Raw genomic sequence first — 72,089 nt, 5'->3', positions numbered from 1 at the left:
GCAATAAGATCAACTGGGAGCCGGATGGAGTCATGAGTCATGAAACAGATAACAGGCGCACAGCAAAGCCTTCATGGTAGAATCTGTGATGTGGCCAAAGTTTCTTTAGCTCTTTTGTACCCTTACATTTTTCTCATATTAAAACTGTTGGATAAAGTACACTATCATTATGTGGAAGATAAAAATATGAATTACCAGTCTTCTTACATATCCGTATGCACAAGTGCAAGAAAGTTCTGGACAGGCAAACAGGAATTTAAGCTCTTTTGACCCTGGAAAAGTTGTTGGTTGGTGGTAGAGACAGGGAGGGTTGACTTTGTGGCAGAAGGCAGGGTTTGTGGGGGAGGAGCAGAGGCGTGTTTAGAAAAAGTGATACTGTCAAAAAGAGGTTATACAGGCAGAGAAAGCAATGACCTGCAACAGCCAGAAGCAAGAAGCAAGGCTGGGCTTAGTAACAATACGTGTGCTGAAAACGCAACACAAGTGTGAATGACAAGTTGTGTAAGTCTCTGCCCTTTGCAACCCACACAGAAGCACTAGGGACCGCCTTGACCCTGCCCCTCTGTGCAGTCAACTACACAATGCTGAGACATGTACAACTAGTTCTTTTTGCATTAAAAGTGCATCTCACGCTTGGGGTGTAGCTATGTCGGCAGAGTGCTTTGCCTGACATGCGCTCTGGTCCTGGATCCTCAGCACTATATCAACTGGACATAGTTGTACGTGCCTATAATCCCAGCACCAGGGAGATGGATGAAAAAGGATCAAGAATTCAAGGTCATCCTCAGTTACACAAGGAATTTAAGGTCTACCTGAGCTACATGAGACCCTGCCTTAAACAAAAAACAACAGCAACGAAAAAGTAGCATGCTGTTGTATGCCAAGATGGACTAATAGAATTCTTAGTTTCTTTCTCAGACTTGGTATCTTCCATAGAGGGAAAATTTAGACACTAAGGTATGTGTGAGAATGATTGAAAATATTGTTCCTAACACAGATCTGTTAGCTACCTACCTGCCCAGGCCACTGAACTTCTCTGGGATGATTCCCACAAAGATGTAATCACAGACCTACCTACACGTCTCCCACTTCCCCCCATTAGCCATGGCTAATTCTACTAGGATAAGCAGAACCAAGATGATCCAATCAGATTCTTTCTCCTACCAGTCCAGAATGTTAATGTTGCTAACGTTAACCATGGGAGACAGGTAAACTTGGGAACTGTGGAGATGCTCACTTCTACCAAACGCAAGTGAAAAGCAATGCAGAGCTGATCTGCAGAGAGAGAACCTGAGACTGTGCAGAGAAGTAGCGATAGAGTCAACAGGGCTAACAACATCCTTGGGCAGAACACTTATCTAGAATGCAAGTGTTCCCAGGCTAAGAGTCAATAAGACCCCACAGGGAACAAGATACGGTGATATCCAGATATACCGTACACTTCTGGTTCCTTCCATGTCACACTAATAGGTCCCTCCCCCTGGGTTTTAGGATACAAACCTGACATTGGCCACAGAAGGTTTTACTTTATTCAGTAAGTCTGGTGAATTTCTCCAATCTGTAGAGGCACAACTCAGGCAATTGCCCCAGAAGAGCATGCAGAGTGCAAACTCAGAGGTCAGCAGGCATGTTGTTTGAGACCCTGAGAGATCAGAGAACGTCACACTGAATGGTCTTTAGGCTCTCAGAACTGTCAACTCCCTTCCTTGGAGGAAAACATGGCCCTTTTCTGTAGCCCCCTTGCTCCAGACCTCCCAGCTGGGGGTCAGAGGCAAAAGGCAGTTAGGAAATAAAGTCTGCATTATATAGTAAGAGAGCCTTTGACCATCACTTACAAACAAATGTAAAAACAGCCTAGAAATACCCATGACAGATGTACTCTGGCTCAATCTAAGGCAATTTCAAAGTATGCCCAGTGAGGCTTGTTCTTTGGTTCTCATTCTTTGACATCATATCAATGGAGACACAATAAATGGCCATAAATTCAGACAGAAGACTGGGGTCTGGTGATGTGGATACCCTCATACCTTAAAGAAAGCAGGTCAGCTTCTGAAAGCATCATTTTGGACACTTACACATATACACCAAGAGCCAACTGTACTTGCTGACATTACAACCACTAGTAGGGGTCATGGCCCTCCAAGCTTTCTAGTTTAGTACTACTATGGTAGTTTGGATGAGAATGACCTCCTTAGGCTCATGTATTTGAATGTCTCATTCCCAGGGGGGAAAGATTAGGTACAATCTTGTTGGAGGAAGTGTCGCTATAGTTAGCTTTCTCTCTCTCTCTCTCTTGCTTGTGGATCAGGTAGTAGCTCTCAGCTGCTACCCCGGTGTCATGCTTGCCTGCCTGGCACCACGCTCCCAACTGTGATGATCATGAACTCACCATCTGAAACTGTAAGCCCCCAATTAAATGCTTTCTCCTATAAATTGCCTTCAGAATGGTATCTTAGTGTAGCCATAGAAAAGTAACTAAGACAGGATCCAAGGAATGACACTGTCAACAAAACCGTGTCTAAGGAGATAATGTCATATAGAAAGTAGAAGCAGGCCTTGATGTATGCAGGCAGAGAACACCATGAATGATAGAGTTCTGCCCAGATTCTCCAACACTCCAGTGATCTTCATAAATCCCCTCTGTGTCTGTCTATGGGCCTCATCATTTCTCATCACAGCTCCAAGGTAATTTATTATTAGAAAGGACTTAATGGCTCTTTGGAAGAAAAGGTTCCTTTCTTTTCCCGTCTCCCCAACCTTACTTCACCTGACAGGTACAACATGAATTTGTCACACATACACACACATTACTTCCCAGTGTGATGCATAATCACTAGAACCTAGCAACAAATAAAGCATGCTAGGCAGTGGTGGAGCATGCCTCTAATCCCAGCACTCAGGAGGTAGAGGCGGGTGGATCTCTGAGTTTGAGGCCAGCCTGGTCTACAGAGTGAGTGCCAGGACAGCCAGGGCTACACAGAGAAACCCTGTCTTGAAAAAACATCAATGACAAAAACAAACAAAATAACAAAGCAGAATAATCTAAATCAAATAAAAGGCTTTAGGTTTGTTTTCAACATTCAGATTGCAAAGTCAGGACTGATACTAGCCAGTGCATGTAACTATTGACATATGGACAGATCGATAAAAAAGATCTGTTGAGTCCAAAACTGGCCTATAAGAGGCACCCATCATGGTGTGGGTGGGGAATGAATTTCTTACATTCTTGCATCTGAAAGCAGTGGGAGATTATAGATTGTCCAACATATGGTAGCAGAACACCTGACCAGACATTGAGATGGCAACAAAAATGTATAACCACTTTGATACCAAAATAAACTCTAAGGGGATGAGACAATAAAACAAAAAAATTTAAATTGTAAAATACGTATCAATAAGTACATATATTTAAAAGTGGGACCCACTATTCTGTAGGCTTGGGGTCCTGGACAGGATTAAAAAGAGAAAGTCAACTGGACACATACATTCATCGCTCTCTCCTTCTGACTTCGAACTACATGTGATCAGTCACTTCAAGCTCTTGTCACTTCGATTTCTCTACCATGACAAACTATACACTGAACTGTTAGCACAAATAAACCTTTCACAGACATTCACAAAATAAACCTTTCACAGATGCTCATGTGCGTGTGTGTATAAGAGCTTAGGTAAAATATTTAAACTGAAAAAAACCTCAAAGGGGAAAATAAATTTCAACAACTACACAAAAACTTTAAGACCATAAAGTCATAAGAAGACGAGTTTGATAGAAAAATAGACAAAAAAAAAACAAGGCAAGTTTCTTGCTTCATATTAGGACAAATAAGATTTGAGAGACAAATTACCTCCCACTTCCCAAAGATACTAAGAAAGAAATGTAAACAGCTTTTAAAACAGGCTCAGGCAGACAGTCAGAAGTAAAGAGATGCAGTTTAAAACCAGATTAAGAACACTAAAAAGTTAGGAAACCGTTGATGAGGGGTAGGAAACAGGCTTTCCTGTGCAATTACAGATGGAAATATCAGCACAACCTTTCAGAAGGATGATGTGGCTGTATCTCTAATGGTTTAAATGTCGATTTCCTTTACAATTATATTTCAAGCAATCTGTTCTCCTAGATGCAGTTACTTACAGGTGTAAAGAGAAAAGGCTGAGGTTGTAGGATTCTTAAGAGTAAAATCTGGCGATTTGAACATACACCAAAGAGGAACGAGGAAACACAACAGAATCATAATGCTGTAATCTTGGACAGGTATTCAGAACACTAAGGTTAACCTACATGGGCTGTTAGAGACAGACTTCTGTGACAAAATGCTACCTACTAAAAGCAGTACAAGAGTATTGCAGATATTCTGTGTGCATGCCTCCACCCAAAATTATATACTATCGAAGAACAACCAGGATAAGTATCTGTCACACCCAGCAAGGCCAAAATCAATCCATTTTATTAGCCTGTGTTATATTGCCAATGGGAAATAAAGTGTGGGCTCGATCCCAAATGTGGTAGATACCTAAGATCACATTGTGAGCCTTAGCGCTTCTTACCATAAAATGATGTAAAGATGATTAAAAAAAAAAGTAGCAAAAGACAACAAATGGCAAGACATCCCGACTTCCTGATTTTCAAAAGAAAGATCTACAACAAAATGATGGGATTTTACAGCAGAAAGCCACATTGGTCTTTAATTCCTTGAATGGAAAAGACTAAGGCAGAAACAATGCTTAGCTGCGTTTTCATCCTGAGATAATCCACACAGGCAGACCGTGACAACATTGAGAATTTTTCTCCTCTGATCCATACAAAACCCACTGCCTGGAATTTTTAGCATCTGGCTATGGGTAAAACCCACTGCTTTCCTTCTAAGCTTGAATTAAATACTAATAGACTTCGAACTTGAATGAGTCCCCAGCTTGTTTGAAAGCACCCGTTAAAGAAACCTGGAGCCAGCTATGAACACTCCGCCACTCATTGCCAATCCACTTGGAAGGCATCAGGATTCCCAGGTGGCACTGAAATCTGCAGCAGAAAGGCCTGCAAAAACTACATCTTTCCAATGTGTGAAACCACTCTGTGATAAAGCCTCAGGAATTTAATTTTCAGTGTGGGGCAGAGCCAGGAGGATCTCTGGGCAACAGTGTTCAGACAGTTCAACTAAAACAGCAATTTCCAGCTTCAATGCAAGACCTTGTCTCAAAAAAAAAAAAGGTAAGATGGAGACTGATGAACACCTGATGCTGACCTCTGACCCTGTACATGCACAGACACATATAGACATGTGAACATATATGAACATCATACACACACACACTTCATGAAGAGTAGACAGAAGGACATCACATGCTTCACAATGTGACAGCCTCACAAAGTGTCACACAGTTTTTTTTTTTTCAATTACTCTGAAAAGGTGTTCTAGTTTTGTTTCTGTTGCTGTGATAAAAAAAAAAATATGAACTTATGGGGGGAGGAAGGAGTTTATTTCAGCTTACAGTTGCATGTTACAGTCCATCATTGTCAGGAAGTCAGGGTAGAAAGTGCATATCACATCGCATCCAGTCAAAAACAGGGACTTGGCTGTTGGCTTGCTTGTGCTCAGCTTAACTTCTCTACTCTTAAAGGAGTTCACAATCCCTGACCAGGGCACAGTGCTGCCTATGCTAAGCTGGGTTTTGCCATATCAGTCAGCTGCATTAAGACAATCCTCCACAGATATCCCCACAGGCAAACCCCAATGTAGACAGCTCCTCATTGAGCCTCTCTTTCCATGCGCTTCTGGGTTGTGTCACATGGACGACGAAGACGAGCCATCGCATTGGGCTATTGTTAAAGATCTAGCCAAGGATAAGTAATCAAAATGTAAGCACAAGGAACCAATTCAGATCCAAACATAGAAACGCTCTCTTTTAAAATGTGTGTATGAGCCAGGTATGGTAAGCATATGCTTTTAGTCCTAGCACTCTGGAGGCAGAGACAGGAGGATCTCTGAGAGTTTGGGACCAGCCTGATCTACAGAGATAGACCAAGGAATGCCAGGACTGCATAAAGAGACCTTGCATCAAAAACCAAACAAACAAGTGTCTATCGGGTAAGGGGCTCTCTGAGAACAATGGTATCCTGGAGTGGATCATGGAAAGGGTAGGGGGGAAGTAATGGTGAGGATGGATAAAGTCTTTAGTTCGGCTAATGGTATGGCATGGAAATTAATTTCCTAGCTTTGACAAATGTACCATAGTCATCAATTACATTTGCATTATAAGAAACCGGGTAAGCGATGTGCTGGAACACTCCGTACTACCTTTAGAACTACTCCATAAATCTAAACTTGTTTCAAAATCAAAACAAGAGGAAGTGAAGCTAGCTGTGCTTTTTTGAAACTGTTAATGGTGAGAAGACAACGTTTAGGAAAATGTTGCTGATTAAAGTTGACTGAGGAGACAGGACAACAAAATCCAATGTCTGACCTTGACCAGATCCTGTGCTGGTGAATGAACTTCAGAAGAAAACACACAGCATAACAACATTGAAAGAGGATTTTTGTAACGACATTAAATGCACTGGCACAGCTGGTAACAATACTGGATTTGTGGCTGTGAAAGCAACCTATACTCTTCAAACTTCAAAATCACCACTGGAATGTTTAGAATGTTTAGATGGGGGGGGAGGCTTGGATACAGTAACAAATTAAATAGGGCCAGATGCTAACAACAGATGAATCCTGGTAAGAGACACTACATCAAAGATGATGACCACCAAAAGGTAAGTCGCATTTTGCAGACTTGGGGTATAGTCCTTGACTAGACTACCTTCACCCCACAAGTGAACCACAAGTTCTGGGTTTCCTAGGCCAGCCACACTTTGAGTCCGTTGCCTACAAACTCACAGGTTCCTGCTCTCCCTCCTGAAAAACGTCACTGGACGGCTATCTGATACTGGTGCCCCCTCTCCACCATTGACGGCGAACCCAGGCTGCATCCCTTAAATGTATGTATCCATCACATCAGTTCTGTTCCTTACAGCACCCTGACTAATATTGGAAGCTTCTCCTCTTGCCTTCGGGGCCAAAATCGGATCACTTGAACCCTAAACAAAAATTACTGTTCTCAAATCTTAATAACAGCATAAGCATGCATGTAGATCATTTGGGAGGGGATAGATGTTAGAGTATCAATGATCAAGACAATTAAATTGATGAGAAAACCAATTTTTAAATGCTTTTCTTGGTGTACTTTTTTTTTTCCTCTGAAATGATCTTTGTAATCCATTCTCTCTTTCACAACACACATAGAACCCTGAGGAACTGATACTGATTGAGCACTTTCAAAGTACCAACTGCTAAGCCAAGTGTGCCACCTGATTGGCCCTCACCACCCACCTGCCAGTTAACACCTCCCATTGTATGACTGATGAGACCAAGCCCAGAGAAAGACTGCCTTTGAAGTGAGTCTCCTCCTGATAAAACAGCCAGGAAGACTAAGTATGAATATTCTGAGGGGAGAAAACAGGGATAAAGGTCAGGAGACTAAAAAGGACCCCCTCTAACTGATAAAAAAAAAGAAAGAAAGAAAAAAGAAGAAAAAGAGAGGTTGTAAGGGAAGGAATGGGGAAGATAACAGAGGAAATTGGAAGAGGGTAATGATGAGGTGAAAAGGTGGGACAGGAAAGGAGAGGGAGGGAGACAAGGGGGGAGCATAAGGAGCTTCAAACAGAATGAAATATGTATCAAAATCCCATATGGAAACCTATTACTTTGTGATCTAATTTTGAATTAAAAATAATGATGGTAGCCGGGCGGTGGTGGCGCACGCCTTTAATCCCAGCACTCGGGAGGCAGAGACAGGCGGATCTCTGTGAGTTCGAGACCAGCCTGGTCTACAAGAGCTAGTTCCAGGACAGGCTCCAAAACCACAGAGAAACCCTGTCTCAAAAAACAAAAACAAAAACAAAAACAAAATAATGATGGTAGTGGAACTGGGACGCCCCCTCTCTTGAAATAAGTATCCTACTATTCTTCCGGTCCTGTGTCTCTGTCCTTTATTATGTGCCAAGGGAAAAGCCCCATTTGAGACACAGATTCATGTAACAAGAAGAGCTACCAAATATGTCCCTGGGTTTCTTCCACAGACACTGAAAGAGACAATGATAAACCACGGAAGCCTTAGGACCAATTCCCAACCATCAGGCGACACTTAGGGTGGAGAGGCAGGTTGCTTTCTAGGAAAGAATCTGCTAGCTCAGCTCAATAGAATTCCTCAGGAAACCCAACAGCCTGCTGATGTAAATTAACTTTCATCAATATAAGATGTCTTGGCCCCTTGCAGGATGCCTCATGAACATCAACAATCCAAGGTGACTTAGGGCTACCCACTGACATGTGATTAAAAACTTCGAGAAGGAAAAGATGAAGTCGGTCAGACAAAACCCAAGAGCCCAGTACCGTAGAGAATCTCCTGGTTCTTGGTGGAGCAGGGAATGATGGATGGGGCCCTCTCCAAGGCTACCCATGATTGAAGCCAGAATGTCAATCAGACAGTGAACCAAGAGTGCAAAGCAAGAAGTTGGATGCTACTGTCAGCTTGCCAGAGGGTGCCACAGGGGGTTGGACTGTGTAAAGAGTGAAGAACAACAAAGAACACTAGGGAGATAGCAGACAAGCTTTCTCAGCAGTTTCAAGGACACCCAGGTGGAAATCTGGGCCATCTGATGTCATAGCAATGATGAGTTTGCAGAAAGTCATACCCTCACTTTCGGAAGACAGAGACCTCTATTGGCACAAGGATGGCTGGCCACAAGAAGACCCTTCTGAGCCCCAGACTTCCCTTTACTCAAAACTTAGAGACAGTGCAGGGGTTAGGAAGTATAGTTGTAGAAGACAAGGTACCCCTGAGGCAATTTTCTCACACGCTGAACAACAATAAAGGGGTAGGGATCTCTAACCTGTGAACCCCTCATACCCAGGAAGGGGGACTCTGGGCTGTGAGAAGTCACTGTTAAGATTCTTTCACATAGTCAGGCAATTCCCTGGTCAAGTCTTTTATAATTTCCTGTAAAAAACAGACCTGCAAGTCCCCAGGATTCAAGGAATCTAAAAATCCCAGAGGGAAACTAGGTCTAACGTTTCTTAATTTACATTCTGGGGACTCTCTGAAAATGCTCTAGGGCATGTGGGTATAAATGAGCTATCCCCAATAATCTCAGACCGTTGATGGTGCTCTTTGGGTGGGTTTAGAAGGTGTGGTCTTACTGGCGGAAGTATGTCACTATTAGCAGGCTTCTAGTTTGCTTTCTCTACTTCATCCTTGTGGTTCAGATATGAGCTCTCGACTTCCTGCTCCAGCTGCCATCCCTGCTTCTTCCTTTAATGCCCCCCCCCCTCGCCATGATGAAGTCTTAGCCCCCTGGAACCATAAGCCCTGATAAGCTCTTCTATATAAACTCTTAATCACAGTGTTCTATCTCAGCAATAGGAAAGTAATATGGAGCCCAATTGATAGGGTTTCAGGGGACAAAGATAAACATCAGGCAGACTCCAGGCAAGGTTCCAGGCAAAGGAGCTTTGTATCCAAGAGTTTCAAGTAACAGCTAACATTTATGCGGACTTTCCCTCTGCCAGACCTGGCCATTGTGTTTAGGTGTGTTTTCTCGCTTATTTCTCCAGACTGATTAGGTGATCAAAATCCCTAAGCGTAAAGACAAGAAAGCTGGAGCTCAGAGAAGTCAAACACCCAGCCTAGGGTCATGCAGCTGGCCACTGGTAAATGAGAATCAAATATAGCTTTTTGTCACTTTGTTACATTGGGGTCCTCTTTTTTAAACTTACTGAAAGTTTTACTTCTCTAAAGGTAGAATTGATTGAACCTGTTCATCCATCTTCTATGCCAGCAGCTGGGGCATCTCCAGCCTTGGTGTTCCTGGGCTTTGTGCTTTGAAACCACCTTGTTAAGTCTCTTACAAAGCAGCTCCAGGAGGGCTACCCTGGCCAAGCACCCACAAACCTTCAGTCTCCCAGAGACCACAGCTTATAGTTGGGAGCATCCAAACAGAGTTGGTCGTGCGTAGCTTTGTCAAACAGGAGTAGGTAGTGAAACTTATCCTGAACTCAGCCTTTGGACCATTTCTTTGAGGCCTTGTCCCCAGACTGGCTTACTGGGTCTTTGTCTTTCTTGACCAACTTCACAGCACCTTTCTTTTTGGGATTGCATGGGTGGCATGGCAATGCTCAGAGAGCAGTGACAACTGCTGCAGTCCCATTAAGATGTCAGACCAAAAGGCAGGATCCTCCTAAGGCGCCCCCTGATGACAAGACTAAGTAGGTGGCTCAGTTGGTAAAGTTCTTGCTGTGCAAGCCTGAGGACATGAACTGGATTCCCAGCATCCATGGAAAAAGTATTAAAGGCCTGGCCTTGCTGGTGTACTCTTGTGATTCCAGAGTTGAAGACGCAGAAGCAAGGAGAACCCTGGGGCATGTTGGCCAGCCAGTCAACCTAGCCTAATAGGCAAGCCCAGGTCCCAGTGAGAGACCCTGCCTCAAAAAACGAGGAGGACAGCTCCTAGTCTCTCTAGGATGCATGTGTACCTGCATACATTTTACCCCCTACCCCTACACAAACATAATTAGCAAAGAGGCTACCACTGACAAAGGGGGTTTCTCCTAGTACACAGCAGACAGTTTATAGAGTTTATCTAAGGTGCCCAAGCTACAGGCAGAGACTGACAGTTGAAGGCTTATCTAGAACACTGACAATGGCTTCTGAGTTTTGAGGGCCACATCGCTGGGTGGTTTACTCTGCCAACTGTTAAAAGGAGGAGAATATTAAATATTGACCTCTTACAGCTCAGGCAGGCTTTGTGAAGCTTAAAGGTCTGATGTCTAAAAAAATCACCTCCTACCATTACATTAGGAACACACAGCTGCCTCCTACTAGGCAACCAGGGCTAAGGAAGAACGGGGGTCAATTGGAGAGCTTTATCCTGACTTTGCACTGTGAAGATGGGGAGAAAGAAAGTGGGGCTCAGTCAGGTGAGGAGGGTGGGGGCTGCTCACAGAGATGATGGAGAAATGAGCAAACACGGGAAATAAACAAGTGCTCACTTTTACATGGAAGGTGAAACACCACTTTGTCTCCTGAAGCAGTCAGTGTGTTTGTTTTTATGAGACTATGAAAGGTGGCCATAGTTTTTGTTCTACCTTGCCTATAAGAAAACTCAGTTAAATTTTATGTCTGATTTGAGCCTATTTCCTCAGATTTGATTTGGGGCAAACTACTCCTTCCTTACAATACCACTGACACCCACCCAAAGTGAGAGCCACTGCACCCGGCTATGATCTGGCTTCACATGCTTGTTGTTAATAAGAAGTTAACTTATTAATTATGGTGCAAAGATGATAGAAGAGACAGTGTAACCTTGGAAAACACAGGCTGCAGAAGATGTGATCTTTCTCTACCAGCATTTTCTCAGACACAGTTCAACTCCAGAAAACAAAGCCTGAGAAAAAAATGAATAGCATCGTTTTTTGTATGAGAGTAGAGGCCTTTGCTACCGTTGTTAGATAGGATCTCACGGTTCAGGCTGGATTCAAACTCACTCTGTAGCTGAGAGCAGAGTCCAGGCAAGCAACACCACACTCCATTGATGCAATGATGGGGAGCAAATGCAGGACTCCTGCATCTGTATGCTAGGCAGCATTCTGCAGCTAGGCTACACACACCTAGCCCCAACACAGTTTTAATATTTTTAATGGATAAGTGCTTAAAACCTTTCTGCTTAAAATGATTATAACACAGGCAGAATCTGATAGCAAATATCTGGATGGTCGACATTTGAAATAATTCGAAAAGTAAGGCCAAATTGCAGAGACCTTCTAGATGAGAGTGAGCAGCCTACCAGGGCTCCTGCCAGGGGAACAATCCCTGTTTTCAGTCTGGAGTCAGGCAAGAAAAGCTACCAACAACACTCTTCTTTCCAATCTTGAGTATGTGCAATTAACTGAGAGTCATGCAGACCTCTAGAACAGATTGTTAAATAAGCATATATGAGACCTGCCTTGCTGCAGTTGTCAACTACTGAAAAGACAAAGAAAAGAAAAAAGAGTTAATAATCACACATTATAGTAAATGCCCCCAGAATTTAAAAAAATGGTATTAATAGAGACCCTACTGAAGGATCCTTGCCCAGTTTAGATGAACTCATGGTAGAGGTTTTCTATAAGGAAGTTCTGCTTGCTTAGCTCATATCAGAAAGATAAGGAACAAAGGAAGTGGAGACATTCTAGACGGGGATGTAATGTCCTCAGGCAGCACAGAGTTGTGAAAGTCCCAAGAGATGTCCATTGACGTGCCGCACTGAGGAGAGGAAGGCCATAGGAATCCAAGAGGTAGGCAGGGGCCAGACCATCCAGGGCCTTGCATGGTAATTTGGAGTTGGTAGTTTATATAAAACAGATAGTGGAGACGGTAAATGTCTAGAAAGAAAGAACCTGAAAACAGGTCGCTCTGGCTCTTGGGTACCAAATGGCCTGGAAGTTTGTTAAGACTGGAAGCAAAGACATGAATGGGGACAGGAGTCACCAAACCTCAGACTGTGAGCTGAGTTCAAAGGCATTGCCTGTGTTCATAACTAGAGTTTTAGCATGATGCTGCATGGTAGTTTGTTTATAGCCGGTCTCACAGATAGCGGTAGGTTTGTTTATAGACTATAGCCGGTCTCACAGTACAGCAGTAGGTTTTGTTTCTGAAAGTACCCAACTTGTCAAGGGCTCAAATCCTGATGGTGAGAAAGCAAAATTAAGCAGTAACCATACTTTCAGTTTCGAGTTTTAATCCTGTTCTGAGCCAGTGACAGACAGTCTGATTCCCCCCCACACGATGCTGAACAAGAGCCCCTCAATCAGAAATGACCCATATTCTGCAATACACGGAGTTGATAAGCTGTGTTTAGTGGGTGATATACATTGATATCATAAAATCTGAAGCACGTTTATCACCTTACCACAAGCTTATTGGGACAAAGCCCTTGCAAATCAGGACCATCTATGGCTTCCTCAAGGAGTATAATGGCTTAAAAATCTAAAAAAATCTACACCAAAGAAATACCTAATAACTGCTGGCTGGTAGACATGTGAGCCTTGTACCTGTTATTAGTTTACACATAACTAGGGTACTCTATGCCCTGGCTAGCATGATTCAGCTACAAATACATCATGTGATCTCCAGCAGGTCCTCTACCTTCCTATCTGTGAACTGCAGAAATGGGTTTTTCCCAGCAGGCTTTCCCCACTGAGTCCTGTGTTTAAATCACTGCTCAGTTCTTATACACACACACACACACACACACACACGGGGGTGGGAGGAGAGAGCAGGAGTCTGCTATTTACACTGTGTTCCTGAGCTCTGCTATTGGGCAGTCTCTGCGATCCAGGCGTGGACAAGCCACAGGCAGAGAAATCCTTTGTCTTTGGAGCACAGCTGCATGTCCTTCATGAAGGAACCCAGGTGCTTCTTGAAATGAGAAAATAGGAAAAGAACATATGTAAATGTCTCAGAAGTCAGAACGGCCTACCAGGAACTCCGGAGCTGATTCAAAGTGCTATTTTCTCCTACCCTACAAAAGCAACCTACCATACTGGAAATAACAGGCATAGCTCAGTTGTCTGGTGGCACAAAGTCCTGAGTTCCATCCCAGCACCAGAAAAACTGGCCGTGGTGGTTCACATTTCTAAACTCAGTATGTCAGAGGTTAAGGCAGGAGGACCAAAAGGTCAAAGTCATCCTTGGCTACATAGCACATTTGAGACCCGTCTGGGCTACCTGAGATCCTGCCTTGATTAACTGAATAATTAAAACTATTAGAAGAAATTCATTAGCAATAGTTTCTTGTTTCCTCCCCTTCAGCCCACTTCTTATGAAAAATTTTATTCATTACAACTACAAGACATGCCAAGAACATCCCAGTGTTTCCCAGCTCTATTAGCCTACTAAAGAATTCTAAGGACTTGAATCCCCATGCACTGACAGCGTTTACTGCCTACTAAGTGTAAGCAGTCTGGCCTACCATCACGGTCATGGACATCTCCTGCAGTCATATGAAGAGGGACAATACTGGCTCGGAGTTGAACTTTCTTTTAATCATGGCTTCCCTGAGGGTCAGACATGTGACACCATTTCCTAAGGTCACACAGGTAAATCAGGACTACAGATGGCTCTGAAGCAATGCAGTTTGCATGTTGGTAGCATTCAGTTCTAGGGAGCTTTAGATTACCTTCCTTCGTCTCTGAGATCTGTGTGTTTCGATTCTCTAACTTAGCCCTGTTATAAAACCAGGGCCTAGTTATAAACATGAAGACCAACACTACCTGCCAGCTATCATTTAATTGCACACGCAGTGTTCTTAACTCTATTGAACAGCGTACTTCAGATTCCTGGAGGTCCTTACTAGAAACACTTCATCACATTTGTGTTTTTTCCTGGACGAGGGACAGCCTAACTGAATCCAATAGTGCCCTGGATCCATTGCTCTCCGGGAGCAGAGATGAGTCAGTGGGAATATACCCAGAAGACAGAGATCAAGTAGATGCAGCTGAGCCCACAAATCCTGTCCTCTGTGGCATTAACAGCCCTGTTCGGTCAATGTGTGTCTTCTCACATGACTCCACTACTCAGCAGGAGATGAGCCTGTCTATAGCAGTAAAACAATGCCGTGGCTAATTCTGCCCTCATCTTCCCTATTGTAGCTCCCTAGATAGCTAGCACCTACTATTAAGTTCTAGGGGAAAAGATGAGCAGGTGTGATTTAAAAAAATTGCTCCATTCGAGGTTGTGTCTGTGTCTAACTGTCCAGAGACAGCAAAGTGACAGGTAACAAGGAAAGAAAACTGCCATGACACCACCACACGCTCACACATGCCTGACCCTTCAATTTTTTGCAAAGGTGCAAAAGGACAGAACCTTCGGGACTCTGTGTTCTTAGGCATTTACAGAGTGATTCGGGAGCCTCTTTTCACACACCTACCTCTGCCAAGATGTGCTTCAGACAAGCCACATGATCAACGAGCAAGTGAGGCGCAGTGGGTCAGGAACTGCATTTTAACAGCACGTTCCAAAAAGAAACTTTTTCTGGATAAGGATATTAAAGACAGGATGAATGGATTGACTCAAAAGTTTAACACAATGACAACAAACGTCAAAGCCAAAGTCCTGAACTGGGACTCCTTAGCCAACTATATTTAAAACAATAAATACAACTTCACAGAAAGGCTCACATCAGGGGGGCAAATACTGTGCACCCCCTTAACAGAATCCGTGGCAATAGTTTGTTGGTTTATTTTTTTTCCATATTTCCGGTAGTGATAGTAGGAGTTTGTTGGGAGGCACTGAATTTCTCTGTAATATTTATTTAAGGTTTTGTTGTCCAAGAACACATATTTTTTAAATGTTTCTTCATATGACATTAGTCACTTCAAACAAATCAACAGTCTGCCCCCTCTCCGGCCTTTTCCCCTGCCAAAACTGGGTCAATACGTGCTTCCAGTTCCAAGCTCTTTCCATTCAGAACCCCCTGCAAATGGAAGAAACTTCCTTGCAATCTTTTTTTTTCTTTTAAAATTTATTTATTTATTTCTTTATTAAAGATTTCTGCCTCCTCCCTGCCATCGCCTCCCATTTCCCTCCCCCTCTCCCAATCAAGTCCCCCTCCCTCATCAGCCCTAAGAGCAATCAGGGTTCCTTGCCCTGTGAGAAGTCCAAGGACCACCCACCTCCATCCAGGTCTAGCAAGGTGAGCATCCAAACTGCCTAGGCTCCCACAAAGCCAGTACATGCAGTAGGATCAAAAACCCATTGCCATTGAGCCTATAATTCGTGATCCTAGAGAAGCTAAATAAGAAGGTGAACCCAAAGAAAAACATATAGGCATCCTCCTGAATATTAACCTTCATCAGGCGATGAAAGGAGACAGAGACAGAGACCCACATTGGAGCACTGGACTAAAATCTCAAGGTCCAAATCAGGAGCAGAAGGAGAGAGAGCACGAGCAAGGAACTCAGGACCGCAAGGGGTGCACCCTTGCAGTCTTTAAATGTTGGCATGTAAATATGAAAGTGTCCTCCCCAGCTCCTCCTCTCTCTGTTCCTCCATTCCCTCCTTCTCTTCTTCCTCCCTCCCTCTCCTGGTGGCTTCATACTCCTGATCCTCCAGGCCCGAGTTCTCTGAATCCCGAAAGCATAGATGTATACCACCAGACCCAGTGCCCCTTCCTTCTGGAAAGCTAAGAGCTACCTAAAATGTTTAACTAAGTTCGTTTTTCAACGACTATTTGTTGCAAACAAGAAAATAGCATAGTGAAATTTACTGTTAACAAGAAGAGTAAAAGTAGCAATCAATCTACAAAAGGTAAAGGGGGGAGAAAAGATCCTGAAAATAAAATTACCCAGTACGGCTTAAAGCTAGTCATAACTATTTTAAATTACTCTGCATATAAATATCAGTTGCTCCAATGGGAAAATGTAAAACACACAAAGAGAAAGGTCTAGATGTGATTGAATTATAAATCTGGTTTTATCGTTGGTAGAGTCAGGCAGTAGAAAAACATACAGCTCCTTCCCTACCCTTCCAATCTACCCTCCCTTCTGCCTGCAAAGTGAGACTCTCTGCTGGTGGAAAAGAAAATGACAAAAACAAACTTGGCAGCAAATCAAAGAAGTGCACAGACAAAAATCAATGCAATTCATACTCAACTCCATTACTTCCCCTCTGAGGCCGAGCAGTTTTCATGAATATACTCTTGGAACATCGATAGTTTGCTTGAACACGCTGTCATCTAGTTGGAGAAGCATGTGGGCTTGGTTTTTAAGCTATTTTGCATGAAGGATGAAGAGGAGTTGGGCATATGGTTCAGTGAGTAAATCACTTGCCTTAGGACCTGATGTCCTGATTTGAGATCCCCAGAACCCACATAAAGACAGATAGAGTAGCACTCATGTCTGTAATCCCAGAATTCATACAGGGCAGTGGGAGGTAGACAGGAGAATCCTCAGAAGCTCAAGTGTGGCCTGGGCTTGCACACCCAGCTGGAAATATAAGTGAGACTCAGTCTCCAATAAGATGGAAAATGAAAACCAACATCCAAGGTTATCTTCCCCCTCTCTCTCTGTCCCTCTCCCTTCTCCCCACCCCGCCACACACAGAGTGAGGGAGAGATTAAGCATAAAAATAAACGAATAAACAAAACAGGATGAAAACGTGTTGACAACAGTGACCTTGTGGACAATCTGCATTTGAGACCATGTTGTCAGCATAGAAGCTACTCAGGGAAACTATCAGAACTAAGCCTGGGAAAGGACTGGGCAGGGTTGGGGAAGTGGGGGAACCACACTCAGAGCCTAGCTAAGCACCAGCTAAGCACCAGCTAAGCACCAGTAAGGGTTTATCCTCCAGGCAAGGAGTACCATTGAGAGTTTCGGAACAAGTAGGGGTTTTATACTTGGAGTTTTGATTTAGAAAGTTCTCTGGAACTGTTGGTCTCCACTGATACCACAGTGGGAAATGTCCTGGGCAGAAAGATCAGTTAAGAAGCTACTGCAATAGTACAGGCAGGTGTTTATGAAGACCTAAAGCCGACCTGGCAGGCATGCGATAAGACACAGGTGCAGCAAAGCCCTGGGAGCACGGGCAGTAAGGTTCAATTCTTGTTTGAACACAATGACTTCCAAATGTCATGGAGATATGAGAGGGAAAATGGCTACTGGACAGTTGTATATATTCTGAGAACTGGGTAAATGATGTGGGATGTCCTTCTGTATCTGTGTTGCTTTTATTGGCTGATGAATAAAGCTGCTTTGGCCTAGAGCAAGGCATAATAGAGCCAGGCTAGAAGAAAGAGAGAGAAAGAGAGAGAGAGAGAGAGAGAGAGAGAGAGAGAGAGAGAGAGAGAGAAGGCAGAGTCGGGGAGACACCATGTAGCTGCCAAAGGAGAAAGATGCCCAGGACCTTTCCAGTAGGCCACAGCCTCATGGTGATACAAATATTATTAATAGATGTGGGTTAATTTAAGATGTAGCTAGAAATACACCTGAGTCATCAACCAAGCAGTGTTGTAATTAATATAGTCTCTGTGTGATTATTCATATCTGGGTGGCCGGGAAACAAAATACAGCCTCCGTTTACAGGTAAAATTCATCAGATTTCCTCTAGGCTCACACTACTTTAAATTAGATAGGAAACAGAAAAAAAAATAGCAGTATTGAAAATAAATTGGGATTTAGTTATTCAAACAAATACCCGGCTGTGGTTGTAAAATATCCCACATGGGCATATGTGTTTGAACACTTGGTCCCCAAGTGATGGCACTGCTTAAGGATGCTGTGGAAACTTAGCAGAAGTAGGTCATCAGGGGATGGACCTTAAAGACTATCCCCAGACCCCAGTATAATCTGGCTCTCTCTGTCCTCCCTCCCAAGATAGGAGGATTTCTCCCCATGAATTTCAATATCGATGAACCCCACCACACCTTCCCACCAGGACAGATTGTACATCCTCCAGCTAATGAGCCTAAAGAAATTCCTCTAGCCTAAGTTCTTGCTTCTTTCAGGAATTTTATCATGGAAAGGAGAAAAAATATTAATACATACAATCAAGCTGGGGGTGGGGAGAACATAGGAAAGAGGAAATGGCTCTTTGAACCCGCCAGGGCTAGTGAGCCAGGTCTAGAAACAGCTCTGCACTCTGCAGTGGAGTCTTCTTACACTGGAGTTCCTCAGTAACAGTGCAGCCTGGCCAGTTGCTGGGGTAGCCTGCCACCTAGTGGCCTGTGTCTCTAGATGCAAGGACTGTGCTCTCCTCAACACCCCTGCCGAAATGCCGCCTTCATCCCCAGTCATTTGCCCTGCGTTCCACCCTCTGGGCCAGCCCCACACTTGAGTACTGGCTGTTCACTCTCCAGTCAGGATTATCGCCTCATTCTCTTTTGTCCTCACAGTCCACAAATGGAGAGAACTATCTTCCTCCTGAGACATATTTCTAAAAATAAAAAAACTCAACGAGAGTTGCTCACACCTGGCTCACTTTCTCTCATACCTCCTCACATCTAGCACCAGGGAACCCAGAGCTTCCACCACCACCCCCAACTCTTAAAACGCCAGAGTTATAGATACTGAGAAACATTCGAAATCTCTACGATTGAACCATCTAGGACATGCGGATTCTCCGCACAGCTGAGCCTCATCCGACGCCTGAAAGCAGCAAGGCAGAACCACAAACGTTGACAAGGTACAGCCTCTACCCACTGTGAACTAACTGAAAGAGCCAGGCACAAAGCAGTGTGAATCACAGTCCAGCAGGGAACCCAGGGATGGACCCTATATGCTGGTATTGTCGCCAACAGCTCTAGCAAAGAGACTTTAGATTTTCAAATTATCAAAGGTCAACGTCAGAAAGCAGTTGCTCATCCCAGTGCTGTGTGAATCAAGGAAAAAAAGAGACTCATGATGAAATGTTCTAGTCACTCCTTACCATTTTATATCCAATAAAATTGATTTAAAAAAAAAAACCTCTCATTTCTGCTAATGTCTTGTTACCAGGATACCATTTTTTCAATAACTTAGAAAGAGCAGAGATTATTAACCCTATGATTCTTATTCCAGCAGGGCTTTTCAAAACTGCATTTCCTGCCATCCACCCAGGTTAAATAATGAATTATGAATTGCCCCATGGATAATGACATTCTGCGAATGAACTTCTCTGGGCTGCAAATGGGTTTCTTTGGAGACTGTGGAGGACCGGGAGGAAGGCAAAGCCTTCATAGTGAGAAGGGCTGAGAGACTCAATTTGGATTTCCGAAGCGATGAGGAAGCCCTCAAAGCCTCTCTCCTGGAACTTACCTGAATTCCGCTGGCTGGCCCTCAGTAAACCTTGGTGCTGGAGAGACTTGAAGTTAAAGGCAGCAGGGATCGTCTGTGGCAGCAGCAGTGGCCCACAACCTAAACTGAATCCTTGAGACTTAGTACCGAACTCTGACCTGGGGGCCGCAATCTCCGTGCAGGAAAGAAAGAAGCCTGGAAGCGGCTTCCCTGGCCGCCTTCTCCCCGTGATGAGATCCGTGCAGGCCTACCTCACTCAGGTGTAGGGCCTTGAGGGGCAGAGGCAGAGCTGCCTAGGAGGGATCAGGGAGAGCTACAAGTGGTAATGATTACAGCTCCCCTACCCCAAACAGCAAGGCAGGCCGGTGCTGGAGTACCAGCTGGAAGCTTGAGAGAGATGCCGAAGGCTGACCTGTGACCTAGGGTGGGGGTGGGGGCAGGTTCACAGGCTTTACAAGTTGAGTTTTTCTACTATTGAGTAGCAGTGATGGGAGTTACTACCGCACTGGATACAAAGAGGGAAGAGTCTCCCTTTGCGAAATACCTTACAAAGTGTTCAAGAACCATCATTTTCTCAAATGGTGGCGTGAGAGAAACCTCCTCAGAGAAACCACCCCTGCAAAAGGGCGGGCTATCTGGGTTCGCTGTGGGCAGCAGGAAGGCTCAGCTCCAGACTGAACCTGGTTCTTTTCAATCCACACTTTCCGCACGTGTCATCCAGAGACTTTGGAACTAGACTTCCATTTGAGCAGCCTCCTGGGTAGCTGTAACAGTCCGCAGTGACGTCCACGAGAAGAGTGGACTCTTCTTCTTCTTTTTTTTTTTTTTTTCTGTTTCAAAAGGCTTTATTTTTACTTGGTCCAAGACTTGAGAGGGGCTCCAGGGCATTACAAAGCTGCCTAGTGACTTCTTGAGAGGTTCGGGTGAAGGTCCTGAGGCCGGCTGGTGCAGAGCAGAGGTGGGAGCCCCTCGGAAGGAGAGGCCTCCTAGTCATGCTTGAGAGTGAGCCGCCCAAAGAGGTACTCGCCCAGAGACACCTTGGGGCCCAGCAGCCAACCTGCGGAGGTTGGTCAGGTGGTTGCCCATCTTCTTGATGAACTTCACCTTCTTATCCAGGAAGTGGTTTTCAAGGAAGTCACAGAGATGAGGATCTATGTGGGAAGAGCCCAGGGAATGAAGATCCAAGAGGGCCTGGTTCAAGTTCTTCTCCAAGGCCAGGGCAGCTTCCATGGCCTCCTGGGTTTTACCCCACTCATCTGGAGATGGCTTCTGCACATCCTGAAAGAGTGCACGGCCTCCGCGATCGTTCTGCAACTTGAGGAGACGCTCGGCGCCCTCGCGCTTCTCCTTGGCCAATTCGCGAAAGAAGTGGCCTACACCCTCCAGAGCCACGTCATCCCGGTCAAAATAGTAGCCCAGCGAGAGGTAGGTGTAGGAGGTCCGCAGGTGCAGGTTGACCAGGCGGTTCACGGCAGCCTCCACTTCGGTGGAATAATTCTGACGAATCTGGGAGGTCATGGTTGAGACGCAGTCTGGAGCTACCCGCAAAGAGACGGTGCTGGCTGGTCCTGGGAGCTGAAGGCGGCGAGGTGATGGTCCCGACTGCAGATGAGGAGCGGTGGAAGCTAACAAATGGAGGCCCCGGGTCTGTTCCGTCCAAACACTGTTGAAGCAAGACACAGATCCACGGGATCTCCGAAGGCTGCTCAAAAGTGGACTCTTCTGTGATGTCTCCAGATCACAGATTAAAATGCCCCACAGCTGTGGTCGGCGCCCTTCCAAATGTGCCACCCTTCAGTGTGGTTCCTTTTGTTAAATTGTTTTTGTTACTACTTTTTAACTGTAATTTTACTACTGTTATAAATTGAAATGCAGATCTCTGATATTCAGGATATCTGATATGTGGACCCCAAGAGGGTCACAACCCATGGATTGAGAGCCACAGCCCTACAGTCTTGCGCTTCTGCTAAACACTGGATTACACAAGACCCCTACTTAGAAAACCTCTCGCTTACCTTGAGGACAGCTGGCTGTTTTTTCCCTGGACTTTCCTAAGTGAATCTGTTGAGTAACTCAGAAGAAACAGCTGCCTGGGACAGCTGAGCTTTATACAGTCTAGTTCCTTCTCAGAAGGAAGGATAAGAACCTCACAGAGTGTCAGGACAAAAAGCTTATCTGCTACCATCATGTAAAATTGGCCATCTTAGTGGTTCACAGCCTCTGTGGGCTGTGAGCCCATCTGATTGTTCCCACCTGTCCTGTCTGTCTTTTGTCTTTTTCCGTCTCTCAAAAGCAAAACACACACACACACAAAAAAAAACAAAAAAAAAAAAAAAACGACAACAACAATAACAAAAAAAAAACCTACATGTTGATTTGACCAGTTAAAAGATACTGGCACATAATGATTCAAAATGTTCCATATTTCTACTTTTGCTTTATAAAATATAAAAGCCCACTACTGGTTGTGTTCTTCTTACTACCTGCCTTGAAAATTAAAGGTTACAAAAGGGCCCCCCAAATTAGATACAAACACTTCTTTTTTAAAAATAGAATATAATAACATAAAACAAAAACAAATTAATCGGAATGGGATAAAACAAATGGAAGGAAGAGAGTCCAAGAAAAGGCACCAGGAACAGATACAGACAGAGACCCACTCATTCACACACTCAGGATCCCCAAGATAAATATTCTTCTTTAATGTCAGGTATCTTAGCTGGAGAGTGTGACTCAGTGGCCGAGCATTGGTCGAGCATGTACCAAAGCTTATGCCTGAGCCCAAGCACCATCCACAAAAATCAAGATCAAGTGCCCTAAATTATACTTAAACATAAATTACAATATCCTGATAGGTAGTCTCTCAACATTTGAAAACCTCCACCAGGAAAAACAGTTGCTTCCAAGACCACTCATACATCCCACCCGATCTCTAGAAAATTCTCCCTGTTTTATGATTACAGATATCTGTTATAGACACTTTACCATCCTTCTGCTCCCCAGCACCCCCTCATCCTCAGAAAGGTTTTGTGGATTTTATTCATTCGCCAAGCCCAGTTCAGTGTCTCCTTGGTGGGTTGACATCCCATGAACTTAAATATCTCTGGTCCAGGCAAGAAGAGAGCTCAGTTGTAACTGTGTCCCTGGTTCCCTACTTGGAAGAGAACACACTATGAGGCAAAGTGATGTTGTGAGCACTTGCTGTTCTCTTCCTAACTGGCTGCAACCCCCAGACCAGGTAGTAGGATATCCACCCTCTCATTCCTCTTGGAATTCTTGATACAAATCAAGGGCATTATATCACCAGGTCTTTGTTTTTCTGTTTTTGTTCTAGAATCTGACCTCTGTGGGAAACTTGGGATGGAGATGGGTGTGGCATGAAAAGCAGAAAGAGGGGAGTGCCTCTGAAGTCAGAAGAAAAGGGGAGCAGAAGAGCAGATGGCTTAAGGGTGGAAGGGAGCTCATCCTGCTTTCCCCAGGGGGTGCTTTAGAGACTTTCAGAGGACTAAAGAGAAGGCTCAGTGGGTAGGGGAATTTGTTGTTCAAGCCTGAGGACCTGAGTTCAAAGAAGGACACCTAATGCCTCCTATGGTCGGACATACACACACACTCACATGTACACGTGTGCACGCACATACACACACACACATACACACACACAAAAAGAGAGAGATTCGGATCTTAGAACATCTATTTCAGGAACCAGTGAGGCTTAAGTCTAGCTATCGGGTGTTCCATCTGTATAGATATTTATGATGCAGTCTTTCTGTGTAACTACCAGATATCTTCACCAAAGTCCTCCATGACTGAGGCTTGGTAGAGACTTCTGTGAGGGACTAATAATGAACATGTTTTCCCCCTACTTTCTGGCTACTAAAACTTTGAAGCGTTCTCCCAGGGAAGGGGAGAAAGCCTCCCAAACTGAGTCCAAATTATTTCCCTCTAGCCCACCAATTTGTAGATTTAGAGTCTGATTTTTAAAAAATTAAATACCTTGTTTTTCTTTGTTTACAGTCTGTACTGTAGCAACAACAACATTTCCATCCCCTTTAGACCTAGGAAGTACTGTGAAGGGACTCGAAGGTCTCTCTGCATTAGTGAAAGCTATCTAATTGGAGATAATACTTTCATGTCCTGTGGTAATAAAATGATTTTATGCTCAATATAAAGCAGTGTGACCCCTGTCGTGTCACCTTTATGTCTATGTCTAACTTTCCTCTCCTGAAGAATGAGACAGTGAGACAGTGGCTTCTAAAAACTGCCGGTGGAGTTCCACATTGCTATGCAGGCGATTGTTTCGAAACATTTTAATGCCATGAGATTTGCAGAGGTTGTTTAGAATATAGACCAAAGGCTTCATATCCAGATAAAAGCACATATTCTTAAGTTCTGGCTTCTTGGGGCTCTGAGAAAGCTAGCTATCCACTTCAACACTTCAGTTTCCTCATTCATAAAACGGGGATATTAATAGTAGCTAGTTTGTAGCATTTTGTAAGAATTGAATGATATAGCTACCAAACATCCGCGGCAAAGTACTCAGCGCATCCTAAATGCTAATTAACTATTCTGTGCTGCAGAGATCGGGGTGGGAACATTCTACAGAATTAAACACCTCAGAAATGTTTAAGCACTTGGCATTTCAGCTGATTTGAAAGAAAATTTTCCCACTTTAAAAAAAAAATAAACATCTGGACCTAAACCATATATGATTATAACTACCAAAGGGGAGAACACATTTCAATCCACAAATGGAGAATATTACTTATTTTGATCTAAAAATAGCTCAACACCGTGATATAAACGCAGATTGACTTTGCATACATATTCACAGGATGATTAAGAATAGAAAGCTAAAAGCACAGTACTCAATTTCATTTATGTAGATGTCTGAATCCTTAAAAATCTTTTAAATCAAATCACTTCCCATCGTCTCCCAGGCAGATGATACAAAGGTCTAATCGATAATTCATCCCGACAAAGAAACTCATTAATCAGCTCGGGCTGGGACGCGCATCTTATCAGGGACCCTTGTTTTGTGTAAATGAGATAATTTAGTTCAAAGTGAATAATCCAACTCTCTATAAGTAAGTCATTCCAAGATTAAGCATTATGAATGCATTTAAAAAAAGGCCTCCCCTGCCTGGGTGCGAATCATTTCTTTCTCACTTGACTCTGAAGGATGGACAGTCTAGGGTTATGAGAGTCCCTTTGAAATCACCAGATCCACTGGTGTCTGATGCGGGAGTGATTTCTTTCTAATCTGTTGCTTTCATTGGTTAATTAATAAAGAAACTGCCTAGGTCCACTTGATAGGCCAACCCTTAGGTGGGTGGAGTAAACAGAACAGAATGCTGGGAGAAAGAAAGCCGAGTCAGGGAGTCGCCATGATTCTCCCACTCCAGACAGACGCAGGTTAAGATCTTTCCTGGTAAGCCAGCTCATGGTGCTACACAGAATATTAGAAATGGGTTAGATCAAAATGTAAGAGCTAGCCAATAAGAGGCTGGAACAATGGGCCAGGCAGTGTTTAAAAGAATACAGTTTTTGTGTAATTATTTCAGGTATAAAGCTAGCCTTGCGGGCGGCCGGGTGCCAGGTACTTAGCCTGCTGCTCTTATCACAACAGGTGTCTGGGTTCTACCTAATAATATGCATGGCTTTCTGTCCAGTTCATAAAGTCCTTTGCCTGGTGTGTTGTATCTGCATTTGCCCTGGAGATGAACAGATCCAAACAAAATAAAGAAGGACTTTGGAGGGAATGGGATACGGCTCTTTTGTAGTGTGGGTAAGGCGCTGGGTACCTCAAGGCTCTGGGTGCCATACCCAACTCCAAACAGTTTAAGAGTGTGGGGGAAGCAAAGAATATGTATTTTTAGATGTCCTCAAACCCAGCCCTTCAGACAGCCTATCTTTCCCTCCTTACCCATTCTACAGGCTGGTCATTCTCTTCCACATGATCTACAAAAGGCTTAAGGTATTATGAGAACCTGCAGAGATTATATGCAAATAAGACACCATCTTCCATAAGATACTTGTGTGTCCGATTGGAGTCCTTGGGGAAGCTGGAGCCACTCCCTAGAGATAATGAGGGACAAATATATCTTATTACTGTTTGTTCTGCTTATCTTTGCTATGAAGAAAGTGCTTTTCTTTATATATTTGATAAGGGTTAGCTTTAACAAAGCTCTTTAAGAAATGTGCATTTTCAAGGGCAGTCAGTTCTACTAATGCTGACTGGGTACTCTGGGTCAACGAGCCTATTGCTAAAACAAAACTCCAATTTTTTTTTTTTTTTTGAGGATTTCCTACATGAGTACAATACATTTTCATCGTATCTACCCCTTCTTCTCCTCTCCAACTCCTCTTGTTGGGCCTCCAAGTCTCCCTCTCAAACTCATGTCCTCCTCTTCTACTATTTTTGTTATTATTATTATTATTATTGCCATCATTATTATTTAACTTACTGAATCCAATTAGTGTTGCCACAAGCACATGAGTGGAGGGCTGATCACCGGCGCATGGCCAACCTACCAAAAGGTTCATTCCAGAAGAAACGTGCCTCTCCCTCCCTCAGCAACCATCCGCCAATCATTGCTCCTCATCTAGAGGTGGGACTTGGTGAGCACTTCCTCCATCCATGCTGGAATCTGACTGTGTAGTTGTGTGCAGGCAACCAAAGCTGCTGAGGCTCCTGAGCGTGGCCTTCCAGTTGTGTCCAGAAGACACTGTTTTGTGACAATCCTCCACATCCCCTGGCTCCTATTATCAAGGTAGTATTAACAAATCAACAGCTTAACAAAATAACTAAAAATTGTTATGCTCAGAACTAAGAAAATGCCACACATAGCAATGTTAATTCTAGAACTGAGAACGCTTGCCTTGAAGTGTTTTCTAATCTGGAAGGGCTATCTGCACCTTCGAACTGTCCTGGCTGTGTAATGGAACTTAAGCAAAGCGAAAGGAGCCTTGGGGCCATCAGTGAGACTTTGGTAAACCGCTGTCTGGTTCAGAACCAATAATAATCTATCAAGATTTTATGTAAACATACATTTGAGCCAGCAATTTTTCTAGGAACTTACCATACTGTGACACTCCCATTCCCTGTATCTCTATTCAAGGCCAGTAAGATGCCTCAGTTGTGATGGCATTTGTTGCCAAGGCCCACAACTTGAGTTCAGTCCCTAGGACCCACACAGTGGAAGGAGAAAACTTTATTCCTGTAAGTCATTCTCTGATCTGCACATAGATGTTAAGGCATGTTGCACCCACAGATACACCCACACACACATAATAAATCATTTTCTTTAAAAAAAAAAAAAAAAAAAGATACTGGGGCCAGCAAGATGTCACAGGATTTCAAGGCTCTTGCTATCAAGCTTGACAGTTTGAGTTCAGCTACAAGATACACTTGTTGAAAGGAGAGCATGGACTCCCGTACATTGTCTTCTGACCTCCAGATTCACGCCATGGCATGCATGTTCAGCACGCAAGTGCACACACACACACACACACTCACACACTCACACACTAAAGGTAAAAAAAAAAAATCTACGTAAGAATATTCATTGTAGCCGGGCGATGGTGGCGCACGCCTTTAATCCCAGCACTCGGGAGGCAGAGGCAGGCGGATCTCTGTGAGTTCGAGACCAGCCTGGTCTACAGAGCTAGTTCCAGGACAGGCTCCAAAGCACAGAGAAACCCTGTCTCGAAAAACCAAAAAAAAAAAAAAAAAAAAAAAAGAATATTCATTGTAGTGTGGATTGTAATAACAAAGAACTGGTCTCAGTAGAACTACCAATAGTTCGGTGGTTAAATGTTAGTAATTTATATAATGACACATAACTTAAAAATAATAAGTGAATGAAATACATTTTAATGTGCTGACCTTAGAAGATCACCTATAAACATGATTCTAAAGGCATGGCTGTCTCTCTGGCTGTTATCCAACTTCCTTCTCCCAGCAACTGCTAGGTTTACAGATTGCTCTGATGTTTGTCCTCTCACACGCTAATAAAATGCTCCTGAAACTTAAAAATAAAATAGACACATAGATAGGCAGGTAGATAGGTAGACAGACAGACAGGCAGACAGATCTCCAGCAATCATCACATTGGAGAATAGGACAAGATACCTAGCAATCTGTACAGTGCCATCCTTTGTGAATAATAGAAAAATTAATATATACATTTTGCTTGTTTGTGAATTAAACTAGACACACACATTCTCCAAAAGACAAAGAAAAAGGTAAAATATTAAAAATCTTTAAGCCAGGTAGTGGTGGCACATACCTTTAATCCCAGCACTAGGGAGGTGGAGGCAGGTGGATCTCTGTTAAATTCAAGGCCGGCCTGGTCTACAGACTGAGTTCCAGGACAGCCAGAGCTACACAGAAAAACCCTGTCTTGAAAAAACAAAACAAAACAAAATAAAATAAAAACATTTAATTCTGTATTCAAATGTCTTATTAAATTATTTTTAACAATTTATTTAAATAACCAAAACTCTGGAAAATAAATCTGATACTCTTCACTGAACTGAGACTTCAAGTGACAAGAGCTCACTGCTGTTAATACAGAAACACGCAGGCTCTCAGTCTCCTCAAATTGATTTAGAGCAGAAAGTGTCAGCAAAGGTTTTCTTGCCTCCCAGAAGGCAGACATACGTAGCTCTGATAAACCAGCCCGCCTCCATCTTAAGCTTGAAAGTCATCTTATATTAAAGACAAATCAGATTCATTCCTGTTTATGATTAAATCTGTTTCTCAAGGACTGGGCTAAGCCTCTCCTGTAACCTTAACTACAAATGGTTCTGTACTGCCTGTTCAGGAAATAGCAACTATGCCTTTGTTTCAAAGGTTAGTAGACAGTCACCTTGCCGCCATGTCTTTGCTTCAGGAGGTTACTATGACCAACTTGTTATGCTTGGGTTCTACATCTGTAATCTCCCCTATTTACACACCAAATCCCCCATTTGGGAACCCCCTACTCCTAACCTACAAAAACCCTTATCTTTTCCATGTCCAACACTGATCTCTTGAACCCTGACTTTTATGATTGCTGGCGGGTCCCAAGCAGCTGGTGGCAGGTCCCAGCGGCGGCAGGTCCCAGTGCCCCATCCAGAGCAGCGGGGGCCGGGCAGGCAGCGGGTCCCAGTCCCGGCAACACTGAGTCCCCGGAAGGTGCAGTTTCCCAGCAGTCAGCAGCTGGACAGGTGAGCGGCTGGGAGACACGTGGGCTGACACATCGTATGGATCAGAATTAGATATTTATTACTTAGAGGAGAGAGGAAGAAAGAGAAGAACAGGAGAGAGACAGAGAAAGGGAACGGGAGAGAGGGAACGCACACGTGCCAAGAGGGGACAGTGAGAATATAAGATGGCCAGAGGAGGGCAGGGGTCACCAGGAGTGGGCATGGCTTGTCTCTTAAAGAGCCGAAAACCATAACATTGACTTTACGAAGAGACAGCTGGTGTTCATGAATGTGCAAGCTTGCTTTAATTACTGGCTTGCTTTAATTAATTTGGCCATGATGATTTGGATTAGTGGTCTTTGCCCTCGCATGTGTCAGACTCACAGATCACCTCTCGGCCCAGGTCATGGTTTCCTCAGTGTTGGTCTCGCCAAGCTTGACTCCCAGGCTTATGCCACCAATATCTCAGCAGAAACAATATTGCTTCAATTCTTTCTGAGGAGACACAATATACACAACTACTAACCCCAGATAGGGCCCATGAGAGACAAAAGTAATGATTCTATCCAAGTTCAACTTGGCGAGGGGTTACTTACAGACATAGGCATGATTCACATACAGCTGAGTCACCCGAGAGCCAACGTGTGTGGTGACGACTCCCAAAAGCTGCAAGCCCATCACTCTCTGCAAGACTTGCAGGCAGCTCACCCAGTCTGAGAGTCTCCTCACAGGGGCTTAGCTGCTTAGAAGGCTTAAGCTCCTTAGCTTAAGTTGTTTGTGGCTTCCATCACCTTAGAGAGGGGCCCTGGTGAATCTTCTAAATTCATCTTTCAAGACGTGTTTATTTCCTCTGTCTCACAAGGCCACCCTCTCCTTCCTGAGGGAATGTTTTAATCTGAAGGGAACTGCTGTGCAACACACTTGCCCCACAAAGGCCTGAATCTCCAAGCAGAGAAGACCCCTCAGAGAAGGCCCAATAACTTCCTACCAAAATGCTGTGTTTTATTTTTATATAATAAACCACGCCAAGGCTGATTTTAAATTTTTCATTTGTCACATTGCCTTTGGTTTATTTTGTTTTTGTTTGTTGTTGATGTTGTTTGTTTTTTTGTTTCCTTGAGGTTTAGGAGAGTGTTGTTTGTTTAAATTTATTTAACTTTATTTCATGTGCATTGGTATGAAGGCATCAGATCCCCCAGAAACTGGAGTTACAGGCAGTAGTGAGCTGCCATGTGGGTGCTGGGAATTGAACCCAGGTCCTCTGGAAGAGCAGCCATCTCTCTAGCCCCATTTGTTTTTGAACAGGGCTTCACTAGATAGTCCTTGCTGGTATGAAAATCGCTGCAGAGACAAGGCTGGCCTCAAATGCAGCAATCTTTCTTTGCCTTCCTGTTTTCCTTCCATTCCTTTCTGTGTGGCATGCGCATGTTCACACTCATACAACACACACACACACACACACACACACACACACACACAATGTTAGCATTCAGACACACCTGGCCCACCCCTGGAATCTTGGCAGAGTGTTTCACCCCAGCATGTCTGCATTTACCCTGGCATGCTGTGTGGTCTCTGTGCTCACGCTCTGTGCTTTTCCCTTTTAAAGGGCAGAAACCCACCTGTTCACTCTCTTCTTTCTCTTCCTCTCTCCCACCAGCCTCTGCCTCTCTCTCTGGCCCCCCAATAAAAACACTACAGGCAAGCTCTGGCATCTGCAGTCTCTCTCTCTCTCTCTCTCTCTCCAGCCCACCATTTTTAAAATTGTAACACACACCACACACAGAAGTCTGACTCTTCCAGGTACTGTCAAAATCCTCTTAGTCATAACAATATGCCAAAAATATGTGTCAGAAAAACTTTACTCACCACAGATTCAGTATGAAGCAACTGGGTAAGACAACGCTGAAGAAAATTATTGTGGTCCCCAGCTGCACGCACACAAATATGATGGTCTTGTTCTAGGGTGGGCAAGGTCCCACATACACTTAATCCAACAACACGCTAAAGAACATCACTGAGCTACAGGGTGCAAACTATGAATTCCCCTTTAAGAATATAACCAATGATTTTCTCGTGTTTTCAGAATTATGTAAGCATCATGGTGAGTTGAGTTTAGAACACTCAGAGCCATCCCGCAAAGAAGCCTAGTGCCATTGGTAATCACACCCATTCCTGCTCTCGCCCCCAGCTCAGCAGAGCCACTGATCTTGATGCTGCTACAGATTTACATGTGCAGCTCTTTAGTGTCAAGGGAGCCAAGCAGTTGTCTTTCCAGTCTAGCTTCTTTCTTCAGCATTCATCCTTCGGATTCATCCTTCTTGCAGCTGCTTTTTAATACTGAATGGGATTTTCCTGCTTGTACAGACCTGTCATCTTCACTATCAATTCACAGGCCACGGGATTATTTCTACGTGATGGCAGTGATAGTGATGCCAGGTGCAATATTGCACAAGTCTTAGACATACACTCAAGAGTTGTGCACCCTTACACTCTGGCCAACAGTGTGTGAGGGGTTTGATTTCTCCCAGCCCTTGAAGGGCTTGTCATCGTCTTTTGTTTTTGTTGTTTTTGTCGTTTGTTTGTTTTTGAGACAGGTTCTCTCTGTGTTACCCTGGCTCCTGGAATTTACGACGTAGACCAGGTTGGCCTCTGCTTCCCCAGGGCTGGAACTAAAGGCTTGAGCCGCTGTGCCCAGCTTGTCTGCCTTTTTAAAAGTGCGATCTGATTGTAGTTTTCATTTGCTTTTTTCTTCTATGCCATTCTCCACTGTTTGGGTCTCCAGGGAAATGTAAGTTTAAATAATGGCGTGATATCTGATTCAACACGCTATAAAACCTAAAATAACCAGACTCCAGACAGAAGCCAGAACGTTTATCTTCTAGTCCCCATCCTTCAGTAGGAATGGGAAACGCCACAGTGAACTGAAGTATAAGATGGATTTAAAATTAAAATATAGAGTTGGGGAGATGGCTTGGCAGTTGAGAGAACTTACTACTTTTATAGAGGTTCCAGGTTTGGTTCCCAGCATGCATGTACCGGCTCACAACCATCTGTAACTCCAGCTCCAGAGGATCTGACATCTTCTGACCTCTGTGGCCACCAAGTGTGCACAAACATACAAGCAAGGAAACACACATATAAAATAAAATAAATCTAAAATACTGAAATGTAAAAAAAAATAACTTCTAGGGACTAGAGAGAAGGTTTAACAATTAAAAATCACTTGTTGCTATTGCAGATGGCCTGTCATCAGTCCCGAGGACCCACAGGGCAGCTCACAACTGTCTGTAAATCCAGTTCCAGGTGACGCAACACCCTCCTCTGACATCAAGCTAAGACATGGCACACATACATACATGTCAGCAAAATATTAATACATACAAAATTAAAATAAATCTTTATAAAAATAACTTCTAGCGTGTATCTTAGAGATAAGGAACTCTCAACATATTGTCTACACTCTACATATCTGGTGCTTTGCAACCTTTCTTCAGGTACAGAATGGCGCACTCAGCCGTCTTCTGAGATTTTCCGCTATATTGGAAGTCCATTATGAGGTGGCTGATACCATTCATAAAGGAGAGTCAGAAGAGGATGGTGTGGCAGGCAGGAAAGCCTTTTGAGTAGGTGCAGGAAGAGCTGGGAAGGGTTCATAGAGGGTAGCCAGCCCCTTCCCAGGTATCTGGCCTCAATATAGCCACCCTGCTTGTGAGAAGTGGTGACTTCAGTCAGGCACAGGCCCGCCCCTGAGTTGCCTCACTATGAAGTTTCCGACTTTCCCCATGCTCCCACCAGGCACCAAACCCTCCAAAGAGGTGTACTCTTCTCTGGGGCTACTCTGCCACACCTGCACCCTTCCCAGAGCTTTGAAACCAAGGGTATCAAAAGCTCTAGAAGGACTACTACAACAAGGTAGCAAGATGCAGTGTGTGTGTGTGTGTGTCTGTCTGTCTGTCTGTCTGTGTGTCTGTCTCTGTGTGTGTCTGTGTGTGTCTGTGTGTCTGTCTGTGTGTCTGTCTCTGTGTGTGTCTGTGTGTGTCTGTGTGTGTCTGTGTGTGTGTCTGTGTGTGTCTGTGTGTGTGTCTGTGTGTGTGTCTGGGGTTTTCTTCAGTTGCTCTCTACCCTGATGCTCTAGGGTTTTTTTTTGTTTGTTTGTTTCATTTTGTTGTGTTTTGTAGTGAAAGGATCTCTCCCTGAACCCAGTATTCACCAAGGACATTAGTTTCTGCACGCAGCAAAGCCTGGGGGCCTCCTGTCTCCAGCACCAGCTTGCTGTTCTTGCCCAACTTTTCCTTTGAGTACTGGGGACAGAACTCAGGGCTTCATGGTTACGTGCAGGAACTTTGTCAGCTGCTGCGTCACCCTGGCCTCCTTTCCTGGTGAAGTCTTTCAAGGTAAACTTTCCAACGCCGAAGGCAGCTAAGTTCGTATCAGAATTCACAGGTTCAATTTTACCATCCCTTCTCTGTACACAAAATCTATGGCCTCACTTGGAGGTAAGCGAAAGCGTGACTCTCCTAAGAATGTAAGACCCAGAACCCCCTAGATCCTCCCAGCTTTGGACTCTTCATCACTCCCCCAAACCCTAGGTTGGAAGGATTCAAAAAACTAGGATGAAGAAAACCCAGTCCTCTAGCTAAGGTGACTACAGAGGAGTGTAAGAACGCTAAAGCTCATGGCCGAGTGGTCCTTCCTGCTTTCTGCAGGGTAAAGGTGGAATCACTAAGAGATTACCAAGGTTTCTTTCTCCTTTTTCTTCCTTCCTTCCTTCTTTTATTTCTGTCTGTCTGCCTGTCCTTTTTTTTTTTTTTTTTCTGGAGGTTAAACCCAGGACCTCCCCTCCAAAAGCACTCTATATGACTATATACCTTTTTTTTTTTTTTTTTTTTTTAATTTTAGTTTGAAACCCCATCTACCAAGTTTTCCTGGCTGGCCTAGAACTTATGAACCTCCTATCTCCGGCTCCCAAGCAGCTAGGATGACAGGCGCTTTCTGCCACAGGGGTGTGTAGGTGCCTTTACATAACTGAAGAGGCTCAGGAGGAAAGCCCTGAGCCTGAGCCAGGGCACAGCACCAGAGTTTGAATTCCAGATTGGCTGTGGGCCAACTAGGCATCTGTCTCAGCTCCTAGTCCTTCATTTGTCAAATAAATCGAATGAAACCACCGACTACCTCAAAGGAGTAGACGAAACCATGGGGTAGGAATGTAGCTCAGTGATGGAGTGGGTGATGCCCCGCACGTGCCTGCCTGGGTTTGATCTGCACCACTACAAAAAAAACAGTGATGTAGGTGATGGGAGGCCCTTGTGCTCACAGAGAAACACCAGGCAAATGAGGAATGTTAAACAGGCAGGGCTGTCTCTTCAAAGGGAGACCTGATTTCTTTCTGCCCAGAAGGTTGAGAATGGAAGTATTAATAGCCAAGTGACCTTTGGCTATCTGTTTACCAGTACCTGGCTACTGAGTCAGGTTGAATGGAACTTCCTTCTTGCCTCTGGCTGACCGACACTCTGCTGCTGCGTTTTCAGAGAACCCCACAGTTTAGAGAAGTGTCTGGTATAGATAGATAGATAGATAGATAGATAGATAGATAGATAGATAGATAGATAGATAGATGATAGATAGATAATAGATAGAATGAACAAGTGTGGAAACATGGAACCCTCATATATTAGGAAGGGTCCCAGGAAATAAAATATCATCAAGTCACTAGTCTGGGGATTTTTCAGAGCACTTATGACAGAAAGTAAAGAGAAGAATAGGGAACCCATTGACCCTTAGTTCATTTGGCCCAGTCAGGTGTCCAGGTGCCTCCTCTGGGTTTCAGTGGAATATATATCCTTTTAACTATAATAAACTTCTCTCTTAAATATATCCTTCGTGGTCTATGAATTTCATTCTTGGAATCCATAAGACCATTGAGTTTCTGGAGTCCTAGCTCTCTGAGAAAGGTTCCATTCTCAAAAACACACCAATGTTCCTATATCAAAAGTTTCAAGAAAAAATATGCACAGAATTTCTAAAGTTTTATTTCATTCTCTTATTGTCCCTTGGGGACATCACAAATGTTCCAACCACTTGAAATCACGAAGTAGCGAATAAAGATTTTTTTTAAGAAAATTGGTCTTGTTGCCTTCAATCTGCCTTGGAACAGTGCTTGGAGCTTTTTTTCTCTTGTTACACCCCTGCTGTTCGGCAGATAGGAGCCAAGCAGTCCACTCTTGGATGAATGCATATAGCCAAGTCAATGTTATCTAGCAACCTCCTAGTTTCAACCACACCAACCAGCCTATGTTTGGAATAGCTATGTGCAGATCCTGGAAGATAGAAGACATGGATGCAAATGAGCTTGCCCAGTGTCAATCACTCCCAGGACTGGATCCGTTACCCAGTTCCAGACAATGAGAAATCTGGGACAACCTTCTAGTAACTTAGGTGAGAGAGTTCTCTTTTACGTAGAGTCACATCTGAGGGAAACCCCCAGTAGCCACTCCTGTCCTTGCCATGTGGAAACATATTTGAGTTGTGCCAGCCACCCTACAACCATGAGACGAGCGCCAAGAATGTCACTGAGTCATGACTCAGCTCAATGAAGCTGTTAAACCAAACCTGGAACAGCCCTAGTCTCAAACTTCTAGTTACATGAAATCAATCCAATCTTAGCTAACTAATTTTGTGTTCTCTTCCTTGCAGTTGAATACAGTCTCATGAAGACAATATTTGTTCATCAAGAAGGGTCTTCCACTATATTTATATATAAGAAGATAGATCTTATACCTGTTAGAATATATATATATGTATATGCATATATGTTATATTTTGACTTTTACTTTATATGTGTATGTATGAATGTTTGCATGTGGTGGGCACATGTGTGTATGTGTGTGAAGGCTAGACGTTGATGCTGAGTCTCTTTCTTGAACTCTACACCTAATTTTTGAAAGCAGGGTCTCTCCCTGAACCCAGAGATTATGGATTCATCTTGTCTAACTAGTAGCTTTGACCCTGGTATCCCCCTTTCTGTTTGCAGAGCACTGAGATTGGAGACAACTTTTCTATGGCTGCTAGGTCTTCACACTTGTACAGGGAGCACTTCAGGCACTGAGTCATCCCACCCCTCACCCCCCGCTCAACTTTACTTCCTTTAATGAGAATCTTTCGTAATAATTGGTTATTATCTTGTCTCTCAGATTTTTCTGAACATTTCAATGATCATTTCTTTGAGCAAAACATTTGGGAGCACTAAAAACACAAAGCCTTGTAACTTCGACATTACTGCTGGAGCAACGCTACCTTTGTCCTGAACAGTGGTCAGCAAGCATGGGTACTTTCAGAACTCCCAGCAGCCAGGTCTCCCCAAACCACTCAAATCTGGACCTCAGAGGAAGAGCTACATGACAGTACTCTCTTTTTTTTTTTTTTTTTTTTTTTGGTTTTTCGAGACAGGGTTTCTCTGTGGTTTTGGAGCCTGTCCTGGAACTAGCTCTTGTAGACCAGGCTGGTCTCGAACTCACAGAGATCTACCTGCCTCTGCCTCCCAAGTGCTGGGATTAAAGGCGTGCGCTACCACCGCCCGGCGATGCCAGTACTCTTTAAAGTCCCCCAGATGATTGTGGTTATGTTTGAAAATCGATGCCTTCAACCAGAGCTCTTAGAACTGATATGTGTAAGTTGGCTGAAGATCATACAAGTCTCATTAAAGGTTCTTACCCAATTGGGTTAAAGTGGGGCCTATGATTCTGTATTCCAAAGAGGCGATTTGAGTCCCACTTTTTTTTTTTTAACTGGAAGACTCTAGAAGCCAGATCAGATAGTAGCCCATTCAAACCCTGGATCTCACCTACTGCAGAGTCACAGGAAAGAGTGATCAGGATCAGAAAGTCAAGTGCAAGGTCTATGCGGGCTTGTCTCTGCTCTCCAGTGTGGCTGTAGATTGAGTGGTCATCAGTGCTTGCCCAGGACCAGTCAGGGGATGCTTCTCCAGCATGCTAGGTTTGGGACTTCTAAAACCGGAAAAGTCCCAGGCAAACGTAGACACATTAACCCGTGGTCAGGAGGTTAAGAGAGTCACAGAGCAGCCTGGCCATGGACTTGCACACTCCAGTTCCTCTTTCCAGAAGTGGTAGTGCATCATGGGGTCAGAAGGGTGCTAAGGAAGATGGCATGGATGTATAGTTAGGGGAAGAAATGTCAAGATGTGTGGCAACACCAAAAAGAACCTAAAGGATTCATGGATCTGAGTGGGCATAGGGGTCGGTGATAACCAGGAAGATCTGGAGAACTTGGAAAATATCCAGGAATCAAGTTAATGATATTTCAAGAATAAAGGTTAAAGGACTGCAGTTTTAAATGCAGGTCCCCATAAGGCCTGCTTATTGTCTGGCCCAGAGCAACTCATTGCCTCCTTCATTGGCCTCAGTTTCTTCAGCTGAGTAATGGGATTTGAGATAGAAGCAGTGTAAGGGCCCCTGGCCCAGCTATTCCATTTCCAATATAGATAATGTGCACCGGGTCAGAACAGAGCCTTTTCGCTCCCACCAACCTTCTATCATCTCAGGGCTCCCCAGGGTTTCTTCAATACAGCGCTAGCATTCCTTTTATTGGGGAACACTTCCCCCTGCTGTCCTCTGCTGCTCAAAGCAACCAGAGCTGAAGGCATTTTCCTTTTCCCTTTAAAGACTGTGGCGTGTTTACAAAGCTAAATGAAACTCTATTTACAGATTCCGTCCTGTGGTTTCAAGTGGCTTCCTCCTTCTGCTCTTGTGTCCACCCGGGGAGCCCACTTCTCAACTTTCTGTTTTCTTTAGAGATACAAAGAGTCTCCCCAGCCAGCCATTGCCAGATTCCTGTTAACCTTTCATTAAGCCTGCTGACAGCTGGCTTCGGCTCTTTGTGAGTTACTTCCACACATTCCCATTTAAATGTGTCCCACCTGGCTTCATTAAGGCTCTTGCCAGGTTCTCCTCTGCTGCTTTCTCTGCAAATGCAAATTGGGTTCTGAGTCAATAACACGGGGACAAGGAAGATTGAGTTGCAAAGGGGGTGCAGTTAGAGAACAGTCAATACACTCAGATTGCCAGCGATCTTAGTAAACTAAAGTCCACTTAGGTCCAATGAAGGTCAAGGCAGGAGAAGCCTTGCGTGAAGCCATCAACTACAGCCCTCACTGGAAAGCTCAGGATAGAAGCCAGAGCATTGGATAACCCCAGCACCTGGAAAATGGGGACAGGAAAACCAGGACTTCAAAGTCATCTTCAGCAACATAGCAAGTTCAAAATCAGCATAGAACACACTAGACCCTATCTCGAAAAAGCAAAGCAAAACAAAAAGAGGGTCCTTTGGGTTTGATTCAAGGCCTGGCTCTGCTGCAGGAGGTTGGACTACGTGACCTTGAGTGAGTCCTTTTGTGTTTATTTACGCTTTGGTATTCTGAACTCTGAATAAGGGGTAACAAACCAGCTTTGACGCATTGCTGCCCGATTTGATGCTTGCCTTGAAACCCTTAGTTGAGTGTCCAGGATGCCGTTTAGACCTCGGATATTTGCATTACCTATTTCATTCTAAGGCCAAGGTTGAAAAGCTAGGCTGCTATAAATCCTCGGGGTTAGATGGTGGCCTTCCTCTATACACGTCGGCTGTACGAGCCACTGTGAATCAGCCTCTCCTTGTGGAAATGGGAAACAGCAGGGTTCCAGCCCATCATTTTCCCTAGGTGTGTTTTGTCTCCTTTAGATTTTTTTTTTTTTTTAATTTTTCGAGACAGGGTTTCTCCATAGGTTTTGGTTCCTGTCCTGGAACTAGCTCTTGTAGACCAGGCTGGTCTCGAACTCACAGAGATCCGCCTGCCTCTGCCTCCCGAGTGCTGGGATTAAAGGCGTGCGCCACCACCGCCTGGCTCCTTTAGATTTTAAACTCCTTAATAATAACACATACACACACACACCTCCATTCTGACACAAAACAGATGCTAGAAGGTTGTTCGCGCCCAGCTACAAGTTCATCCTGACTACACAAAGGGGATGAAATAGCTGCACGAAAGCCCAGCTCTAATCAAGGAGTCTTAGTACACTTAAGCAGTGTTGGATATGGAACCCAGGGCCTCGCCCATGCTAGTCAAACGCTCTACCACTGAGCTATATCCCGTTTGTTTTCTAAATTAGCTCTCACTTTATAAATCCAGTCTACAGCTGGCCTCTCCTCATCCTAGCCCACGTCATATGTTTGTTTGCATGGGACATAGTTTAACTAACTGAAATTGTATGTCCTATTAGACATAGTCGTCTGCAATGGCCTTCAATTCCTCCACTTGCTCCACCGACTGCCGGGCTGCTGAGGTCATCAGTGTGTCATGTGACCCCAGGAGGAGCTCTCTGTGGGTTTAAGAGCTGAAAGTCAGGAACCAGGAACCTCTGGCTTGTGCTGAGGAGAAATATCTCTGCCAGGTCTATGGAAAAAAACCTTAGCAGGGAAAAAGCTGTATCTCTGGAGGTTCCTGGGAGAAAGATACTTCAAAAGTCAGGTGGATCGCCTGAGAGTTGAATCTACAGTAGGCAGGCCTGCTGATTCGGGAAGCTCCTAACCTCTGTTCATCCAGGCTTGCCACCACATAGTCTGAGAGAGGGAGACCACGCCGGTTTGGAGCTATTACTCTGTAAGAGCTTGCTAAACCCCAGGTCGTCGGGCTCTCCCTGCAGAGTTTCTGGTTCAGCGGGTACAGGGTGAGGGCAGGAATCCACATTCCTAACAAGCTCAGTTGGTGTGGTGGCCGCTGGCCTGAAGCACACAGCTTAAAATCAACCAGGCTGGCACAGGGCTGGGTGGGTGAGTGCTGTTCTCGAACAGGTGTGGTGGAGACATGCCTTTGCCCCCTTGAGAGTGCATCCTGTTGGACTGGTCAATCATCTGCTCAAAAGACCACCCTTTAGGAAGACAGGTTCACAGAAAGCCATGTTAGAGAGAAGGAAGGAAACATGATTCATTCCTTTAATGTGTTTTTTTTCTTTCCCTTCCCAGAATTCCTCTGCCTCACTTACAGAGATGCAGCCAGGCAACTCCCTAAATTTGCTCACTTCTCTGATTACCCCCAAATTGTAACTTTCCCTTTGCTTCTATCTCTGCCCTAAGTACCATTTCCCCATCACTTTGGGTTTCTCTCTTTCTTTAAAGTGCGTCCCTCTATGAGACTGTCCGTCTATTGGGTGGCTGTCTGCTCGTTGTGTGGCTGGTCTGCATGCTGGCCGAACTCAAAGGCTTTTCAGCCTCCTTGTCTCTCCATCCTCTCTATCTCTTTCCTCCAGGTGACCATGGAGAGTCACAGCTTTCCTGCTTTAGAGCTTGGGAGTTTATTTGTTAGCTTGTTTATTTCAAGAGAGGGTTTCTCTGTGTAGCTTTGGCTGTCCTAGAACTCACTATGTAGACCAGACTGGCCTCAGATTTACAGAGCTCCACCTGCCTCTGCCTCCCAAGTGCTGGGATTAAAGATGTGTATCACCACACTTAGTGAGTTTTTCATATATATTTATGAAACATATATCTAAAACCCTAATAAAATTATCTTCAAGCTTCTCTTTTAAGTACATTCTTAAATTATTTTATTAACTAGACTAAGAACTCTAAGACCCCAGCTTCCCCAGTGACATGTGGCAACTTTAGGGGGAATCACTCTCAAAATTCTGGTAAAAGCATTGAATATATATTATAATTTCTAGGGGTCCTTAAAAAAATTCAGATTCTCCACTTATACCCTGGGCTACTCACAAATAATCTCTTCAGATCCAGGACCAAGAAATTCCTACTTGAAAAACTTTCCTCTTGACAGCAAGATTCTCCTGAGGTGAGGTTAGGGATTACTAGGTGTGGGAGGAGACCTCTTGGTTCCCAGTCACCCTTCTAGCTTAGGCGTGAAATAATCACACAGAAACTGTATTAATTAAATCACTGCTTGGCCCATTAGTTCTAGCCTCTTATTGGCTAACTCTTACATTAATTTAACCCATTTCTATTGATCTGTACATTGCCACATGGCCGTGGTTTACCGGGTAAACTTCCCAGCGAATATCTTCTGTGGCTCCATGGTTTCTCTCTGACTCCACCCTCTTTCTCCCGGCATACAACCTAGTTTTTCCTGCCTAGTTCTGTTCTGCCCTTGCCATAGGCTCAAAGCAGTTCCTTATTCATTAACCAATAAAAGCAACACATAGACAGAAGGACCTCCCACACCATCTAGGGTGGAGACTCCCAGAGGCCATTACTATATCTAATGCAGTGGGTGTGCATGGCTCAGTCTGGCTCGGGAATCTAGAGACCACTGTTGGGGAATGATCATTGAGAATAGTTAAATGCTGTTTGGAGCTCCCTCCTGTCTTCTTTCTAGTCAGACAAGTTGGTGACTGATGGTGGGTGTGGTTTTAGAAGATGGACAGGGAATGGGAGCGAGAGCTAGGATGGGAGGACGGGACGGGTACCACGGACTCACACAGTTTTAAAACGGATTACCTAGATTAAGTCATGTGGTCAAACTCTACTTTCCATGTGACAACGCTGAGTCCCTGAACTTGACTTCAGACCTATTTCACACCTTAGTTTCTAAGTGATAGACTTCAGCAGCTTGAGCTAGCCTTAAGATGAATAAAAGAAAACAGAGTTTGTGTGGATCTGTAGCTATTGGTTCCTGTTTCTTCTGCTCCATACAACAGGATGAACTGCAATGAACTAAATACCCCAGTGAGAGGGTTGGGCATGGGTTCTTACCAACTGGATCATGCCAGATCCAGTGACAGATCTCATGGCTGCACCATGAGACTAATTTTGTTTGCCATGTGTTTGTGTGTGTGTGTGTGTGTTTTATTTCATGATTTGTGTGTCTGTGCATGGTGTGTACTATGGCACATGTGTGGACATCGGAAGACAACTTGCAAGAATAGGCCCTCTCCTTCCACCATATAGGTCCTAGAGATCAAACTTGGCAGCAAACTCCTTCCCAGCTGATCCATCTTACCGTATCTGTTTGCCTCTACAAGTACTGTTATTTAAAGGAGTAGAAAGGCAAAGACAGGTTAGAGAAAGAAGCATGGGCTTATTCCTTTAATGATACTTTTACCATGAGCATGAGTCTGAAAAATGTCTTTCAGATCTAGCTTGCTTTCCATAGTAGCCATCCGGAAGCATCCTCACTCAGACGTACATTTTCTTACATTCACTCATTCAACAGCTGCTTCCTCTTATTTCTCTCTCAGGGTTCCTCGTATTAGTATTTATTACAGTTTTAGGACAAATCTGTTCTTCCTGGACTGCAATTACAATGCATTATACTTAGAAGAGTTTACTTGGACAGCTTCAGTGTTTCGTCCACGCAAAATCCTTGTCATCTAATACCCTTGCCCTGATGGGCACTTGACTGCTTCCAAAATCCAACTTTACTGGCAAGAGTTCAGATGGCACTGTGGACACTCAGATCTGAAAAGACATTCAGATCATAAAAGAAGTCGGGAGTTTTTGAAGCAAGTCAAACTTTCGCTGTTATTCTGTGGTGTTACCTGCATCTCAAATGAAGCCCTGGGCTGCTCATACTACACCCAGTGGGGCCACTGAACTCAGAAAGCTGGCAGAGAAAGGGAGATGCAGGCATGTGTAAGAGGAAAGCACCTGAGGTAGGAAAGACGACACAGAGACCAGAAGAAGCCAGCCAGATTAAATGAACACTGGTAAATGGAGTTCAGCTACCACCAACAGGCAGATGCTGTCTGCGGAAAGAGATTTTGCTTTGGGAATGTCTAACTTCCTCTCCTGTTGGGAGACTGAAGGGACTCCTGTGGCTGTGGCAATGAGTTAGCTACTGACAGTAACATGCCCAGTAGAGAAAGGATCACCTAGCCACAGCACTACAGAGACGGCGAAAGCACTAGGCATGGAAGATGTGTCTCTAAAGCACCTTCATGCGGGAAGATAAAAGGAGTCTGGACCCATAGCATCAGTGAAAAAAAAAAAAAAACAGTGAGACTTTAAATGAAAATTGCAATGTCCCCAAACTTATTTTGACAATTCAAATGCCATCCCCCGGTGCTTAATCCTAAGAAAAGGTGACAAGTTAGAGAGTAAAGATTCCATCTTCATCATCCCTCCCGTGGGATATGTCATTGAGCACACCTTTGCAATCTTCAGTGTTGTCTGGCCTATAAAGAGAGAAAGGGGCTGGTCAAAAACCAAAAAAGGCAAGATCAAAGGACCTTCTAAGCTATAGCACCCCTAACCCAGGCTGAGGACACCAGACTGAGACTCCATCCTGCCCAAGCCTCCTATTTTACAGGTGTGGCACACAGAGAGCTTTTGCCAACCTGTAGTGTTGAGCTGCGGGCAGGCCTGCTTTTCGTCCCACTCGGCTCCCACACCGCTAGCTTAATACCCGAAATAACAACACACAAATTTCATTCATTTAAACACTGCCTGGCCCATTAGTTCCAGCCTCTTATTGGCTAATTCTCACATCTTGATTAGCCCATTTCTAATAAACTATGTAGCACCATGAAGTGGTGGCTTACCAGGAAGATTCTAACCTGCGTTTCCATCTCGGAGAGGAGAGCTATGGCGTCTGACTCACTTCCCTTCTTCCCAGCATTCTGTTCTGTCTACTCCACCCACCTATGTTCTGACCTATCAGGCCAAGCAGTTCCTTTATTAATTAACCAATGAAAGAAACACACAGAAAGAAGACCCACCTACATCACAACCTGTTAACCATAGAGTACAATTCACTTGGAAAAATATAAAATCATGATCTAAAAGCATTGCTATCCCAAGGGATTTCCACCTTTGAGCTTAGAAAGTCACCTTGCAGAGCCTCAGGTCCCCCACCTAATAAAGCATCATTGTCAATAAATGTTGTGGGGCTGATGCAATTAATTATTGCAATGATTTATACCAAATCTTTTCATTTATTTCACCCTAAAAGCCGTAAACAGAACATATATTCAAAATCTAATTCCAGAGACTCTTTATATACACCTAAAAAACAAAAGCAAGAGCTGGGCATGGTGGAACATGCCTTTAATCCCAGCACTTGGGAGGCAGAGGAAAGTGACTCTCTTTGAGTTCAAGGTCAGCCTGGTCTATAGAGTGAGTTCCAGGAGATGCTCCAAAGTTACAGAGAAACCCTAGCTCAAAAAGAAAAAAAAATTAATTAATTAATTAAAGTAGTGAAACCTGCTGGTCTACAGGACAAAGGAGCCAAATCCCAGTAATAATGCTGCAAATACATTATCTAGATCCTATACCGCTAACCCTCTTCTCAGTGACTCCATACAAACAATGAATGTGCTTTTAAAAAGAGTGACAAAATAGCTTCAAGCAGAGAATACCATGGCATGCATCATCTTTCGCATGCTATACTTCCATTAATGCTTTTCTTAGTCCTATTGTGGACATGCATGCAATGTTAGTTAACTGAGACAGAGGTTAATGCAAGTTAAAACTCCACAGCCTTTTCTGCCTCTAATGCAATGTCTCTCCAACCCTGTGTTTAATCAGAACACAAGCACAAGCCATTAAACCACTGAGTGGTATCTAATCATGTGTAGCAGCCTGTATAATCATCGCAACAATCGGCCATGCAAGATGAATTACCTCTTGTGTCTCGGCAAACAATTGGCTTCTGTGACTCTCCCTGAAAAGACAAGGCCAGGATGTGAGCAGAGCTGCTCTGTGAACTGCTGGGAGGAGCCTATCCCCTTCCAAAGAGACTACATCGGCATTGGTAGGGACAGCCTCTCCTTCCCCCGTTGATGTTGTTTCTGGCCTTCAACTCAACCCATTCATCTCAAAGAGGCTCCTATGTTGTGGGCTATGGTGTTACATTGTTACATTTTCAATACATTTTTAATTTAAAATGGCTTTTCACAAAATTTATTTTGATCATTTTTTTCCTTTCCCCAACTCTTCCTAGAGCCTCCCTATGTCCCTACCCACCCAACATCATATTCATATTCTCTCCCCTTTCTCTGTCTGTCTGTCTGTCTCTCTCTCTCCCACTCCTTTCCTTTTGCTCTCCCTCCCTCTCTCTCAAAACATTAAAAAAAATAACCTGGAACACAAATGAAAATCACAACAAACACGCTAAAAGAAAGAAAACCAATAAGCAATAAGACAAAAAATATGAAACAAAGCAGAAAGTGCACACACAGACGCACACACACATACACACACACGAGGAAGGAAGGAAGGAAGGAAGGAAGGAAGGAAGGAAGGAAGGAAGGAAGGAAGGAAGGAAGACACGGAATTTGTTTTGTGTTGGGCAACTATTCCTGGGCATGGGGTCTTTCTTAGAGTATGGTTTATGTATCCAGCACTGGGATTATAAGCAAACACCACATTGCTTGGCTTTTCTGCATGGGTTCTAAAACATCAAATTTAGGTCCTCATACTTAAGCAGCAAGAACTGTACTGATTAACCTACCTCCCCAGCGCCTCATTTGGGTTTTAAAGTACTTTTTATGAGATACGCCAAGAACCATCTAAGACAGCAGCTATGGCTTCACCTAAGTGCCAATCACAAGCCTCCAGGAAGCTCAGGATAGCTTTTGCCGTACTCTCCAAGGACAGGTTAGATGGCGAATAACCTCATCTTGTGGCTGGCTTCTGCGAGGCCCTATTCTCCTCTGTTTTACAGCAGCACTGGGTGCCGTGTTCTTGGACTTTATGTGAAAACCGTATGCTTATTTCACAGCTCCTGTTTGAAGGATTTACCGCTTTCTTTTTGAGGTGAGGAAAGTGTAAATCACAGGCCAGCTTCAGAATTTAATAAAAACTGTGGATCCCATTCCCTGAAGAACGTAGGCAGGGGCCGATGAAGACCATCTGTGGCCCCTAAGCAAGCCGGCTTTAAAGATGCACGTAAGAGCAAGACTGGTCACACTTTTTATGCCTGTGACGCTCCTTGAAAATATAAGACCGGACAGCAGGGCTGTTTCAAACTGTAAGAAAGGCATAACAATGCTAGAAAGATGGGTCAGTGGCTAGGAGCACAGGATACTCTTCCAGAGGGCCCAGGTTCAATTCCCAGCACAGACATGACTGTTCACAACTGTCTGTAACTCCAGTTCAAACAGAACTAATTCCCCTTTTTTGGTTTCTGGGAGCACTAGGCACATGTGGTATACAGACAGGTATAAGCAGGTAAACCACCCCACACATAAAAACAAAGAAATAATTGATTTTATAAAGAGAATAGCCGGCCTGTGGTGGCACACGCCTTTGATCCCAGCTCTTAGGAGGCAGAAGCAGGTGGATCTCTGGGTTGGGGGCCAGCCTGGTCTACTGAGTGAGTTCCAGAACAGCCAGGGCTACAAAGAGAAACCCTGTCTCAAAAACTGAATGGGGCCAGGCGGTGGTGGCGCATGCCTTTAATCCCAGCACTCGGGAGGCAGAGGCAGGCGGATCTCTGTGAGTTCGAGACCAGCCTGGTCTACAAGAGCTAGTTCCAGGACAGGCTCCAAAACCACAGAGAAACCCTGTCTCGAAAAACCAAAAAAAAAAAAAAAAAAAAAAAAAAAAAAAAAAACTGAATGGGGGGGAGGGGAGGGGAACAATAATCGTTTCAACACAAGCCAATAACAAAGAACAAATTAGGCACAAGTTGTGTATGGTATCTGTGTCCTCTCAATGAATGTGCTCTTGGTCTCATTTTTTTTTCCATTATTAAAATGTCAGCTTTATCAGGAGGACAATGCACAAAGCCATTTGGTTGTAATGAGTTTACCTGTCACCCCATGACTGGGGTGAGGACAGTGAGAGAATTGGTCCTTTTCCAAGATAAAAAGAAAGAGGAGGAAACAGAACTATCCCCCTTCCCTTGACCCTCCTGAGTCACGGCTGCTCTGCAGTCCACCCACAAATGGCCATCCCTGCAGGTCCATCACATCTGGACCTGCCCCCCTTACCTCGAAGGAGAAATCCCAGAAGCACTGACACCATCAGCACAAACCCCACACAGCAAGCAATGATCAAGATGTTGGTCTGTCTGTCGCTCTGTCAAGATACAGGCAAGGTGATTGGTTCCTCACTGCTGAATGCCATCATCTCTGGAGGGTCCCACGGGACACATCTCACCCCAAGAAAGTCTTCCAGTCACCAACGATGCCACTATGTCTAATGATATTCTGCTTGGTATGTCTCCAAGTCAAAACAAACTCAAAATTCTAAATCAGGTGTAACATTCCCACTAAAAACCCAAATCGTTTTTATCCCCAAATTGTTTACGACTTAGACATCAGACATCTTGGGCTATTGCACTCAGATGTTAGAAGATTAAAAAAATAATAACTATGCTGTGAGCTGTGTTTTCCACTGTCAAATCTCTTTGCCGCATACTGCCGTAAGCTTTTGAGCTCTCCCTAGACCTGCGTACTTCTTTTCATGAGGGACTTCAGCTTCTAGACAACAAAATAAAAGGGAAGATAAAACTCAGTTTCAAGTTTTCTATCAGGGTGGTTCTGAAGGTGTGGCCTGGGAGTCCAACACATCACAGTTTTTCCAGGAGACTTGCTTGATCCTTTCCAATGTTATTCCGCAGTGCCGTTTCCCAAGGCAGATAGATAGGTGACATCACCAGACAACTCCATTCATTGCTCATCACACAGAACATGAAACAGGCATGAGACCTGTCTCTTTCTCCTTGTGACGGTTAATCTGGCAAACTTCATCGCAGGGAAAGGCACCTAGGAGATTTGAGATGCACACTTCTGGGTGTGCCCATGAGAATGTTTCTAAACAGGATTAACTGAGCTGGGTAAACCTGCCCTGACTGTAGACTGCACCATCCAGTAGATTGGGCTAGATAAGACGGAAGGTGGGAGCAGGGAGCCAGGAACATGGACGTTCTCTCTTCTCCTCCCTTTCTCCCTCTCTCCTTCCTTCTCTCTCTCTCTTTTTCTCTGACCCTGGGCTGCCATGATGTGAGCTGCTCAGCTCCACCATGCTCTCTATGCCATGATGAAAGGAAACATCTGAACCCTGAACAGAAGGATGCTCTCATCCTCTAAACTGTTTCTTTTTGGCATTCTGGCAGGGCAACAACAGCAACAAAGCTAACTATCTTCATTTCTTTTCCTGGTCCTGAAATGAAGCAGCTTAAAGGAGAAAGGGTATCTTCTAGCTCACAGTTCCAGGGTACTATTGTCCATCACAGCAGGGAAATCAAGGTGGTAGAAGCTTGAAGCAGCTGGTGGAATCACATCCACACCCAGAAGCAGAGAACATTGAATGTAGGCTGCCAATCTGCTCCCTTTCTCCACTTACACAGCCCAAGACTGTAATAACGGATGATACTACACACAGTAGGTGAGTCTCCTCACCTCAGTTGATATAATCAATATAATCCCCGACAGGTACATCCCGAGACCTGCCTCACGGGTGATTCTGCACATCAAGCACCACAGTGACTAAACGCCACAATTAAGTCAAACACGTGAGAGTTGTCAAAGTGTGAGTACCACTAATTTCATTTTCTTTTGGAAAGACAGTTAGTTTTTATTTTTTTAAAAAAATGCTACTTGTGTGGCTATGTAGTGAGTTTGCTATCTTTGGTCTTAAGATCAATACATATTTTTTAAAATATTCCAGTGTTAACTTTTAGGAATCTGAAGGACTGATACATTGCTAGGCCTTCAGTCATATTACGAGGACACTCGCACCTCCCTCAGGCCAACTGCACTGTTTCCTTCCTCCCTTCCTGTCTCACCCTCCAGCACCACAGAAGCCCAGAATCAGCCAGAAACAGAAGCAAAGATACAACTGTCTCCAGGAAAGCCTGCCTTCACAGGTATCCGTGATGCCTAGAGTTTTTATTTGAAGCTACTGTGATTGTTTTTGCAATAAACATAAATAAAAGGAAACCTCGAAAGAACAAGAACACTGGTGGAAACAGGTGCTGGCACCGCAGTTCCATCATCAATAACTCCAGGTTCCACACAAGGGGCACGTAATGATTTTCCATGCTTTTGGCAATATTTTTCTTTTTGCTTTCAGACCATCTGTGTATGTTGAAGTAACAACTGATAGCACTCGGGAGGCAGAGGCAGGTGGATCTCTGTGAGTTTGAGGCCAGCCTGGTCTACAAAGAATGTGTTCCAGGACAGCCAGGGCTACATAGAGAATCCCTGTCTCAAAAAGCAAAACAAAACAAAACAACAACAAAAAAAAAAAACAAAATAAAACAAAAAAAACAAGCAATAGTCCTTCTGCCAAGGGTACAGTTCACAAATCTTTAGTTACTACGCATTTGCCACTTAGCAATATTCTATTCTGCCAAGCCCATCCATGCAAACCTCTACTGGGAATTTCTAAAATCAAAGTCAAATGCCTCGTACTTTGTAGATCCTTTTACCTGATTTGATGCAACCTTTCCCCAAAAAGGCTCACTTCCCGTTACCGCTACGGAGAAAAAGAGAGAAAAATAGTTAGACTTCCTGTGGGAGAATTAAAAACGCCCACTGAAGTAGGTACCCTAGGCCGCCTGCTAAGCCAGAAGATATATTTAATTCTGTGACAGCATCTTCCTGTTCGTGTAAGGGATTTATGCAGATCTGCTTTGATACGGCTTTACTGAAACACCCACCTGCTCTCCAGCATGCCCCCGGGGGAACAGAACATCTGCACGCTGCAGATGGGTGAGGGAACAGAACATCTGCACGCTGCAGATGGGTGAAAGGTGACCCAGAGAATCAGCATTTGACTTCAGTTTTTCTTTCCTCCTTCTTCTAAATTACGATGTTTTTTAGAAAAAGATTTATTTTTATCTTATGTGTATGTATGTGCACAACGTCTGTGTCTGGAGCTCATGGAGACCAGAAGGAGGCATCAGACCCCGTAGAACTGGAGTTCCAGGCAATTTTTAGCTGGGAACTAAAACCTAGGTCCTCTGCAACAGCAGCAAGTGGCCTTAACCACTGAGTTATCTCTCCAACCCCTTAAATATTACATCTTAAATATTACATTTTATTTAGTGTGTGTGTGCATGGGATGAGGGGAGGTGTGCGGGCACACACACACATACACACACGCACGCGCAAACCTGCTTGCTCAAGTACCCAGGTATGTGTGAACGGCAGAGGATGACACACGTCTCTCCTTTCACCATGCTGATCCTGAGTTTTCAACTCAGGTTGTCATGCTGGATGGCAAGTATTTTTACCCATAAATCATCTTGACAACCCTGGCTCTGATTTTTCTAGAAGCCCCAGCCATGTGTTCAAAACTCTTATCTAGCAATGAAAATTACCCGTGTCTCAGTTAACAAATATTTACTAACAATTTAATATCATCCACTGATGTGGGAGTCCCCTCTGTATGCTGTGAATACCATTGGTAAATAAAGAAGCTGTTTTGGGCCTGTGATAGGGTAGAGTAGAGCTAGGCAGGGAAAACTAAACTGAATGCTGGGAGAAAGAAGGCAGAGTCAGAGAGAAGCCATGTAGTCCCACTGGAGACAGATGCCAGAACTTTACTCGATAAGCCACAGCCTTGTGGCAATATACAGATTAGTAGAAATGGGTTAAATTCACATGTAAGAGCTAGCCAAAAAGAAGCTAGAACTAATGGGCCAAGCAGTGATTTAATTAATACAGTTTCTTTGTGGTTATTTAGGGGCTGAGCAGCTAGGAACAAACAAGCGGCTTCCCTATAATAATCCACTCTGCTAGTTATACACTAGACCTCTTGGAACTCACTACATAATGCATAAAAAAAAATCAAAATTGAGCAATAACATAGCAGCATTTTGGTCAATGATGAACACCATAGCCAACAAGGGTACCATGATTTATTTGGAGTCAAAAGATTCTATCATCTGAAATGTCTTGGCGAGCAGAATGTCACTGCAAAAGGCATTGTTGCCCTGTCTGCTGCTGCTGCAAACCTACTGTGCTACCAACTGTACAGACATTCAGCAAAGGCAATTGTGTACTTGATCGCAGATAGCTGCCATGGGCTATTCACTTTTCATACCTTTTATTGTTAGAGCATAGGCTTTCTACTTATAAAACTATATTTACTGTAATACACCACACCCTGTTTCTCTAGCAGCAGCCTCATACATCCTGTGCTTACCATTAAGTCTGCTTGATTTGATATCCTGTTTTCTTTCTCCTAAACTATACTGTATGTGTGTGTGCGTGCACGCACATGCATGCACATGTATGCATATACATAAGATATATACATATATACATCATTTATATGCCATGTACATGTGCACATGATGCACACACATATCTTGTAACTGAGGCATACAGTAAGCTACACCATTTAGGATTCTGCAAGTCCACTCTGTGATGGTATCCCAAGTGTCACCTCACTTAAAGACACCATTAAGCAATGTGGAAGATTGATTAAAAAAAAAACAACCCATACAGAACTACGTGAAGAAAGACTGCAGGATATCCCAGGGTTAATCATGAGAATACAGACTGTTCTGAAGGGTCAGGAAAGCTTCTATGAAAGGAGACATTAAAACTGAAACAAGCAAACAAACAAACACACAAAAATCATAACCAATAGCTAAGGTCCAAGGGAACCATCCTCCAGGAATTCTCAAGTCCTAAGCACCAACTGCTTAAAATGCCGAGGTGACTGCACCATAGACCTTACGCCCCTTGGGATGCTGACGGTATGCTGGAGGTCAGAGGCCAGAAGATTGTTTCAGCCTACCAGTCCAAGAGCAAGGAGGGATGTGCACAAACTGCTGGGGAAGGTAGGCCTAGGCGAGACACTCAGCTCAAGGATCAAAGTTCAGCAATGAGAATCCACCCTGCAGCAAAGAGTCCCATCTGCCTGTTCAGCATGACCTAGCACATACTTGGTAGCCAACAAATGTTTGTCAAATTGGCAATAAGAGGATGCAAGGCTGTGCAAGAACTGGTTGGGCAAGGAAAGGCAGTGGGGCGTTTCAGGGAGATGGAACACAATCAGCCAAGCCACGGGGACATAAAAGAGCATGGTGCCCTTGCTGACATGAAAGTAGCTGTGGAGTTGGAGCATGGGGGACAGAAGTAGCCAAAGGTCACCTAATGTGTGGGACCAGGCTGTGGAGGGCTTTATTTTAACATGCTAAGATTCCACTGGGTTCTCAGGCCATTAAAAGTGACAGCAATGTTTGTGCTGAATGGGGCCTAATCAGGACAAGGGCACAGCCCAGAGGAACCTCATCTGATTCTGGATCTGAAGTCCTGTGCTGGTAGATTGAGAAAGTAAGAGACAGGTTGCAGAAACATTTGATGGGGGGAATAAGAAAAATAGAATACGGACCTTAAATGTGGGCTACAGAAAAACAAGAGCCTTAAGTAATTCCAAATTTCCACAGGAGACACAGGACCACCAGCTGCCTACTGATGAAGACTCTGAAGAGGAAAGGACAGGGGTAGCTTTCTCAGGGAGACAGGTTATGAGACACAGTCAGAATCACTGTGTTTACTATACCAGTGGGACACACACACCTTGTCTATGCCATTAAACAACTGATCTATTTGAATTTGAGTCAATTTTGTAAAAGGGGTACAGCCAGAGATACTGTACTCTTGGGGAATCTTCAGTATCCAGCAGGCAGTTCAAGTCTTCAGAATGTACATCCCATGAGAAAGGGGGGAAATCCTGAGAAATATCAGGCTTAGGAGGTGAGCTGGGGAGGTGGAAGAGGAGGAAAAAAGGCAAAGAAACAGAAAGACCAACAAGAAAGACTAAAGAGTAAAAGCTGTGCAGAAGCCAGAGCAGAGAAGAGCATCCAAGAAGAACGCAGTAAGACTATATAATAAAAACAGCACGTAAAAATCCAGAGAGCTAGTGAGATGGCTGAGTGGGTAGGGACACTCACTCCGCAAGCCTGAGGATCTGAGTTCAAATCTCCAAGCATATCTGTAACCCCTAGGATTGGAGGAGTGGTATAGACAGGTAGATCGTAGAGCTAGTTGACCAACCGGGCAGCTGGCAGACGCAGGGGGCTTTCTGTTCAGTGAGGGCTGCTGTCTCAAGGAACTAAGGTGGGGAGCAACAGAATAACAGCCGTCCGTCATCCTGCTTTGATCCCATGTGTATGAATGCACAGGTGTTACACCCATGTAGTCACACACATGTACAAAGAACACGTGGAAGGGGGCCCTGAGCATTAAAGTATTCAACCTAAAAGTCACTGAAATCGATCCCTTGTATTTTCTCCCAAGCTTTCTAGCACTCGACACCAGGGGAGAAAGTTTTGTATCACTCATAATTGGTATCAGAGAGCTTATTTGTTCTTGGGGGAAACTGGGTTGTTGAATTCCAGGGAGCATAAAAATGCAAGGAGGAAAGTCTGTGTGTTTTCCTCCCCTTGCCGTTTGTTTTCTGTTCTTCTCTCCCACGGCTGGAAATTGCAGGTAAGAATTCAAAACTCCAACCTTTGTTCTGCCAAACCCTATTGTACTGTAATCATTCATGATGGATCAGCTTGAAATTGAGGCCATCACACGGAAAGCCAGGCTGGGTCGGTTTTATCAGAGCTAATCTGTTTTAAATTGGAACGGTCTAACATAAGAGACACTTTGCAAACATCAACGCTGGGGTATGATGCCAAACAGAACCCCTAACACACACACACACACACACACACACACAGTTTCATAAAATGTGAGAGGTTACATGGGCCATACTCCTAAGGCCACCGTGTTGTGCATGAAACAGCAACAGAATACAGATCAGTGGTTACTTTCTTCCCTGTGAAATGTAGCCATACCAACCCTCTGGGATGGAGCTGGCGTCAGGTCCAAAGGAAACTCCATTTCTCCAATTCCAAACTACAGGAGGGACAAATGGCTAGCTGTGGTGCCTGCTGGCACACCTACGTGCACGCTGGTCTCCTCAGTGTCGCAGCTAAGAATTACACATTTCAAAGTCCACGCTAGCATCCTAGGTCTTCTTATCACCTTCTCTACCCTAAACTCCCACCTTCCCAGGGCTCCCACTCCCCAACCCAGTCCCAGTTACTCGTTCTCCTTTTAACCCCATGAATCAATCTCTCAATCTCTCTCTCTCTCCCCAGTCTCTTTTCCTCTCTCTGTCTTTCTGCTCTGCTCCTGCTTCTCTCATAGCCAGGTCTACTATGATAGCTATGTTCCAACTACTACTTTCTCTGTCTGCTCTGGACTCTTCCAGATGCCTCTGGTTGTTCTCCCTCTCATGTCTACAATGAAAACCTTCCCCTTAACCACACCATGGAGCAGTCACATCTTCAGTTTATGCAGTTAGACCCACCAATACTGCTGGATTCCATACGACCTGTTCCCAGACCTTCAGGGCCTGAAGGCCCTGAGCTCCATATAGGTGCCGCAGAACAGGAGACCTCCAGAACTTGCTAAGAAAGTAATTTTGCAAGAGGGGACTGGTAGTGGGTTGAAGAGTGCCCCTCCTCCAGGAAAATATCCACTAGAATCTCAAGATATGATTTTCATAATTAGAACCTTTCCTGCCTATCATTGTACACAAATGCCAAAACACATTACATTAAAGATTGAAATGTAAGATATAAAATTACTAGAAGAAAATACAAGGGAAATACTTTGGGATAAAGATGTTTTGGCCCCCACTGCACATGTCACAAAAGCAGAAAAAGAAAAACTTAAGACCAAACTAAAAAAAAGCTTCTGTACAACAAAGAAAATAAATGGGAGAAAACTTCCTCCCACTATTATGTGAGGATAGATTCGTATCTAAGGTAAAGGGAACTCAAGCAACTCAATAGCAAATGTAAGATGATCTGTGGATGAGCCTCTTAAAGGAGAATGTACACATTTCAACGAGTATGGGGAATGTTCAATCCTATTCAGGGAAACACAGATCCAGACCCAGTGAAATCTTACCTCTCTCCAGCTGGGATCCAAGAGATGAGGGAAAGGAGGTGTTGGGGAGTCAAGGGAAGAAGAGCACTTACATGCTGTTGGTGAGGTCAGCAACTCTGCTTTGTTTGAGTTCCTTTTACCTTAGATACCAATCTGGTACCACATAACCGTGGGCCAAAGTTTTCTCCCATTTGTTTTTTCTGTTGTACATGAGCTTTTTCGTTTGGTGTCAAATGACTCAGCTGTGGGCAGGGATGTGTGCCTTTCATCATTGACCCGTTTTTCTCATCAAAATAATTATGGTGATGATTCACAGGGAAAGTACTGAGCAAGAGCCAATTCTTTCTTGTGTATTGTCTCCTAAGGCATAGTTCAAGGCTGAGATGTAATTGTGAACGCTGGTGCTAATAAAAGACACTTATCAAGTACTTACTATATGTGAGAGCTGTACTCAGGGCTCTCACGCATGGTAAGGCATTGTATTGTCTAAAACCACAGGGAAGATTTGATTGTTCTGTCCACTATATAGAAGAAATGGTTTGGAAAGACAAAGAAATTCATCAGAGCTTGACACATAGGCCTCTTTTATTCTTTGAACCTAGACTTTTAAACGTTTTACTATCTTGCACATGAGATAGAGGTAGAACTCAATGAAGGTCCTGTTGGCTCACCTACAGATATTGTGAGATGAAGGGTTGGCTGGAGTTGAAGAGAAGGATGAAGGAAGGTAAGAAGAAGACTCCCTCTTCCTCTCTCATGTCAAGGGAATAACATTTGGGAGAGAAGAAAAGCTAGCTAAGGGGATAGAGAGAAAGTTGCCAAAACTTGAGTGGGCTCCAGAGAGGAGATCAGAGTCAGTGTTCCTGAACTTGTGGGTCACAACCTGTGCCTCACCAAGCCAGGTTCAGTTCTTGTGCCCTCCCTCAGAAGCCAATTTTGAGAGCCAAATTAATAGCAAGAAGCAGAAAATGCAGCCACATTTGGGGACACTGAAAGAGATCCAATGACTCCCCCCATCTTGAGTCCATCATCAGGATCATAAAGTTATGGTTTTAATCCAAGGCAAGAAATAAGCTTAACTATGTTCACATGTGGTCCCTGACACTGCCCCCCACCCTGGTCTCAGTCCAGCCCAAGTCATCCCTGAAAGGTCATCTGGCAATTGTGAACTGCTCAATGTAGGTGCTGGGTCCTCTGGAAGAGCAGCAAATGCTCTCAGCCTGCACTGTACCTTTACTTACTCTTTCTAGAAAAACAAAAACAACAGCAACAAAATCAAAACACAGTGGATGGTGGCTATTGATACGTAAGCCTGTCTGCACCCTCAAAGCGTGCGACACCTTTGACTAAAGTGACCATGATCATTAGTTGCTTTGCTTTAAGACAGGGTCTCATATCTCTCAGGATGGCCTTGAACTCACTATGTAACTGAGGAATACCTGAACTTCCTCCTGTCCCAACTCCCCAAGTGTTGAGATTTGAAGAATGAATCCCAATGTCTAGCTGATGTGGAGGTGGAGACTGAGTCCAGGGTTTTGTGCATGCTAGTCAAACATTCTACCAATTGAGCTACAACCTCAGTCCCAAATTACTCATTTTAACATACCCTTTGTCGTTTACAGAGTGGGAACTCTAGATAATTTTACCTATTTTCATGGGTCTAAACCAAATGTAGAAGTATAAGATGAAGATATAAAATTCTGCCTCTAGTCATGCCTTCCTCGAGAATCCTTTGACCTAATGAAAAAAAAAGGAAGCTTGCTTTGGAAGGTGAAGCTTGGCTGGCTTTGCTCAGAAAGTCATAGTAAGAGAAGGAGAAAGAAGAAATATTTTCCACAAACACGCTCACCATACACACTTGGCCTGTGGAGCCAAGCAAAATTCACAAGCAAAGAAAAATGTCATATTACCAGAACAGTGTTCACTGTTGCCGGTTGTACTAGACCGACCTCAGTTCTCAGTCTATCTGAGCCCACACTGCGTTGACTTCACTGGCTGATAGGTGCACACTGAGATCAAGCTGGGCCCTGCTCTCAGTTACTTTGTATTGTGTAAAACAGTATTTTTCAGCCAGTGCCATGCCCTGAGAGACTGCACTTTGCCAGTGGCATTTGACTCAATCTTGCAGGCTCACTCTGTACCGTGTGGTGCATGTAAACAGCACAAACCGTCCAGGGCAACTCATGAGACCCAGACAAATAAATAGCTAAAGGTTGGGGTGCTGCACGCGAAACTTAGCAAAGTAAGTTAGTCCCATTAAAATCATACCAGAAAAAGAAAACAAGCTTGAGAACTCACTGAACACACCAGGCTTGACAAGTGCAACCCCCTCCCTGGACCTCATAAACAGGACGTTCAGCGTTATTACGGTCCTAGCCCCATCAACCCATCACCCTGACCCTTCTGTCACCATTCTGTAACATGTGCATGCATGTGCGTACGTTTGTTCTGTGATGTGGAATGTGTGTTCTGAGAGCTAATACTAGTACTTCAAATTAAAATAAAAGGACTTAGACAACCAGCCAGCTATCATGGAACTCAGGAGCATTTGGCAAATTCCAGCCAACAGAACCAATTTATCTTGTCAATCTGTTATTCAATAAATTCTGACATTGCGGAAGGACACTGTCATCCATTTCTGACATAGTACAATAATAATAGTCTAAAGATTCATTTAGGAGCTGAGAGAGTAATAAACTTCAACATTAGAAATGAATACAATATCCTGCCTTCAAGAAAGCTCTGTTGAGAGCAAATGGCAGCCAGACCTGGAACAAAGGTCTGTCCTAAGTGGTGGGAGAAGGGATCAGTCTGGAAGGCACTGCCTTCCAAGTGCAAGGACCTTCAATCCCCAGCACACGTGTAAAAAGGCACATATGATGATAGCATGTGTGATTACATGCGCTTATAGACCCAGCACTGGGAGGCAGAGGCAGGGGGATCCCTGAGGCTCACTGGCCAACAGTCTAGTTCCTTTGGTGATCCCAGGCCAATGAAAGACTCTGTCTGAAAAAGAGGAGGATGGTAGACTTGAAGATGACATCTGAGCTGTGATTGTGTGGCTTTCTCATGCACAGACACCCCCCCAGGAACATACACACATACTTATATGCTCACATTCTCACACATATGCACACATACAGACAGACATTTAAAAGTTTCTTTTTTAAAGACCAACCCTCATTGGGATCAAGTTTTTGGGTTGTATTTTGGTTTCTCTGTAGTTTTGAAGCCTGTCCTAAAACTAGCTCTTGTAAACCAGGCTGGCCTTGAACTCACAGAGATCCGCCTGCCTCTGCCTCCTAGTACTGGGATTAAAGGCGTGCGCCACCACTGCCCAGCGGAATCAATTTTTCACTAGTCTACGAATAGTACTTTTCTATGCTACTTCCCAATCTTATGTTCTTAGACCTATAGTTAAAATGAAGAGCCCTGAAATGTGGCTATAAGTCCCAGCTCTCTGTTAACGCAGCTGTCTGATCTTGGACAAGTTCTAGTATGTTCCACACAGCAAGAGCATGGAGGAGAGAATGTGCCATCCTGGGTAACGCTTCTTCCACTGAAGACCAAACCCTTTGAAATCAGAGAACACTGAACTAGAAGATATGTGTATGCAAAATTGCCTTACAAAATAAATTGCATAAATCTAGAGGTCCTTGACTAGAAGACAGAACTGCAGCTCCTTTTCTGAGCCATGAATTGATCTCCACTCCTCAGCTGTGAAGTGGAACCTCCACAAACTGAGAAATATAAAGAGGACAAAGCAACCAAGAGGCAACAGGGGACTAAAGACGGCACACCCCACCTCCAGCCATAAAACCAACATTGCAAGGCCTACAAAGCTGTCTAGAAGGGAGGCTGTGACAGCTTTCAAAGCCTCCCTCTCCCTGATGGCAGAGAATTACTACTGTAAGATTTTAAAAGCTGCGGAAACCTCCCAGAGCTTGTCATTTTTTCCCTCATCTGCTGTTCCCTTAGTGTGATTAGCAGTTTGAAAAATACCATACATTTAAAACGTATCTATGTTCTGAGCAAGAATATTGAGTTAGCCAACAGCTGATGTATATGGCCTCTTATTACCTACCCTGTGCACTTGCCCGAATGGGAGAGCTGTAGCAGAGATGTAAAGAAGCAAGGGAAAAGTCTTTCTCCATGATGACTGCCATTTACGGGTCAGTAATTACACGCTAGTCTTTTCTCCTGCATTTCTATCCTTAAGAGCCCCGGTATAAGCACCACCATCATCTAGATTTTATATTTTGAGGAACCCGTGATTTAGAAAAGGACAAAGAAAGTAATTCATCCGAAATTATTAAAAATGAAAATAAATCACCACAAAATGGTGATAGAACCATGTGACAGCAGGGTCCCATAGAGCTCTTTGTACCCCACACTGGAGGCTATGCAGAAGGCTGTGAAGAGAACTAGAGAAAGGGACTGAGGTATCCATAAACAGAAGGGATAACTAGGGACTGTGGCACACATTTCTGCTATGAAGTACAAAGGGTTGGAGAAGCCCGTGATATCTACATATAAGAGGGAAAGGAAATTTATGAACAACCTTCTTCAGAGCTTTCACTTTATTTGGTTGTATTTGCAATTGAATTGTAATTACTAACCATTTGAAGCAGTGCAGAAGTTTGGGAGAGTCTCATGTGGCAGTTGAAGCTATGCGTCTCTTGCAGAGAGTAAGCAGAGAGGCAAAGGGTTGAGAGGCAGAAGTGGGGTGGCTTACAACTGCTCCAGCTCCAGGGCATCTGATGCCTTCTTTTGGCCTCTGTGGGAACCCACACCCATGACATGCATGCACACACACATACATGTATGGACATGTGATGGAGGTGGGTCTTGTATTAATCTGTTGCTTTCATTGGTTAATTAATAAAGAAACTGCCTAGGCCCATTTGATAGGCCAACCCTTAGGTGGGTGGAGTAAACAGAACAGAATGCTAGGAGAAAGAAGCTGAGTCAGGGAGTCGCCATGATTCTCCCACTCCAGACAGACGCAGGTTAAGATCTTTCCTGGTAAGCCAGCTCATGGTGCTACACAGAATATTAGAAATGGGTTAGATCAATATGTAAGAGCTAGCCAGTAAGAGGCTGGAACTAATGGGCCAGGCAGTGATTAAAAGAATACAGTTTCTGTGTAATTATTTTGGGTAAAGCCATGCGGGCAGCCGGGTGCCGGGGACGTAGCCCCACTGCTCTTATTACAACAGACATGGACACGCATAAATGAAATAGCATCAACAGTGGGGAGCCAGCTCCCTGACACATGAGCTTTCGGAGAGCCCACACACACTCCATGTTCAACTCTAACATAAGCAACAGCTAAGAGGCAGCTATTAGAAGTGGACTTCCAGGACACGGCTCCTGAGACCTGTGTGACCTCAGGACATTTAGATAATATAGGACTCTGAATATCTACCGAAGAGATCCTAAATGAAGGGGTCCAGGAAGATATCTTAGTGCTGACCCAGCACTTAGTATATGCTAACCGAACCTCAGTTTCTTCCATAATGACATGTGACATGGAAGCAGTCTCTCTTACAACATGGTCCTCTTTCTCAGGGTAGCCCACAGACATGGCAGCAAGAATTCTGTCTACTGGGATTTGGCCACAGAGAAGTCAAATGACAATTACCAGGGACAGCATAGGAGAGAAAACATCAGACAACATCTTGATCTCTTATAATACACTATAAACTAGTTTTATGTTTGGATGGAATGAAAGGTAATAGTTTTGTGAACACTCTGTCCTCCATCAAGTTTTTTCCCTTCCTGCATCCTCTTTCACTGGAAAAGAGCACCCACCTTTCCCCTAATCCATGAAGAAAGAATGATGAATCTTGACAGTCAGTCTCCCGCAAGTGGTCAACTCCTTGTCCAGATTTCAATCCCCACCCCCTGCCATGCATTGGTGCAAGTCAGAGCTTCTCAACCTCAGATCCCCCTCAGTGCTTCTCTCGATTTAGAGTCCTGCATTACAACCCATAGTCTCCCCTTCACTCCGACCTGTCTGTCCCCGCCAGTCCCGTCTTCGGAGCCTCCAAGACTAATGTCACATTGCCTCCTCCACACAGCTGAAGGATAGATGTTTTCGCTAATAAACACAAAGAAAGACGCTCTGACTCCGTTAATGAGAACAAGCGAGGAACAAGATGACATGTTCTCGGGGGAACAAATGGTTGTCTCAAGTGTAGTGAGGATAAGGAGAAGCAGATAATCTGTGGGAGGGAAAACAAATTGCCTCAGCCTCTTCCAAGGACAATTTTGTAATAGCTATTAAATTTAATAGTGCACATTTTTCAACGTAACATCTCCACTTCATTACCAGCTCTCCAAAAAAAAAAAAAAAAAAAACTTGCATAAATACTTAAGGAAGTACCCAGGCTGAAGGAAGTGCATGGTTCTGCTGTCTATAATACTAAAACACAGAGGCAACTGAAATGCCAATCAACAGGTAAAGAAATAGCACACGCAACTTAACATGACAAAGCGGATCTCGCCACGGAACGGGAAAGGAAGTGCTCTGATGAGCAAATGAAGCAAAGAAAACCAAATGCAAAGACTTCGTGTGGCATTTTTTTTTTAAGACACACACAAGGAGAAAGACTAGATGAGGAAGTGCACGGAGCAACGGCTGCTGTGTTGACAAAGTGGGGGCAGGAAGAAGCTGTAAGGCCGCATGCTGCTTTACAGGTTACAGAACTGGTGTGGCGTTGCAAAGGAGAGGTGTCCGTGATAGAAACGTATAGAAACCAGCAAAGAGCAGAAAAGACTTGTCCTGACCAACAGAAAATGCTTATAAAGAGCCCTTTTTTAAAAAGTATCCAGTAGATTTGGGCGTGGTGGTCAACACCTTTGATCCCAGCACTTGGAAGGCAGAAGCAGGTGAGTTGAAGGCCGGTCTGGTCTAGGGAGAGAATTTTAGGACAGCCAGGGCTACACAGAGAAATCTTGTCTCAAAAAACAAAACAAACAAACAAATGTATCTTGTAAGGGCTAAAGAGATGGCTCAGCAGCTGAGAGCATTTGCTGGTTTTCCAGAGCTCTCGAATTCAGTTCCCAGCACCCACATTGGTGGCTTACAACCTCCTGAAATCGCAGCTTCAAGTCACCCAGTTTCTCCCTGAGCACCCATCCACGAGTGGCATTCACTCGCACAAACACAAATACATACATGTAAACCAATATAAATCTTTTCTTTAAGTGTATCCTGTGGGTCAGTGAGAAGGCTTAGGGAGTAAAAGCCTTTGCAGCACAAACTTGATGAGTGCAACCCCCCCATCCCCAGGACCCAGATAAATATGGAAGAAGAGAAATGACGCCACATCCTTGTCTCTGGCTTTCATACGCATGATGTGGCACAAACATCACTATTTACACATAATAATAGCAAATAAACAAAAGCTTAAAATAAATGTATAGAGTATAGGAATGTACAGTTTTTGTCCTAGGTTAGTTCTTTGTTTACCGGATGGTCACTTAGCAGGGCTTTGTGGGAAACAAAAATTTAAAACAAAGGAACAACAAAGAGAACTCAAATAACGGAATTTGTGCCAGTTACAAACAACAAGCCTGTATATCTCAAAGACCCTAAAGTTTACAACATCCATACTGGAGATAAATTTTATAAGGTTACTCTCAATGGGAAAAAATACACATATAAATAAGACAATAGTACAAAATTATCTAGAATGTTCCAACTAGTAATACAGACTGTGTCAGGAAAAGGGGTTGGGATTAAGCATAAAATGTATAAGAGAATTTTGTTTCCCATCGTTTTATGACCCTCTCACAAAAGCACACTGCCATAGTGTCTGTATGTATGGTTTAAATAAATAACGGGTGGACAAATGGAAATGTGGTTTGTTTACTACTATCCTAGTTCCAAGTCAGAAGTTGCAGGGAAAACGGAAAGGCCCCAAGAGAGGGTCCTGAGAAAGCAGAAGGTAAGAATGTTTCATTTTCCTCCAGTCTAACTGCAGGATGTGGGAGACAACCACAACAGAACCAAAAGAGCTGATTCCAAGAGCCCCAGACAGACACCAGAGACTTCCCAAGGCCAGACCCAAGCCACTCAAAGAGCAGAGAGACCTCCCTGACCTCAGTGCTGAGAAGTCTAGAACTCACCCGTTTTCTGTGAAGTTGATGGGAGAATCCAATCTTTGGACCCTTGGAAAAACAAAGAACAAAGTTCTCCTAGCTTCCAGCCAGATGTGTAATAGTAAATATGACAGAGCTGTCATATGTGGGCCCCCAAACTCCGTTAATCAAAGAGGGTGCTATCCCTCCTCCCTGTTCTGCTATCCTCCTCCCTCCAAGCTACCGGAAGAAACCAACCACAAACACTGCCCTGGAAGGAACCAACCACATACACTGCCCTGATGTCAACATGCCCTGGGAGGATATCCTGGCACAAAAACTGGGGTCATCTCTGGGTCACTTTTATTCTGTTTGCATCTCCCCTGCCCGAGGTGCAAGGGGAAGCTCCACGCAGTAGGTTTTGCCTGCATACCTGTGGGTATGAGTAAGGCTGGGTCTGCAGCCGTGGTCTCCACGCTTCTTTGAGAGTGGTTGGATGAAGAAATGGTTTCTGGTTCTGGGGGACAAAAGATTTTTTTTTAACTGCTAAAAAAAAAATGATAACATTATCAACATTGTAGTGGGTGATGGGATTCAGGGCAATTTTTATTATCATCTTTGTTATTATTGATACATTTCCAGTTTTTCTCAATAAGTGGATGAAACTTTTAGAATTTAAAAAAAGATTATAATTTTTGTCTTGAAATATTATTTTAAAGCTGGGGAAATGGCTCAGGCAATATAAAGCATTTGCCGTTCAAGCACAAGGACCTGAGTTCGAATTCCTGGCATTCATGTAAAAAGCTGGCCATAGCGGTATGTGCCTGGAACAGCAGGGGAGGCAGAAACAGCCAGATCCCCACCCAGAGCATGCTTCCTAGGTATTGCTGCTGAAACTGTGAGCCCAGGTTCAGTGAGAGACCCTGGGTCTAGGGAAAGGAACAAAAAATACACAGAATTTTGATTAGTTAAGAATTCAAGGGGCTGGAGAGATGGCTCAGTGGTTAAGAGCCCTGGCTGCTCTTCCAGAGGTCTTGAGTTCAATTCCCAGCAACCACATGGTGGATCACAACCATCTGTAATGAGATCTGGCGCCCTCTTCTGGCAAACAGGAATACATGGAGGCAAAATGTTGTATACATAATAAATAAATAAAATCTTTAAAAAAAAAAAAAAGACAGAGAAACCCTGTCTCGAAAAACAAAAAACAAAACAAAAAAAAAATTCAAGGATTTTAGTGACTACTCGGAATATAATAGAATGAACCAACTCAGTATTGGAAAGCTGTCTGACTTATCCAGGCCTTCGAGGGACAGACAGCTGGATTGCCTGGAAAAGCTGCCAAGCTACCTCACAATGACTTCTGATATTTTTACTTCATCATCAGAAGCATGGTGGGAGCTTTGACAAGCCCCCCAGCCTTGGAGTAGGTCACCCAGAGTTACAAGATTCAGGGTCAGGAAAAATTCAGAACAAATAGAAAGAAGTAAAGAAACAAGTATATAGCTGATTTCTGTTAAGGGATATATCTTACATTCTTTTTAAAAAGGTTTTATTGGCATATTTTAATTACACATAATGGATTTATTCCATTTTGCTATGTGCATATATTTTCACTATACTCACCCCATTACTGTCCTGTCTCCTTCCCAATCTTGTTGATCCCCCTCCTCTTCTCTTCCCTCTCTCTCTCTCTCTCTCTGTATGTGTGTGTGTGTGAGTGTGTGTGTGTGTGTGTGTGTGATCCACTGCAGAGTTGTTTACAGGAGCATGGTCAGTCTACTGGCGGCTACACTACTGAAGAAAGTTTTTTTTCCCCAGCAACCAGGAGCTGGGAAGGGGTGGGCATCATGAGCCCCCTCCTCTTACAAATTTTAAGGCCACAAATTATCCATCTTACATCCTAAACACTCAGACAGAGATTTTTGTCCCTGTGAGGATAGGGCCAACACTGACTAGAGTTTGACCCGGGATAACCTTCAACATGCAGATTCTGCAAAACTCCTCAGAGGTCAAGTGGAGAACCCAAAATGCTGACTTTGCACAAATATAAAGGAAAAGAAACACACACACATGAGCGCACGTGCCCGGTCACCAGGTTGCTTACTGGAGAAGAATTCGTTCCAAGGAAACAACAATATGTCTGACCAGCAGAGAAGAAAGAATGGACAATTCTCACCTGCAGGGAAGGCAGACCCCTCGGTGAAGATCTCAGGGGTTGCAAACCTTGTGGTTTCTGGCGAAGAGGAGCTGAGTATTGTTGAGGGGCATGTGGTGACTACCGTTGTGAGGACAGTGGTGGCCAGTGTCTGAGGTGGGGTTGCAGCTGTGGGCTCGGGTGTGGTCATGACTGTTGTCGGAAGCTTTTCTGTGGTGGTGGTGGTGGTGGTCACATAAGGGGTGGTGGTTGGGCGAGAGGTTGTTGTTGGTCTTGGGGTTGTTGGGGCTGTAAGCAAGAGAAGATGCATCTGGCACCAAGTAGAAATGGGGACTAGGAATCACCGCAAATACCACCTGAGATCTTTCCACTTCTGCTAGCCTCTCTTAATCCACTGGCCTGGCCCTTCTGCTGCAGCTGAGGTTCTTGCCTACATTTCTGTCCTTTCTGGTCTATCTGTCACACTCTGGATACAGAAATCATAAAATCTCCGCATGCCTATGACCTGCTTAAAACCCATCAGCGGTTCTTGTCTATCAGATTTTAAAAGATCAAAACAAAACAAAAAACACTTAGGCCTGCTTATTTCCCTACAAGGTGCCACCTGTGCTTCTGTCCTTCCAATCAAATGTTGCTAGCAGAAAGCAACATGTACCTCAGCTACAAGCTCTCTTTTATGAAGTAATATCCCTGCCATTTGCCCTAGTACTTGATCACAATGACATCTATTGTATTTTTGTAATCACACATTTATCATTACTTAATGTCTGCTTCTCCCACCAAACAATCAGCACAAGGAAACCAGGCCTGTATTCTGTTCTCCGCCATGAATTGGATACCTATCATAGTGTCTGGTATTGTACAAATGAATCAATGCATAAAAATGAGGCCACAGTCAGGAGTCACAGAGCACACCCGCAGTCCTAACCCTTGGAAGCCTAAGGAAGGGGGCTCTCCAGTTCAAGGTCATAGTGAGATTCTATCTCAACCATAAACAAAGTGAGCCCTAGGTACTCAGCTTTGGGTGAGAATGTAGACTTCGCTATATGGTAAAGATTAGTTTGTGCCAACCTCTCTTGCTTCGTTAACATAGATTTTGGGTTCATTATTTGCAGTACACTGTATGGCTCTTACCCTCTCCAAATATGCCAAATTCCTATAGGTTTTAATGAAGCAAAAAGTTACCATTTGTTCCACTCAACTTGGAGTTGACCCTGCAGAGTACTGCGGTTGACAACATTTTATAAACTAGCAACTAGTTAAGATGCTGTGTAAATAGAGACATGACTTCTGTTGGGCTAAGTCAGCATCAGTCACCTTCTCTTCCCGCTTTTTTGAAATCACAAAGTTGCTATGAGATTAACATATGCAATTATGCCTGGGAGTTCACTGATTAAAATTATCCAGTTCCAAATTTAGCACATATGAGAGCCATCTGAGCAGACTAAGAACACAGCCACCCGTGACCTAAAGGTGTCTATTGGCCACATCCTTCAGCCGTAAGTTCCTTGTTGCCTGTTCTGCACAGCCCCAATCTTTAACAGTATTTTCTCATCCCAGACTCTACCCAAAGTGTCTGATTGCAATGGACAAAAAGAGGGCATGAGATCAGTCAGGGGTGGTGCCCACTGCCATGCCCTTCTCCCTCTGCCAGGGATCACAAATCATTTGCTTATAGGCTAAAACTGATCTATGGATATTACTCAGTTCGCAGTGTAATTTTTTTCTTATTACTTGGAAATCAGTGAATATGAAAAAAATTATGATTGAGATGCCCAAAAACACTGGGCCAAATTTCTGTAAGGTGACAAAAGGCCCCCGGATAGACAGCACCTTCCTTCTTCCGTCTAACTCTTCCGTTTATCGGCTGGATCCCCTCATTCCTTTCTGCGGCTGTCCTGGCTGGGACTAGTATGTGGGTTCCCCGGCACACATTCTGCGGCTCACCGAGTGAAACCCAGCCTTCCCCTCCACTGCTCAAGTCAGCACTACTTGCCACCAGCACCCACGGAATGAATCTGTTACCACAAACCACGGAACTCTTCCTCAAAGTTGACCGCCATTCTTTCCTCACCTCTCCTCAGCTCCAGGCGCACAGTCTTCTTGATGTCGTTGAACCAGCCAGGCACCTCTATACGGCAGCAGTACATGCCACTGTCACCTTGATTGGTGTTTGTGATGGTCAAGGACACATCGCCCCGCCAGACAATCCCCCGAAGTGAGTATTTAACCGACTTCCTGGAGGTCACTTTTGCTCCATCTGTGTGGAGAAGCTCTTCGTTGCACTTGGAGTTGGGACATGCGCCTTTGCCCCAGCACATGCTGTTGCGGTGCCGGGACCAGGATGGGTGGTGACAAGGCAAAGTCACCGACTGGCCCAAAGCCCCTATTATTGTATCCTGTGAGGCAGCAGGTGCTATGGAGAAAATGAGAAAGCTGTTACGCAGATGAAAATCTGTCGAATACACTTTACCATTTGTGTACAAACAGAGGCTTCCAGGAAGACGAGGGAAAGTCCCGAGTTCCTTTAGCACAATGTCGACACGCTTGCCTATTCTCCCCGGCACCTAAGTCCACAAGCTTCCATCCCAAAATTAGTGACAGGTGGTCAGGAATCTCTAAACACAGCTCCACAGCAAGACCCTTTTCCTGGGTTTAAACGCTCTGCTCTCATGTACCACTGAGTAAGTCAACTCCCAAATGAAGAGGCCAGACCCTATAATCATGCTCACATACTTCACCTAAAGCCACCCCAAAACTGTGCCTGCCCCCCCCCCCCCCCCCCCGGCATCTCACTAAGTAGATAATTGTATGCTGCTGATTGAATGTTTCAAAAGAGTTACCCAGGCCAGACAGAATTCTGACAGGAAAGAAAGCTGCTGAGGTAGACTCCGCTATCCCTCTCCATGTTCAGAAATGGAGGCGGGATTTGCTCACTGTGTAGCATCTGGCTGCGGCTAGATTCTATGAAGTTGGGGACAGTTCATGGATATGCACTTCTTCACTGTCTTTAAATCTCATTAGTGTGTGGGGGGAGAGTTGTATGTATACCACGATGAATGTTTGGTGGTCGGAGGGTGGGTGTGAATTTGTTCTTTCCTTCCACGTTCACACCACTTCTGGGGATTGAACAGAGGTCTTTAGGCTTTAGGGCAGTGTTTCTTAACCTGTAGGTCACAACCTCTTTGGGGGGGGGGGTCCCATATCAGATATCCTGCATATCATATATTTACATTTATGATTCATAATAACAGCAAAATTACAATTATGAAGTAGAAATAAAATAATTTTATGGTTGGAGATCACCACAACATGAAAAACTGTTTTAAAGGGTCACAGCTTTCAGAAGGTTGAGAACCACTGCTCTAGGGCATATACCTTTACCCACTGCGCCATCTTGCAGGCCCTAACCCATTCATTCCTTTTTAAAATTTGCTTAATAATTTTACTCTTGCATATAATGCATTTTTGATGGAATCTATTGTCTATTCTTTCTCTTCCAGTTTCCCCCCAACACCCTTCTAAGGTCATGTGCTCTTGTTTAAAAACCTAAGTGAGTCCACTTAGTGCTGACAGTATGTGCATGCATGGAGGGTCACCTGGTAGAGCATGGGTAGCCTCGCAGGGGCCATAGCCCTGAAAAGCACGGGCTACCCCTCCGCTAGCCATCAGCAATTGCCAACGACTCCTTTACTAGGGGTGGGACTTGATGACGGGCTTAAGAGTCATGCTAGGATTTTGTTGGCTTGATCCTGTGGGGGTCTTATGCATGCAGTCATGGTTTCTGACTCGCTTATTTCCTCTTTTCTTTTTTTAAAAACAAAAAACAAGCTGTATGTGCTTTTACTTAACGTGTAAAAGTATTTTGTCTGTTTGCATGTAAGTACGCTGCATGTGTGCCTGGTGCCTGTGGTAACCAGATGAAAGGGAAGGACTGGAACTTGGCACAAAAAGTTAAACGGGATTTAAACATTTTACCATTTTTCTGTTTTCACCCAAAAGTTTCCATATTACTCACCTAATAAAAAAAATACTCTAAAAAAGGAAGCAAGAAACTCGATGTGGTAGAAAAACCCCCATTGAGTGACACTGTGAACGTCACTTTCGAACAGTGTGTGTTTTGAGGTTCATTATCGCAAGGTACAGAGGACAATACTTGCCACAAAAGGAGTTCCAAGGTGACCTTTAAGCCTTTCCCCAAGCCAAACCTCAGTTTTACCAGAGTGAAGATGCCATGGACCACCTCTTCTGACACATCTACTTTTGATCCTTGGGTACTCTAAATGGTCACTGTCTTCTCCGTTGACCATTTAAGTAGAGACACATTAAAAATAAATAGATAAACCAGGCATAGTGTAATCCCTATAATCACCTGTAATTCCTATATTCAGCAGGAAGAGGCAGGGGGCCTGCAAGCTTGAGGGAGCCCCTGTAACCCAGCAAGACTCTACGTCAAGATCAAGCAAATTTTAAATAAGCAAACAGAGAGATCCATTCACCAGGCCCTGACTCCTTCAAGCCACGGTGGAGCAGCCCATTAAGCACTGTTCGGTCACAGACGGGACACAAGGACATAAACTCCAGCCATTTATTTTCTGTAATTTTCATATGTAACAAAAACTGCTTGGAGGCCGGGCGGTGGTGGCGCACGCCTTTAATCCCAGCACTCGGGAGGCAGAGGCAGGTGGATCTCTGTGAGTTCGAGGCCAGCCTGGGCTACAAGAGCTAGTTTCAGGACAGGCTCCAGAGCTACAGAGAAACCCTGTCTCAAAAAAACAAACAAACAACAATAACAACAACAAAAAAACTGCTTGGACCAGTTATCTGCTATCCCAGCATTCCAGGGAATAAGGCAGGAGAGTCTCAAGTTGAAGCCCAATCTGAGTTACAATGTTAGACACTGTCTCAAATAAATATAAGTAAATAAGTAGGTAAGTAAGAAAGAAGTTCTTGTATAAAATTCAAAGAGATGTGACCGAGACTGCCTTCATTTCGTGAATCTCTTTTGCAATGACTATGTACTCGTGGCATCGAGTGCCAAGTTACGGGTGACAAAGCCATCCTCACCCACTTTCTGCACAGTATCTGGGCCTAGAGGCAGCAGAGAACACTTGTGTGGCGACCAGGTCTAGAACACCAAAGATAAGAACTCAGTGGGAACCCCTAAAGCAGCTTGGGAGCCACAGGCGAACAGGAAAGGCTCGAGTTTGCCAATGACCTGGCTTGACCTCCTCTTATCAAGAATGAGAGAAAGAGGGAAAAGCGGAATGATGCAAGACATATTCGCGATGTCAGCATTTGTGACTGGGAGGGCTATAGGCCTAAGCAGAGTGGTCGCTGGGCACCTCAGGATATTCATCCAAAATGGCGGTTCATCTGTGTCAGTCAAAGCCTGTGAACAGTGTCAGGCTGAAAAGAAACCTCCCCTCAGCTGGGCACAGCCACACACATCTGTAATACTCTGGAGAATGGAGCAGGAGGATTGCTGTCTCCCAAGCAGCCTGGGCTACATAGTGAGATCCTGTCTCAAAGACACCAAAACAAGGCCGGGCATGGTGGGGGCATGCCTTTAATCACAACACAGGTGAGTTCAAGGCCAGCTTGGTCTAAATAGTGAGTTCCAGAAGAGGTAGAGTTACATAAGAGACCCTGCCTCAAAAATATCAAAGGGGGTGGGGTGAGAAAGAACAAAAAGGGAGAGAGAACTCATTTTGAAACCCCACTGCTAGCAAAACAAAACAAAACAAAACAGAAAGCAAATAAAATCTCCAGAAAACAAAGGGGACAATAAGCATTAAAAAAAAAAAAAAAGCTCTTAGCAGAACAAAGTCCCTGCCTCTCGCTTTGTAACACCTGCAGATAAGACTTCTGGCACCCGCTCATCTGACATTTTGTTTCTTCTATGCCATGGCTTAAACTGTTATTTCTAACCTGACACAGATTAACACACCCCTGAGAGCCCAAATTAGTCCCTAGGGAAATCATCCCTGTGTACCAAGGCAAGGAAGACATCTTCTGAAAGGGCAAATCTAGAAGGAGGCAGGCATAACTGGACCGCCTTATCCTGCAGTCTCCCCTCCCCTGGCCCCCAATGGAAGCCTCCAGAACACTTACTCAGATAAAGACCCCAGAGCTCTATCACCAGCGAGAGGAGAAAAAGTTCCTTGGGCATTGTGACAGGAGCCTGTGTGTCTGTCAGAACCCATGCCTTATATCACAATTACTGCTGACGGGGTGGGCCACCGGGCTTTCACTTCCCTTTCTGCCTGACAATCTTCCCGTTCCCTCATCCTGAATGACCTCCCTCAATCTGGGATGTGTGAGCAAATGTGCTGAGCACATGGGGGCCAGTGCATGTGTGACAATGTGTGGAGAGACGGTGTGGGCGCCAGTGTGCTTCTCTGTCCTTTGTCCTGTGTGCGTGTGAGCATCTGTGTGTGCCTGCTCGTGTGTATGTGCGTGTCAGCTACAGAAGCCACAGTGTTCCTCGTGTCGACCAAAGCGAAGGTAAACTGGCATTTGACTCCACTTCCATTCTAGGTACTCACCATGAAGCTCTCAGCCCCCCCACCTTCACAATGGAAAATGAAAAGTAGGGCGCAATCAGTCACTCAAGATCTGCTACCTGCACTGTCAGAGTTTAGTAGAACGGGAAAGAGGAGCTCCAGGAGAGGAAGCTGAGCACGGAGGGAAGGGCGCAAAGGATAAGCTGGAAACCAGATGATAGGACCTGAACCCGGTGATTTTGGAGTTCTTTAGGATTCTATAGAGACACTCAACTCTACCTAAACAAAACAGAGGAAAAATCAGACCAATCCTTGCCAACCAGATCGGAACTAATATAAAACAAAGAATGGGATCCTGGAACAGAAAAAGACCATTGGGCTCCGTGGTTAAGAACACTTGCTGCTCTTGCAGAGGACCCAGGTTCTATTCTCAGCACTCACATGTTTT

General features: G+C 44.2%; 2 protein-coding genes across 3 annotated transcripts; both read right to left on the bottom strand.

Moving 5' to 3' along the window:
- Window positions 1-20,837: 20,837 nt before the first annotated feature.
- On the bottom strand, window positions 20,838-21,428 carry LOC130878350 (ferritin light chain 1-like). The gene has a single exon (XM_057776273.1). It carries the CDS (start codon window positions 21,363-21,365, stop codon window positions 20,838-20,840), a length of 528 nt encoding a protein of 175 aa, XP_057632256.1. The 5' UTR covers window positions 21,366-21,428.
- Window positions 21,429-43,037: 21,609 nt separating this feature from the next.
- LOC130878288 (T-cell immunoglobulin and mucin domain-containing protein 4-like) lies at window positions 43,038-71,317 on the bottom strand. Of its 2 annotated transcripts, XM_057776174.1 has the most exons (9): window positions 71,250-71,317; window positions 67,210-67,551; window positions 65,157-65,423; window positions 63,411-63,494; window positions 63,026-63,067; window positions 49,414-49,460; window positions 46,970-47,057; window positions 44,658-44,697; window positions 43,038-43,210 (listed from the first exon to the last, which is right to left on the bottom strand). In XM_057776174.1, the coding sequence occupies exons 1-9, from the start codon at window positions 71,305-71,307 to the stop codon at window positions 43,126-43,128; spliced, it is 1,053 nt and encodes a 350-aa protein (XP_057632157.1). In that variant the 5' UTR covers window positions 71,308-71,317; the 3' UTR covers window positions 43,038-43,125. The 2 variants fall into 2 exon arrangements, with proteins under 2 accessions (XP_057632157.1, XP_057632158.1); XM_057776175.1 differs by lacking the exon at window positions 63,026-63,067.
- Window positions 71,318-72,089: the final 772 nt, after the last annotated feature.

The sequence above is a fragment of the Chionomys nivalis genome, chromosome 7 (assembly GCF_950005125.1).
Source record: "Chionomys nivalis chromosome 7, mChiNiv1.1, whole genome shotgun sequence".
Taxonomy (NCBI): Eukaryota; Metazoa; Chordata; class Mammalia; order Rodentia; family Cricetidae; genus Chionomys; species Chionomys nivalis.
This window is presented reverse-complemented; position numbering and strand designations above follow the sequence as displayed.

Coding starts and splice junctions, on each gene's coding strand:
- LOC130878350 (XM_057776273.1), bottom strand. CDS start 21,365: ATGACCTCCCAGATTCGTCAGAATTATTCCACCGAAGTGGAGGCTGCC.
- LOC130878288 (XM_057776174.1), bottom strand. CDS start 71,307: ATGCCCAAGGAACTTTTTCTCCTCTCGCTGGTGATAGAGCTCTGGGGT. Junction 65,424..67,209: donor GCGCCTGGAGCTGAGGAGAG/GTGAGGAAAGAA, acceptor TCTTGCTTACAG/CCCCAACAACCCCAAGACCA. Junction 63,068..63,410: donor AGCCTTACTCATACCCACAG/GTATGCAGGCAA, acceptor TGTTTTTCCAAG/GGTCCAAAGATTGGATTCTC.